This window comes from Schistocerca cancellata, chromosome 11 (assembly GCF_023864275.1).
Source record: "Schistocerca cancellata isolate TAMUIC-IGC-003103 chromosome 11, iqSchCanc2.1, whole genome shotgun sequence".
NCBI lineage: Eukaryota > Metazoa > Arthropoda > Insecta > Orthoptera > Acrididae > Schistocerca > Schistocerca cancellata.
Genome location: NC_064636.1, coordinates 49,103,597 through 49,175,685, shown reverse-complemented (window position 1 = coordinate 49,175,685; position 72,089 = coordinate 49,103,597).

Below are 72,089 nucleotides of genomic sequence, written 5' to 3'. Positions count from 1 at the left end.
ACAGGAATCTGTAGACAGCATCGCTTATTATTCGCTCGCAGGCTTCGCTCAGAGCAACTGTGTCGCTGGAAGGTGTGCTCGTGTTGGTCATCGCTGCTGGAGTGAAGGAAACATTTTTTTATTTTGTGGCACCGCAGTCGCGCGTAGTTAGATTCATTGTTGAATCTGACAGCCATGTGAAGGGAATTGAGATTTTTCATTGAAGATTGTTTAATTTTCACTGTAAGGGTTTTTTTCATGTCTGTCAATTATTTTTCTAACAATTGTGAGAGTAAGCATTTGACATAAATGTTGTCCTTTTTCAATGTAAGTGCATGTTGTAACATAAATTTCATACAATTAACAATATATCAGATAATGTAAAAACAGTTTGTTAAACGAATATTTCACCTAAGAGCATTGTGCACATGTTCGGTCCAAGTCATTTTTATTTAAAGGAGTCTCCCACTCAGTGGTGTGTACAACACAGTTTACTTGCTGGCTGGAGCATCGGCAGTAAGCTCTCAGCAACTGCAATCAGAAATTTGCAACTGGCGTGCGCAGAGAAGCAAGCACTGCGTCTCCAAGCAGTTACATTACGAAGTGAGACATTTTGATTTCACGATCTGTTTGCTACGAAAATGGTCAGCGGACTGGGACCATTTCATGTACAACATTATTTGCCAGATCATTAAAGCACAGGGACAACTTGGTTTAATTCAAGAGATTAACAGTACAGTTTCAGCAGAGCATTTCCATCGAGGAACAGGAAATTAACAGATTGGAGCTTTTTCCACGCACAAACAATACACAATGGTATACACAATTTTTCACCGACACATCTTTTGCTCTCGCCAATACAGGTGAAGAATCAAAGCCAAGGCAGACACTTGTGAAGCAGCAACAGACGAACCAAACAACACACTGAATGCGACAGATATTTCAGCACACTGTTAATAGAATTGCTAATGATTCAACTTTGCTCTCGCCACATTTAGTTTTGAAGAATAAAAATCCGCCAGACAAAATAAAAGAACTTGTTTCTTTCCCCAAGTCACAATGTTTGCGTCATCGTGAACTGATTGACATTGCAATTACTAATACAACAAAGGCAGCTGAGAAAAGGAAAATGCTAATAAAGAAGGTAAGTCACAACAGAAAATTCAAAGTTGGACAAAAAGTTTTAGTTCGAGCACACCCTTTGTCTTCTAAAGCAAAGAACAGGTGTCAAATATTTGTATTCCTGTATAACGGACGATTTCGGAGTCGACGAATCCCACTTCCGAACGTAGTACATCTTGAAACACTCAGAACGAAAGTTTCCAGAGGTTTCCATCACCTCACCAATATAAAACCTTTCATTGTATAATTATTTGACTTTCTACTCGTTAATGATGACTACACCATACCAATATATAACACTTATGGTCTGACAACACGTATTTCATTTTCTTATGACGTCTACCGTTTGCGCGTAGTAGTTAAGCTTTTTCTACAGGTTTTCTTTCATTGACATGTGTGTGTACATGAAAATAACAATTTCTTCTCATACAGTACTATCAGTACAAGCCACTTTGTATGTTAATTTTCACTGTCATTATTTTTATGTAATAGATACAACAGAGCACACATCACGTCATGCTCTAACGTAACTCACCCCGATCTTCACAGTACATCATTTTACAAGCAGAGATTACGTAAAAGAAGACAGCAATAATTTTTTCGTCAATGACACAGGCATCACAGAAGATAAAAGCAACACGAGAAACAATAAATCGAATTTTGCGCGTCGTAAAGCATTTTCTCTTACAAGCTAACGTACAGAAGGATGGAACAACGGATTGCAGACAGTACTGATTAAACAGGTAGAGTATATATTTTTTCACAGGTATAACACGTACTGTCAGTAATCGGAGGAGATTTTCAATTTTAGCGTCTTGCACTGAGATACTCAAAGACTGAGATATAACCAGGATTTCTTCATTCACTGTTGGAATTTTATTGTAGGTGTCGTATGTGAAGTGAAGACTTGAGGCTTAATTATAGATGAAGTATGTATAGCAATGATTTATAGATTTTTGTAATGAGAATACGATGAGATAATAGGAAGTGAGAATAGTGATCTTTTTATGATTATTATGCAGACGTTTATTATTTATGACATGAAGTGGCATATTGATGTTAGGGATTGTCACGGACTACGTGATGATTTTCCTCTTGTTGCATTCCTTGTTGATTACGTTTTGGTGTGTATCTCTGACGAGTAGTACTTCTAATGGTTTGAGAAACGGTGTTGGAAAACGATAAAACAAGGCTATGAATTTACAGGAAGATAAACTCATTGTTTCAAAAATATGCATTTTTTGGTGAACAGCAATGAGAAGGTTTGAAGACTCTTATTACGATGCACTTGCTTTGATGAATTTCTGACTTTGCTTGTGCTAGTGTATTTTTTTCTCATTTACGGGATAATACCATATCTCATTCTTTTTCGCCTCTAGATAGCAGACTTAACCGTAAAGAGGTAAATTCTTAATTATTTCCGTTCTGCACCTTGACTTTACCTGTTCATAGATACTAAGTACTCTTCCTGATACCACTTAAATTTTTCATTTGGGGCAGTTGTAAGTAATCGGCACGTACATAGGTTAAGGTTTCGTGAACACATTTTCGTTTGCTTTATGTTTTGTGACTCAGAGGCAAAAGACAGATGTAATAATTTCTTTTTTTCTCTACAGCAGTAAAATATTGTTCACATTCCATTCCTTTCCCTCCCTTTAGCCTGTATCCTTATGGGCATCTACTCGAGTATATAAAAACATACACGGTGCAGAAATCAGTATTGTACGCTTGCATAACAACACGAGTGGCAGACGCATGCTCGTGTGAAAAGTAAGAAGACTGACGGCAATGTTGGCCTGTTTATACTCTCACAACGCATTGTACGTGTAATGGTTACTATATTTTAATGTTTCTTTTCTCTCACAGCTTGAAACTGATTTCCATTACGATTATTCTGTCTGACATGTCACTGCCGACACAGCAGTGTATATTGTAATTTGAATATTCGTAAGAAATGCTTGTTATTCTTTGTTTTTTAATCTGAGAATTCACCATAATTTATGTAGTTTTAGATAAATGTAAAAGCCCGCATCTCGTGGTCGTGCGGTAGCGTTGTCGCTTCCCACGCCCGGGTTCTCGGGTTCGATTCCCGACGAGGTCAGGGATTTTCTCTGGCTCGTGATGGCTGGGTGTTGTGTGCTGTCCTTAGGTTAGTTAGGTTTAAGTAGTTCTAAGTTCTAGGGGACTGATGACCATAGATGTTAAGTCCCATAGTGCTCAGAGCTATTTGAACCATTTGAATAAATGTAAAAGATTTATTTTCTTTCACTGCGTTGTAACAGGATACACGTACTTAGCGAAAACAGCACATTGATGGACTCGAGTAGAGATATTCTCTGCACTGGGAGACAGTTGGACGTATTATGGACGTTTTCTTTACGACGGCATGCCAAATCGATTACCGTGATTTTAGATGGCTTCACGGACATTTTGTCGAAGTGACGTGGAGGTACCTTTTGTGAGCGGTCTGGCTCTGAGTTGTCTCTGGGTTCATTGTGGACAGGCGCAGCGTCCACCGAGTCCGCCCTCAGCCGCCTCCCACACAGTCAGGGTGCGGCGCTCTCACCTGGTCAGGCGCCACAGCGCTGTGAGTGAGTGCTGGGAGACACTCCGGCATGGTCTGCACAGCGTACTGTGAACACTCGTGCCAGCAGCTTCGTGTACGAAAACCACGAAAAGACATTGCTTCGATACACATTTGCTGCGACAAGAAGACGACGTAATCACAGCCGGTCTCACGACATTTTGTGCAGAATAACGACAAAGAAAAATGCCGTCAGTGTCATTTTTCCCACAATTAATGAGTTTATAACTAGGGCACACAAATCTAGTGGACAATTTTCTTTAACTTGTGCACACTGCCTTCAAACGGAATGTAGCGCATTCTAAATACACCTGAGCAGCAATGTAATCAGCTTTATATTTGGAGTGCAGCAGATCAAGAAATGTACGATGATTTTTGCAAATTAATTTATGAGCGACAGAGCACTGCTACTTACAAAACTTCTTTATAGTGCATATACGCACTTGACATGTATATATTGCATATTCTGTTATCTCTACATATTTCTTTATAGTATACTCTTCCACTTCCTAGCTTACTACTATTTTCGTGTAATATTACGTAGACCAAGTTTTCAGTACATTCTTTAGAATGTGTAAAAATCCTCCTGCAAAGTTCTGCCCAGAGAGGCTGTGAGATAGTGAAATAGATCTACTATCAATTTCTTCTTCTTCTTCCTCTTCTTTAGAATAACCAATTTGGAGGATACGAGGAATCAACTTTGGCTAATCTTCATTGTATTAGATTTCCTTAGTTTTCAAATTTCCTTCCTCCTTTTAGTGTGTTGTTCCCTTTCTTGTTGGGTCCACTGTCGTCTAGTAGTTTTCTTTCTCTCCTGAAATTCTGCCTTTTGTACTGACTTTCTGAAATGTGTTCTGTTTTCTATTATGTCTATTGTAACTCCAGCGTTTTCCTTGTCCTTTTCAGTCTCTATGAACCATGTGGGGTAGGATTTGTAGCTATAGAGTAATGTGAATATACGTTTGGTTAGTCTGTTGTCTATTCCGAATATACCTCCAAAAAACTGTAGTCTTCTCTTCCACATTACATCAGTTAGTTTTTCAGTTTTCAAGTACAGCACTCTGGTCTTAACCTATATTCAGCATTATCGTCTCTTCTAGCCCCCAGTATTTTCATTAAAACTCTTCTTCCGACCTTCTGTGAGTTTGTCGTTAGCATTTCAGTACTTTATACGTACTATGTGTGTCTGAGACGCCAAACGACAGTCTCGAGTCTCTCATTCTCCACGGGCAGTCTTTGGCCAGAGTCTGCCTGGCAGCGAGGAGTGCGGGAGTTGTGACGTCAGAGGGGTAGCGGGACAGGCGGCGAGCAGCGGACTCGTGGCAGAGCAGCCGTGGAGGGGGGCGCGTCTGAGTTGAAGTGAACTGTGTCTGGATATTGTGAGACAAGGGGGGGGGGGGAAGACTTGACTAGTGATTTGGAATGAAATGAGATCGGAAAAGAGTATGAGGGGGAATGAAGGCAACATTCCTTATTTACTGACACCGCAGTCGCACGTAGCTAGATCCACTGTTGAATGAGACATCCACATCAGGGAACTTCAGATTTTTCATTAAAGATTCTGTAATTTTCACTGTGAGGTATTTTTCATGTTTATTGATTATCTGTCTAACGTTTATGAGAGTGAGAGTTTGGTATTGGTTTCGTCCTTTGTCAGTGTTAATAAATGTTGTAATATCAACAGCGTACGAGTAATAATATATCAGATAATTTTTAAAAAAATGTCGTTAAAGGCATATTCCACCTAAGAGCATTGTGCACATGCTCGGTCCAAGTCATTTTTATTTAAAGGAGTGTCTCACTCAGTCATGTGTATAAAATGGTTTACTTGCTGTCTGAAGCACTGGCAGTAAGCTGTCAGCAAGTGTTCGGAAGCGTGAGGTACTTTGTCTCGGTGGTATCTACTCCGAATACAGTACAAAGGCGCACACTGCGTGGAACAGAAGTTGCGACGTAATATCGAGTACGCATCTAACAAAGGGGTTTCTAAACGTTTCCTCTGACGGAACACTTCGAGAATGCTGGCACTTTTACGGAACGCCTTGTTCGTTTTGACTGTTTTGAGAAGGATTTGTTTTATTCAGTGATTACTTCAACTTAACTCATGACTATTAACAGAGGAACCATATAAAGTGACACAAAAACTAATATCGTCAAGATGTTGACGAAAAAAACGCCATGTTATAAGCATTTTTTCGTGGAGCACATTTTCTGTTCTCGCGGAGCACAAATGTTCCACAGGACACAGATTGGGCAACCCTGCTCTAAGAAAATGCTCTGTGTTGAGTGCAGGGCGAAAGAGCACCGGTTAGTTTGAGACACACTGCGAATCTGTTTGTCATCCTCAGCAAACTAACAAAACACAGTTGCACAGGTGCGTCTAATTTTGGCTCCCAGACTGAGATTTCCACTCTGCAGCGGAGTCAGCGCTGATGTAAAACTTCCTGGCAGACTGAAACTGTGTGGCGGACCGAGTTCGAGTCTCGGTACACAGTTTTAATCTGGCAGGAAGTTTAATTTTGGCTTACTGAAAAAGACGCACCGTCCAAAATAGAGGGGTGAAAAATTCATTAACTGGATAAAATTGGAGTAACATTTTTGCCAATACGTATACTGGGTAACATGGGACTAGTACCATCGCCGTAGCTGTTTTCAAATCGACAGTTTGCTTAACTTTTTTGTTATGACTGACAGTAAACATTGAATGACGTTCGCTACGAGACTGTTTCTCCCATCGCGGGCTACTTATCGTTACAACGCAGCAGCACTGTAATAGTGTGTGTGGGTGGGGGGAGGGAGGGAGTGAGGTGTTGGTGCTCGGTTCCTGTCTGAGCTGGCTGCGTAGGGTTAACTGCCTTTGGTTTACTTCGAACCGGCGGCCATTTGTGTAGCCATTCGACATCTGCCTTACTGCAGCTACGTTACAGAGTAATGTATTAAGCGAGGTTAGAACCACGACCCCGAGCTGGCGCCCAGGCAAGTTGTGCAATGCGATTAATTCGTTTTGCAGAAGATTTTAATTGGGATGAAAGTAATGCACAGCTAATGGCACCATTTGTAGTTGCACCGATAGCATTTTGTGTGCAATAACATGCAGAAAACACGTTTATCCGGGAATGTTTTGAAACGTGCAGCTTCCGTACTTTTAGCTTGCATAAATGGGTTCAAATTTTGCACGAAGGTAGGTGAATGGATAAAGTCAAAACGAGCCAAGATACTAGGTACACCTGGTTTCAGTTATCATCTCTTTGTGCGCCAGTTGCTACGACGTGCTATTTTAGGTGCCCACACGTGCACCTTTACGTGTGTAAGTCGACGTGCGCGACCGATACGTGCCCGTGTAAACCCCGCTCAATGTACCACTCTGTACCTCCCGAGGTCTTTAGCAAACTAAAGAGAGACAAATACGGCGTAGTTTTTTAGTTGATGCAGATTTTTACTGCACTACATGCGCTGCCTCTTGTGAAAACTGTGTTGTAAGTCATCACACAGGCGCTACTACCGGCTCTCATCCCTTATCGTCTTCAGGAGTGCAGGTTACTGTCCGCTTGGGGCGCTGCCGTCGCTGTGCATAAGGAAAACGGGCACCAGTGTGGTGGGAGTAACCTGTTAACTCTAGACTGCGGTCAGACAACACTCAGCCGCTGCGACGCGATATACACAAATACACGTCAGGTGTGTCGTAGGATCGTCAGTGCCTTCTGATCTCCCAGCAAACGGCCTCGCCGCAGTGGTGACACGGGTTCCCCTCAGATCACCTGAGTCAAGCGCCGTCGGGCTTGGCCGGCACCTGGCTGGGTCACTGTCCGGGTCTGCAGAGTGCTGTCGGCAGGCGGGGCGCACTCAGCCCTCGTGAGGCCAGTCGAGGAGCTACTCGGGTGAGAGGCGGCGACACAGGTCACCAGGACTGGCGACAGCCTGGAGAGCGGGGTGCTCTCCGCGTGGCCGTCCCTACCTGCATCCAGCAGTGCCTGTGGGCCTCGGATGACACGGCGGCCGGTCGGAACCGTTGTGCCTTCAAAGCGTGTTCGGGCGGAGTCCTTTGTGTTCCCGTGGTCCGCAGATAAAACATCTTGACCACAAAAAATTTATCGCCAAACCATTTCTTGGAATAGCTGAATTTGTAAGAAATCACTCGTCATTATTACATGCATAATAATAAAAAGATGTATTGTATGGACATAATGTGTTCGCTTTTCTGCATCTACGAAAAATGGTCAGATGCAGGGGTGTCACGTAAGTTGGTGTGCCAAAGAGTCGGAAGAAAGGTCGACAAACGCGGCTCTAACAAATAGTAAATCTTATTTATTCCTTTTCGGCATTTGTCACGGTTGTTCTGTAATAGACACCTGCATAAAAAGAGAATTCGAAGTTACTAGTTTTCTTTTAAAGAAATCGGTAACACGAGATTTGAATTTCAGCTGTCAGTGTGGACAAGGAAGTTTTCTCGGCGCAAAGGTAAGAATAATTCACCAGTCAGCAGGAGAGCGGAGACAGCTGCGATGGTAAGCAGTCGCAGTTGCGAATTTTTGCGGTGTGAGTTACTCGTCTCCAGATCAGCTGGGGAATGAGCAGAAATGCTCGTATGTAATCAGTGACATTTGTCTTATGCCAGTTAACATGTACGAATCACATATGTGCTCGAAAAGCAGATAGTTTTTAGCGTTCTGTCTGTCTCTGTTTCTCCCTGTTCCACAATAGTCAGTATACATTACAACCTTCATAGGCAGAACCGATACAGTAACTATTGATTGTCTTTTACAACAAATAGACGACAACTAATTCTCTTTCTATTAGCATCATGACGATTGCAACACTCTTTTAATATGTGGCTGGAATATGTAAAGCGCCACAGCACCGCGTCGCAATGGAAGATGCCAAATTAAGGAAAATATCTCTAGCAGTCAGCTAATGAAACACAAGTTTAGGCCAGATTAATTATATGTAAGCGACAGGGTTGCATACGGTTACATAAACACCTCTGAGATAATTTTAGAGTGTACTAAAGCTACAGCCAAACAAAAAGTATGCACTTGAAACTCCTTTACTATCTAAAACGACGGAACTTTTCGAGTGCTAAATGTATTTTCTTAGTGTGGCCAGTAACAGACTAGGCTGTGTCGATTCTAGAATACACGTAAACCTTCATACGCAGCTTTCTAGGCAAGCAAAATCGTCTCCAATGGTGGTTTGACGGCGGCGAGTTTCCTGCACTATTATTGGTGCATTTGCTTGCCGACGGCCACAAACACATGTGAAAACAGAGAGGGTACTACGAAAAGTGAATATGTTTAATGAGAAAAAACAGTTAGCAATAGATTTAAATATTCGCCGCAGTGTTTTGGGAATATTATTTCACTTTACATGTATTCAGGTAAAACCGAGGTACGTCTGTTCCGTGAAAAGACAGGCCGCAGAGGTGACAATGTGCAGCAGTAAGTTCTACTGACACGGCGGTCATTGTCTTAGCGTTGAGAAGCTGCAGAGGGTCTCCAAGACCTGACGACGTTTCAAGCATGATGGAAGCAGCGTCGCAGACGTCGACACCTTCTCTGCCAGCACGGCTGCAGTCGGCTGGTCCAGAAAGAGGCGATGGAGAGATTGGTCCGAACCTCGGTTTGTTATTCACGTTTAATACTGCGTCTGTCACAACAATGTCGCTGTTATGCACTCCGCTCCCATTTGCAACGGAATTTTCGGCACAGGTCTGTTTTCACGTCTTTGTAATTGTTCGTTTACGTATTGATGAAGAAACGAAAACCTCTGAAGTAATCACGATAAAGAGTTTACGAAACATTTAGCATTTGAAAGAGAACTATTATGGAAATTACTGTAGCTTAAATAAGTTAGTATCATTTTCAAGCGAAGAATACGATGGGTAGTTTCTGTTGGAACGAACGACGACTTTTGCGATTCGCTTTCCACGTCTGCATTCGAGTTTTAACCGCTGTTTCACTGCAATAAAACATTATGACTCCATGTTAACAAACCGGTGCTCGAAGCTCACGTAACGTATGTGACTGCCGACATGACAATTAACAAGTAAGAAGACGATAATCTTTTATATCTCGTCCACTACTATTGCGGATTTACTGAAATGCTTTAATATGCGGACAGTGTTTAATACAGCACACAATCGTTTGCTGCAGGGAGGTGGAACTGTTGTGCAAGCACGACGCCAGAAGTGATTAGTGGAAGTCAGTGGCATTTTTCACTGAAGAATACGACGCGTAATTTCGATTCGACAGAACTCTAACTTTTGCGAGTTTGTGTGTGGAACGCCTAACTTTGAATGTGGTCTTATATAGACGAAATGCAGTTACGGGTACCCCACAGACGTTATTTATCGTTTAAAGGTTTACCCGTTTCTAACGCCGAAAAATGTAAAGTTTGACTGGTGGTTGTGCATTTACTATAATCTTTTTCCGTTTTCATTTTCTCCATAAAACCGCCATTATTCGCGAGAAAGTTCTAAACTGCCGATATTGTGGAGCGCCAGCGGTAACAATCACTCGCTGAGACAGCGACAAAGCCCTGTGGGCCGCAGGAGACGGAGAATAAACGGAAAAGATAAACTCAGCTTGTATATTTCTACGATTTGCAAGCGCGATTAAATGCATTCAGAGACAGTACCGTGTCATAATGGGAGTCCGACGCTGGTTTTCCGACTTTGTGTAACCCGTGGCGGCGTTCGAGTGGCGTGGCGGAACGCAGGCGGACATCTCGTCTGGAAGTCGTTCAGTGACGCATGTGAAGAAAGGCAAACGCAAGCAGTGGTGTCTGAGCGATGTTTTGCCACCCAGCACCGTTACACGTGCCAGACATGACGTGACAAGGGCGCTGGCCACAATCTCAGGAGCTCCGTACTTATTCTTCGATAAAATGAAAGTCATTAAAACGGGAGAACGATCGAGGACGGCTGTTCAAACCCTTGTCCGGCCATCCTGATTTAGGTTTTCCGTATTTTCCTGAATCGCTACAGGCAAATGCCGAGATGGTTCCTTTGAAAGGGCTCGGCCGACTTCCTTCCCCCCCCCCCCCTTTCCTAACCCGATGGCACAGATTGCGTCGCTGTTTGCTCCCCTCCCCCCATCCAACTAACTAAAACGGTAAAATAATGGAATGCTGTGGTGGTGTTTCTTCCCTTCAAAATATAGTACGAAGACCGGCATCGGTGACCAGGTTTCGGGTATCGATACGATGTCGTTCACATGACGAACCGGAAGCGGTAGTGGCAGATCGGTTTCTGAAAAGCAGATTTGCTAGCCGTATGTAGAACTGTTAAAGAACGTTTCATATTTTGTTTGACACAATGAAAGCGATTATTAACATACTGTTTCTTTTTCAAAGCGGAAACACAGAGAAACAAATGCTTTATTTTTAAGCTTAACATTTCTGCTCAGTTCGTCATTCATAATTTTCTATAAAAAAGATATCAGAGTTTCCGTGTCCATATTATGTACAAGGTCCTTGACCGTTGTATGAAAGAACTGCGTGTTGTTTAATCCGTTCCAACGACTTACTCCTTAAATCAAAGCATAACACCGCAAGTCGCATACTGCCATCTGTCGACCATTTACTACACTGCGTCCTCTTCTGCAACACGGGGCGCCATGAGAACGTGTCTTTCGATGCCCCCGGTTCGGACGCGAATCACGCCCTTTCAAGAAATTAGAACTGAACATCCGTACGTCGAAATCTCTTGTTGTGGGCCCCGAGGTAAGGCTGCAGCCTATTTGTGTGAAAGAGGGTAAAGTGAGATACTGTGAGCGGACAAGAGTGCCACATGCGGCTGCGATTTCAAATCCGCCTCCACACGGCAACAGAGAATGTCGTATAACGCGGTCAGGCGACGCACAATAAACTTCAGACTCTCTTCGTTCTCGAGCAAAGCGTTAGCCGGCGCTTTCAAATAAGTAGTAGCATATTAAGACATGATATAAGTTTATAATTTGTATTTCTTTTGTAACAGACTCGGAATAAATACATTCTTTGTTTCGTCACATTCGACACTACCCGGAACATTTTTTTTTTTTTTTCCTGAGAGGGAACATTTGATTTCAATGGCAGATGCGAGTCTATTCCCTATGAAGTGTACTTTTGAAATACTTAAGATAATACGATGCATTATTTCTTATTCAGTTCTTCAGTAAAAAGGCACCACTCATGGCATGGAGTAGCAGAAGCCAGCAGCCGTCTGATGAGTCGCTGGGAGAAACGTTATCTGAATGGAGAATGAGCTAAACTAACAACCGGCGGCGGACTTCAGAGAAAGCGGTCGCGAGTCACGGGCTGGGAGCGACCGACTGTCTGGCGGATCTTGGAACGGAAAGTCTGAACTCCATCAACAGCAGCGGGAGGCAAAGGCCGGGCAAGTTCTGTTACGCAGGAGGACTATCCAGAAATTTGTGGGTGGAGATATGGCACCGTGTGGACAGACTAAAATCGGCGTAACTGATCAGTGATTGGGACACGGTACTGGAACGCATCTTACAACTGGCAGCAGACGCGAAATTGTGCTGTGTCTGGAGTTTCGCACATTAATACGCTAGCTTGAGTAGGGAGAGACTCCAATGTTTCTCTTAATCAGATATACGGACTGGCATCTGTCTTTTACGTGGAAGATCGCATTTTGCAGATAAATTATAAAGATATGTTATGAGCCTAATCCTCCCCCAAGAACCGTGGACCTTGCCGTTGGTGGGGAGGCTTGCGTGCTTCAGCGATACAGATAGCCGTACCGTAGGTGCAACCACAACGGAGGGGTATCTGTTGAGAGGCCAGACAAACGTGTGGTTCATGAAGAGAGGCAGGAGGAGCCTTTTCAGTAGTTGCAGGGGCAACAGTCTGGATGATTGACTGACCTGGCCTTGTAACACTAACAAAAACGGCCTTGCTGTGCTGCCACTGCGAACGGCTGAACGCGAGGGGAAACTACAGCCGTATTTTTCCCGGGGGCATGCAGCTTTACTGTATGGATAAATGATGATGGCGTCCTCTTGGGTAAAATACTCCGGAGGTAAAATAGTCCCCCATTTGGGTCTCCGGGCAGGGACTACTCAGGAGGACGTCATTATCGGGAGAAAGAAAACTGGCGTTCTACGGATCGCAGCGTGGAATGTCAGATCCCTTAATCGGGCAGATAGGTTAGAAAATTTAAAAAGGGAAATGGATAAGTTGAAGTTGGATATCGTGAGAATTAGTGAAGTTCGACGGCAGGAGGAACAAGACTTCTGGTCAGGTGAATACAGGGTTATAAATACAAAATCAAATACGGGTAATGCAGGAGTAGGCTTGATAACGAAAAAAAAAATAGGAATGCGGGTAAGCTACTACGAACAGTATAGCGAACGCACTATTGTAGCCAAGATAGATACAAAGCCCACGCCTACCACAGTACTACAAGTTTATATGCCAACTGGCTCCGCAGATGACGAGGAGATTGATGAAATGTATGATGAAAGAAATTATTCAGATAGTGGAGGGAGACGAAAATTTAATAGTCATGGGTGACTGGAATTCGGTAGTAGGAAAAACAAGAGAAGGAAACGCAGTAGGAGAATATGGAATGGGGGTAAGAAATGAAAGAGAATGCCGCCTGGTAGAACTTTGCATAACTTAATCATAGCTAACACTTGGTTCAAGAGTCATGAAAGAAGGTTGTATACATGGAAGAGCCATGGAGATACTAGAAGGTTTCAGATAGATTATATAATGGTAAGACAGAGATTTAGGAACCAGGTTTTAAATTGTAAGACGTTTCCTGGGGCAGATGTGAACTCCGACCACAATCTATTGGTTATGAACTGTAGATTAAAACTGAAGAAACTGCAGAACGATGGAATTGAAGGAGATGGGATCTGGATAAACTGATACAACCAGAGGTTGTAGAGGGTTTCAGAGAGAGTATTAGGGAACGATTGACAGGAATGGGGGGAAAGAAATACAGTAGAAGAAGAATGGGTAGCTCTGAGGGATGAAGTAGTGAAGGCAGCAGAGGATCAAGTGGGTCAAAAGACGAGGCCTAGTAGAAATCCTTGGGTAACAGAAGATATATTGAATTTAATTGATCAAAGGAGAACATATAAAAATGCATTAAATGAAGCAGACAAAACGGAATACAAACGTCTCAAAAATGAGATCGACAGGAAATGCAAAATGGCTAAGCAGGAATGGCTACAGGACAAACGTAAGAATGTAGAGGCATATATCACTAGGGGTAAGATAGATACTGACTACAGGAAAATTAAAGAGACCTTTGGAGAAAAGAGAACCACTTGTATGAATATCTAGAGCTCAGATGGAAACCCAGTTCTAAGCAAAGAAGGGAAAGCAGAAAGGTGGAAGAAGTATATAGAGGGTCTATACAGGGGCAATGTTCTTGAGGACAACATCATGGAAATGGAAGAGGATGTAGATGAAGATGAAATTGGAGATATAATACTGCGTGAAGATTTTGACAGAGAACTGAAAGAGCGAAGTCGAAACAAGGCCCCGGGAGATTACAACATTCCATTAGAACTACTGACAGCCTAGGGAGAGCCAGCCCTGACAAAACTCTATCATCTGATGAGCAAGATGTATGAGAAAGGCGAAATACCCCCAGACTTCAAGAATAATATAATAATTCCAATCCCAAATAAAGCAGGTGTTGGCAGATGTGAAAATTACCGAACTATCAGTTTAATAAGTCACAGCTGCTAAATACTAACACGAATTCTGTAGAGACGAATGGAAAAACTGGTAGATGCCGACCTCGTGGAAGATCAGTTTGGATTCCGTAGAAATACTGGAACACTTGAGGTAATACTGACCCTACGACTTATCTTAGAAAATAGGTTAAGGAAAATCAAACCTACATATCTAGCATTTGTAGACGTAGAGAAAGCTTTTGACAATGTTGGCTGGAATACTCTCTTTGAAATTCTGAAGATGGCAGAGGTAAAATACAGGGAGCGAAAGGCTATTTACAATTTGTACAGAAACCAGATGGCAGTTGTAGGAGTCGAGGGGTATTAAAGGGAAGCAGTGGTTGGGAAGGGAGTGAGACAGGGTTGTAGCCCATCCCTGGTGTTATTCAATCTGTATATTGATCAATCAGTAAAGGAAACAAAAGAAAAATTTGGAGTAGTAATTAAAATACATGGAGAAAAAATAAAAACTTTGAGGTTTGCCGATGACATTGTAATTCTATCAGATACAGCAAAAGACCTGGAAGAGCAGTTGAATGGAATGGACAAAATCTTGAAAGGAGGATATAAGATGAACATCAACAAAAACAACACGAGGATAGTGGAATGTAGTCGAGTTAACTCGGGTGATGTGAGGGAATTAGATTAGGAAATGAGACGCTTAAAGTAGTAAATGAGTCTGGGTATTTGGCGAACAAAATAACTGATGATGGTCAAAGTAGAGAGGATATAAAATGTAGACTGGCAATGGCAAGGAAAGCGTTTCTGAAGAAGAAAAATTTGTTAACATCGAGTATAGATTTAAGTATCAGGAAGTCACTTCTGAAAGTACTTGTGTAGCCATGTATGGATGTGAAACGTGCACGATAAATACTTTGCACAAGAAGAGAATAGAGCTTTTGAAGTGTGGTGATACAGAAGAATGCTGAAGATTAGATGGGTAGATCACATAACTAATGAGGAGGTATTGAATAGGATTGGGGAGAAGAGAAATTTCTGGCACAACTTGACTAGAAGAAGGGATCGGTTGGTAGGCATCATGAGATCACCAGTGTAGTATCGGAGGGCAGCGTGGAGACTAAAAATTGTAGAGGGAGACCAAGAGATGAATACACTAAGCAGATTCAGAAGGTTGTAGGTCGCAGTAGGTACTGGGAGATGAAGAAGCTTGCACAGGATAGAGTAGCATGGAGAGCTGCATCAAACCAGTCTCAGGACTGAAGACAACAACAACAACAACAACGTGAGCCTAATACTGCTAAAGATGTACGCGGTAAACGCGGGCCAAATTTGAAAGGTACACGTAATTTACTTGACGTTTTCTGGGTGTAGAATGAGGAAAGACGGCAGCTAGCGAGTAAGTACCCCACAAAAATTGAATGTAAAATTGTTAATGAACATGCCGCACGTAAAAAGGTATTATACAGCTAGTTTAAATTGATTATATTGAAACCGAGAAAATATACTGGTATTGGAAGGTGAGAAAATATCAAATTCCCCATCAAGAGAAATGATTAGATACAGCGAAACACGTCCCGCGTCTTCTACGGAGACAGGGATGCCACGTGACGTCACACGTCAGAGTGGTCTGCTGCTGCGACTCAGCTGTCACTACAGCCCTATGATGGCGGACATCTGTAGCCAAGTCTTAGTATTTTGTGCCTATTTCTCGCTGTTGCCGCCAAAACTGCAGCATTCGTACACACTATGCAGTACGTAATTCGGTTCGCCCCTTTACTAAATATTCAGTTCATAAAGTTAAATATGAATTACATGTAGAGGCAATTGTCAAATCACTCCTGTGCCGGAAAATGAAATTCTCAGGCTGGAGGAATTGTTTCCTGGATGACTGCTTGATAGACGCAGGACTGCCATCTCCTGTGAACATTTTGCTCATTCTTTAAGAAAAATACGAGTAGTAGTAGTAGTAACAGTCTACTTCGTCATGAATTACAGGGACAGTTATGTGTAGTTCCTAAGAAATAGTGTAATTCAGCTGTACGTAAAGTGAAACTTGCCAAGCACGATAACTATAGTGACTTTGTCTGAGGAGGGCGCAACTTAAAACCTGGGTTTCTGTAATTGCTGAAAACTCAATCGCATTACGGAAGTTATCGTTCAAAATTGTCATCTCATTAAACTACCAGAAACGTACTGTTTGATTCCTATTTGCCCCGTTCGTTACTTCTTTCTGTTTTCATTCCTTTAAAAGAAGACCAATTACTCTGGAGAAAGTCCGAATCTAACTGCCATCATTCCGTGATGCCAACGTCAACAATCGACCGCTGATGCAGCTACACAGACGGAGAGTTAACGGAAAGATAAACTCGGCCTCTACATTTCTATGATCAGCATTTGCGATGAATGTCTGAATGTGCTTACGATCAGTACAGTGTCACTATGAGAATCTGGTGCTGGTTTCGTGATTTTGTGAACCGCGTGCTGGCTTCCCAGAGACGTGGCGGAATATAGGTGGACAACCTGGCTGGGTGTCATTCAGTGACATATGTGTAACGAACGAATAAAGTGAATAATTTGAACAGTGCTGTTCGAGCGAGTTTTGCCATCCAGCACCGTTATACAGGGTGTGGAGAAATAATTTGACCAAAAATGCAGGGCAGAAGGACAGCATGAAACAGAGGAATGTGTGTATGGGGACTAAGAGTCGTAAATGCGTATTTTCAGCGCTACAGGAACGTAATTGAAATCTGACGTACGGAGGTCCTTACTCAAAATGAAAGATAATTTACAGAAAATGTATACGTTAACAGTATGTTTGGACTAAACAATCGCCACGGTGAGAACAAGATAAATTTAAAGCATCACTAACACATGTACTGTATTTAGCTGACGAACCAGATGGTACTTCTTCAGAAATGAGGCCAATCACATGTCCACATTTCTTGTTTTGATATATCTTTAAAAAAGTCAAAATGAGTGAAAAATGAGCCACCACTTAAATGCGTATGTATAGAAAACATTCAAACTGGCCACCGTTTTCATACTGACATAGCACCTAAAATATTCAACTGTTAACCTCTAGTTTCTATACTCAGATTCCTTTACTTGATACTGTCTTTGTGCCTTACACTTTTGGTCAAATTGTTTTTCTGTACCCTGTAGATGCCAGACGATGCGTTATGTTGTTCGAATTCTCAGGAATCCAGTACACTTAATCTTTGGAAGAAGGTGCTAAAAACAGCAAAATGGCGGACTGCGTTGGTAGCGATTTGTAAATTTAAAATTCAGTAGACAGTAACTACGTAAAAGGAAATGTGACACGTATAACGAAGCACTAAGCAGTTAGACGTGAAATACGTTTCTCGATTACAAAAAGTCCTCTAGTAGAGCGGTGGACGCAGAAATGTCGGGACAAGAGTGTCTGTCACGCTATTGTAGGGCAACGCATCAGACCCCATAGAATCGGTATTAGTGAAAGCATGCACCGTTGGTCAGTTGCCAAAGCGTTTGAAATTAAACAAAACGTTTAACTGTGTCGATCACATAGCATCTATCATCGTGAATGAAGACGAAATAAATTTATAGCGTCCATGATGTGGAAGTGATGTTCCAGAGACTGATCAATATGGTGAAGTTAATTCCTCCTTGTTAGTTCGATATATATCTAAGACACAAAGACGATACTCTGTGCAACCAAGTAGCCCTTATTTATTCTCGTGACCAGAGGCAAACACTATTCTAGTTATTAACTGTTTCGACTATACCGAAATGTGGTGAATATTGCTTCTCGCCCTCGATCAAGGTGGGCTAAGAGAATCTGGTACCTGCTGCGAGTTACCGTGTTTGTACTGAGCAGTCGAGATGAACGGCGCGACGGAGACGGCGACTACACGGGACACAACATTGAGATGACCAAAATTTCGGAAACAAATTTTCTGTAGTCATGTTTATACGTTAAACCTTAGTCGATTCTACTAGCCGGACGTTCCATGCTTCACACGTTTTAAACCCACGGTCTCTGCAGGACCACTGTCGTCGATCAAACGAACTTGGCAGTGTTTTTGTGTTGTGAAAGGAAGAAGTCGACAAGTAATGTAGAATAATGTAGGGTACGAATTCCTTACGGACGCCAGTGGAAATGTAAGGTGGAGCAGTGTGAGGAGCAGATCACACGTAAAGCGAAGTTCAAGAGTCTTATCCAGGCCCATTAAAGCGTTCGTGGCTGCTTTATTAACCGACCAGGATTTCGCTCGTTGTAGAAAGAAGTGAGAGGTGGGCACTGGTGGAAACGTTTCGCACCTCAAGAGGTTAAGCGTTTAGGGAAGGCAGGAAGACTTCTGGTCCAGTAAAGACACATTCACACCGCTGTACGAGGGCTTAGGGCATGTTCTTGTCACCAGTCACTGTTGTGTGCCGAAGCCTCTGCCACTTAGCGAGACGTTGGCTGTGGTTGTAAGGACACTTCCAGCATCGATATCGCAGTGTTTACGCGATAAGACGGAAGTGCTGTTGGTAGATCGATTTGCAAAGAAGGCCCTATATGGAATGTATTAGCAGTCCTACTATTTTACTGTCACAGAAACGATTTGAAGACCACACACACCTCTCTGAGTATGTACATTACCGACAAATCAGATATTCGAATACTAGATAATAATTATATCATAACAAATTTCCCGCACATATGTTTGTCGCACGCTGGGCTATGATTTAGAAGGAGTACGCTAATACACAAATCTCACTGACTTTGCGATGTCGACTATTGAAACAGGACGGATAGCTCATTCAATGACAGGAAATCAATGTGATAACTTTTGCTTCACGTGATAAACAAAAAAATTGTCAGATTCTTTTAATATATGGCAAGAATATGAAGGACACTGAGGCAGAATTTCGAGATTGGCCGAAGGTACGAAACATGGTGTGTGTCCAAAGATTTACACGCCCCAACGATTAGCATATAACGCAATCAGGCACCGTAAAATAGAGTTTTGGTGGCCTTCGTTCTCGCGACCGGCTCTACCCAGCAACACGACAAAAGAACATGGATGACACAGGGTTTTTGTTTTAATTTTCTAGCGCCTTGTCAGCGAGTTACTGCGTGTCTTGAACGTGATCTTTGTCCTCACAGATGCAGTGTGTGAACGTCCTGAATAATTCTTTTTTATCACTTGCCGGTTACGAGTGGAATATGACGAAGCAGAGAAGCAACAGGTGGACACATTGCCCCATCAAAGGAAACAGTTTCTCACACTGCGTTTAAATTTCGCATCTGCACAAAACAGCTGATATTGTCGACTATTTTTATTAGATCTTGACAATCGACGCCTGTTGACAAAATATACGCTGATAATGTGTATGTGATTAAGATTGCGCCTTAGCCGTTACAAGTCTTCATAACCTTGGGGCGTAAATACGTTACACCTCTTACCACACAACACGTGTGATCCAAGTGAGCATAATAAAACAGTATGACATGCGTTAATCGGTGCCGATAAAAACGTTTCGACGGCATTTGTTGACGATTTCTATAAGTGTTTTCTGCAAGATTTTCTCACAGAACCTCCTTTTCAGGAGTTTAGGTTAACATCAGCTGGAGGCAGCTGTGACAAGGGCCACCCATGAATGTGTGGAGTGCGAAATAGCACTGTCCGGATGCATTAAAATGGTGCAGCTGGCCAGCGACTATAAGTCTGATTCACACGTGGGAAAGGACACGCATTTCGTAAATGGCGGGCGACGTGGCCGTCTGCTGTGGGTTTTCGTTTACGTCAGGAAACCGCCATTACTCGAGAGGAGCGCCAACAGCAACAGGCAGTCGGTGAGGCAGTCGCAAATCTGTGTGGGCCGCAGCAGACGGAGAACCGGCGCGAAAATACATCCCGCTTATCTATGTATAGTATCTCGCACTTACAATTTAGACAAAAATATTTAGGGTACTGTTATGAACGCAAAACCGAGGCACACAGACTTCTTTGTATCTCAGTTATGGCCTTACGTTTTCTGTTATCAGAGAGACCGCACGGGATCAGTGATTTCAGCCTGGACAGCGGCGTTTCTCCAGAGCAATTCGTCCAATCATACACGCCCCTATGTGGGGAACCAGCGTCTCAGACATCGACATGTTCCATGACAGCACGACGACAGTGATACGGTCTCGAAAACGAGGGCGACGGACCTTTTTAAAATAATCTCGAACTGCTACTGAAGTTAACTCGGCAAGAACATGGACGGCGTCAGACGCAACAATGTCGTCGCGAGCAGCTCCGTTCGCAGGTGTAACGGAATTTGCGGCCCACGGCAGGTTTCGCGGCAATTTATAAACAACGCGTCATTTTAATTGTCCGTTTATCTCATGCTGAAGAACTACAAACCGGTGAACGAGAAAGAATTGCGATTACGATGATCAATTGAAGGCTTTTCTTAATTGTAGTTTACTCGGAAGACCGTAATATTTCTTATCGTGTTTCCTATGGGTTAAGGGAGACAACACTATGCTCTTTCCGTGAATTCCCCTAAGCAATGAAAGTAGAGAAACAGAAGATTTACCCAGAGTTGGGAAATCGCTTCATCGGCTCACTAGTAAAGGCGACCTCATTTCATGGCAGATGTGGTTTGGAAACTGAGTTTCAGCTGTGGGCAAAAGTTTGCTACCGAAACTAACTAGAGACGCTCCTTACTTCCGAAATGAAGCACTGCGTAAGGCGATAAGTGAATAACGTGCACAGAAATGAATGAGAGGACCTCATATATAATGATTTAATCGTATTTTTTTTTCCTTTCTGGTCTCAATGAATAACTGCGGCACAAGACTAGCAAACCGTGTGTGACGTCGTGATCCACGTGGAGGAGCGGTTAAGGATAATCTGTCGGAACAAAGGGGTGCTATTCTTAAGACCAGAAGACAGCGCATCTTCATTTGTTACCCACCTTGATTAGACTGAAAGCTGCTACATATTGCCTCGGGAATCGTATGTGGATAAACTCCAAAACAGTAACTGCAAGTCTCATATTTGCTTCTAAGTATCATTCAGAACGAAACAAAAGTGGGATACGTCATTCACAGAAATATTCTGAGTAGATGGTACGCTTTCCCATGTAAAGTCAGTGTATTAAAGATAAATTGTACATTTTATTAGTACACAGTAGTTTTAGCTTAGTAAGTCTGTTTGCCGCAATTGGGACAAGTTTTTCAAAGATTAGCTACTAGACAATGCGTGCCAATTTGTAATACAGTTTCCTAGTATGGACTTTTCGGACACGTCGGAGAGCGATCACCAAAGTTCGTACAAGCGCCTAGTACTGATAAATCTCTTCTGCACTGTCGTCAAGGCAACTTTCATGCTGATATGACACGTGGCTGGGATGCGTAAGAAATCACAGCACTACATCGCAGAGGAGGAAGCAAACCACAACGAAAAGTCTTTGGCAACGAAGGATGTGCGATTCGACTGTCGATGTATATAATAAAGCGAAGGAAATTTGTGCGTTTGGCACTTGTAACCCCCGTTTTCCTAACGATTAATTAGATGTACTCCATATATATGTTTTTGAGAGTATATTAAAGCTTAACAGAAAAAGAAGTACATCATTTAAATACTACAACATAATAATGGGACAAATATTTTGCAATACTAATCACTTCCTCTTCAGTAAGAAGACTGTAAGGCCGAGCTCTGTCGATGGCAGGGGCTGCACGTGTGGCGCTGCAGAGTCGGCCGTAATAAACAGGGCGAGTGTGTCCGTGTTGTGACGTCACGTTTGTGTATCGCGCAACGAGGCCTGCCGCGACGGGTACAGAATATGTGGAAATTTTCTAAAGCAGGTGTCTACATCCGCGTATTGTGTTTCCAGGACTGCGCTGACGGCAGTGAAGTATCGGCACCGCTTGGTATGCAAGTGATTGCAGACCGTCACAAAGCACGTGGAACAAAAGCCGTTAGAGTTGGCCCAGTGACGGAGCACTGCGGAACGTTTGAAACCTCTCTTTGGAAAGGGAGAATTGTAACCCGAACGACTCCACAAGCTACGCAGCAAACCTGTTTCAAAACCCTTGTATTGGTTTATAGTAGGAATTCGTGTCGGTCGTCAGATCGGAAATGATTTTGAGACGACAGGTTGTTAATCTCTAACTCAGTATGCTACGGTCCTCCATGAGTAACGTATTCGGCACATCACGCTTCATAAGTCGATGCTGTGTCGACGTCTGTACTGGATTCAGCAGAGGTCATAATACGCACATCACGGATGTTACTTCTTAGAGCATAACAACACACGTCACACGTACTCCAGAGAGAACGGCCAGAAAACTGTATGCTTCCCGCCAGGCCGATATTTGTTCTTCTGTAGAAGCGGCCAGCTAAATGAGCCACAGTCTAACAAGAACAGGAATTCTATCGTTTGTGAAAATAAAGAGTTGTCGGGACAGTGTGTGAAACGTCTGCTGTCGTTCCACCTGGCTAAACGCAACAGGGATAGATACCGGATTAGCACTGCGAGTCTTGGGGAAATTAGCTTATCTGAATTGCTACACGTGTGACACTAATACGACAAGGAGGTCACATGTTGAAATCACTGCTTGATACTGCAACTGTCGTATCCACCTGGTTTCGAACCTCATCACGGCAAGGATAGATGCATGTGCCGTCTACAAGTGTATCTGTATGGTCTAAGGTATGAAACGTGTTGTGTGTCCAAAGTTTCACACGCGCCAACGAGTGGCGTACAACGCAATCAGGCGCCGTAAAATAAAATAAACCTTTGGTGGCCTTCGTTCTCGCGTTCGGCGCTGCCCAGCGACATGACACAACAATATCGGTGACGTAAGTTGATTTTTTTATTTTTATTGCCTTTCCAGTACATTAGTTGTTACTCTCAATGAGGTATTCCACATGTGCAGTGTGTAATGGCCGACGATATACAATCGCACCAAAAAGTATTGGCACACGTGCGTATTTATCGTTGCTGGTTACAAACGCCGCACTTTCCGGTACACAGTACATGTACGTGCTACCTCACATACCAGACATTACAATTCTGCCCATAGTGCCTACCATTAACAAAGAAATGCAGTGTTATGGGCAAACACGTATCTCCTCTGCACACAAAAAGTATTGGCACAGAGCATGGCATCTCGGTATATTGCTGGGTTTTCAGGTACCGGAACGCCATCTGCTGACACATTAGACACTGCGTGTTGTTGACGGCCCGGTCGCCAGTATGTTGCTGTAGTGCGCGATAGTGGTCAGCATGGGGCCGAAGAAGAAGGAACATTCAGTGGCGTTGCGTGAGAGAGTGGTATTGCTCCATTCACAAGGGAGAAGCTATCGACAAATCGGAGCAGAGGTGTCTGTGAGCTACACCACGGTAAGAGCCATCATTCAGAAATATAAAGAGACTGGAACAACAGTGAATAAGTGTCGTCCTGGACGTCCAAAAGTGCTTACAACCCGAGAGCGTCGCCATATCATCGCACTTGCTCGGAAGGAACCTGCTACAAGTGCAGCAACTATTGCTGAGATTGTTCAGACAACGTCCGACAAGACGGTTAGTGTTCAGACTATACGAAATGTGTTGAATGAGGCTGACATGCATGGACGTTCTCCCAGGAAGAAGCCATACATTTCGGAAATTAACCGGCAGAAACGCCTGCAGTTTGCCAAGGACTACATCAGCAAGCCGATGGAGTTTTGGAACACTGTGATATTTAGCGACGAATCGAAGTTCAATGTGTTCGGATTTGATGCAAGAAAGAAAATTTGGCGCAAGCCGAATACGCACCTCGACATCAAACACATGCATCCCACAGTCAAACACGGTGGGGGCGGTATCATGGTCTGGGGCTGTATGGCGGCTTCCGGCGTTGGAAATCTAGCTGTAATTCACGGCACAATGGATCATATGAGATACATTGACGTGTTGCGAGGTAATTTACACGCTAGTGCACAGAAATTGGGCCTTACTGGGGTGTTTCAGTTCCAGCAAGACAACGACCCAAAACATACCGCCATGAAAACCCGGGAGTGGTTACTGTACAATGCCCCCAGAAGGGTTCTAACACCACCTCAGAGCCCTGATTTGAACCCCATTGAGAACCTGTGGGCTCATCTTGACACACAAGTCAGAAAAAGGCGTCCGTCCGGTAAAAACGACTTGGAGAAAGTGCTCCTGGAGGAATGGTCGAAAATTACCCCTGATATCACCCGGAATTTAATACAAAGCATTCCTAGGCGTTTACGTGCTGTTATAGATGCTAAAGGGATGCACACTAGCTATTAGATGGTGAACATCAATGAAGAAAACGAACACACTGTCCGATTCATATGCGTGTGCCAATACTTTTTTGGGTGCAGAAGAGCGATGTTTTTTTTCATGACACTGTATGTTACTTTAAGGACAGGTGATTTTGACATATTTGTAAACTATGTAATGTAAGGTGTCACATGTATGGGTTCTGTTCTGAAATATATGTTTCGTTTAACCTACAACCACTAAAATGTAACTGTGCCAATACTTTTTGGTGCGATTGTATCTTTTTCCTTATCCGTTACCAGATACGAATGCAGTCTGTGGAAACACAAAGACAGCAGCTGGACACATTGCCACGAAGTAAGACAGGTTCTCACACTGCGATTATATTCCGCCTCGATGCAACATAGACGACGCTGTCAACTTGTTTATTATAGCTTCACAATCGATGGGTGGTGACAACAAATCTGCTAATCGTATGAACTTGCTTAATGTTTCGCCTCGACTCGACAGGAATTTTTCTAGCCATCATACGTCTTCAAAACCATGGAGAGTAAATACGTTCCACCCCTTACCGCTGCGCATATTCCGCACGACGTGTGTCATCCAAGGAGCATAAGTGGCTTGGATAAGAACATTTCGATGGTATATTTTGACGATATCAATACGTGTTTTCCGGTAGATTTTCTCACAGAATCGACTCCTCAGGGATGTAGAGTAACATCAGCTGGAGACAGCTGTGACCGAAAGCCACCGACGAACGTGCGGAGTCCGAAACAGAGCAACTGGAATGCGTTACAAAGGTACAACTGCCAGCGACTAGGAGTGTGATTCACGTGTGGGAATGGACACTCATCTCGCAACTGGAGGGCTACGCGAGGTTGTGCTGTGCGTAAATATTAAAAACTAAGTCGCTGCGTCAATTAGGACTTCACTATGGTTTCCATGACGAACACTTGCATATAAATTTCTCTGCCGTTTTCGTTTATTTCGGAAAACCGCCATTACTCGCAGGAGACTTAAAAAATAATAAGAATGTGAGGCCAGGGTCACTCGATTACAGGGGTGGCGTGTTTGGCAGGGCAGGTTCGTTCGTAGTGAATGAGTCGCGAGTGTCGAAGTTACGACGTCTCCACAGTGTATCAGCAAGAGACGCCCTCCCCAGACCTGAATATGTGTAACACACCTGAAGCGAAGGGGGAACAGTTAATTCTGCCAAGCGCGCCATAGTTATAACTTTTTCCGTAGTATTCTACTTGCCTCATCCAAGTGTAATACTTCGCCAAGCGTTTTACGCAAAAATCTTTAGAGTACTGTTACCAACGAAAAATCGAGGAATACAGACATTCTTTTACATAAAAAGGGGCTTCACATTTCTCTGTTATCAGAGAGGCCGCAAAGATCAGATTTCGCAAAAATAATTTCAAGCTGTACAGATGCTGTTGTACAGGGCAATTTGTCGAATCATTTGCGTCCCGACGTGGGGAAACAGCGTCGCACATGTCGACACCTTCTCTGGCAGCATGAGGATAGTGATACGATGCCGAAAAAAAGGCGATGGACATTTTCAAAATAATCTAGACCTGTTAAGTAAAGCTTAACTCCCAAGAACACGGGCAGCGTCTGCCGCAAGAATGCCGTCGCGAGCAACTCCGTTCCCAGTTGTAACGGAATTGTCGGCCCACAGCTGTTTCCGCGGCAATTTATAAGCACAGCGTCATTGCAATTGTCCATTTATATAATGCTGACGTATTATAGAGCGGTAAACTGGAAAGAATTGCTATTACGATGATGCGGTGACGGCTTTTCGTAGGTGTAGTTTCATCGTAAAAAAGTAACATTTCTTGTCGTGTTTGCCTGAATGTTGTTTCAGTCTATTCCCCTAAGCAGTGGAAGTATATTAAAAAAAAAACAGAAGATGTAACCCGAGTTGGCAAATCACTTCATCGTCTCGCTAGTAGGGAGACCTCCGGGTTGAAAACGGAGATTTAGCCGTTGAGAAAAGTTTGCTACCGTTACTAACTAGAGACGCTTCCTTAATTCTGAGACAAAGAAGTACACATTGCGAGAGGTGAATGACATACACAGAAACGAATGATGTCGTTAAATATACTGATACGAAGCGACTCTTTTTCTTTCGTGGTGGTTCTACATGCAGGAACGGTGAAGTATAATCTGTCGGAACAAAGAGGTACTATAGTTTCCCCTGACCAGAAGAGAAGGTGGCTTCAAATGTTACCAATTCTGAGTAAACTGAAGCACCGAAATACTGCCTCCATAACCGTATCTGCAGTGGCTCCAAATCTTTGATAGCAGCTGGATGTTTCGATGTTTACACCGAAGCATCGATCTGAACGAAACAAGAGTCGTAGTATAGAAATGTTCTGAGTACGGGAAACGCTTTACTACAAAAATTCATTGTATCACTCACGAATTAATAATTCTAATAGAACAGAATAACTCTTGTTTCCCGTAGTCGGGTCACAATTTTCAAAGATTACGTACATGTACGATTCCCGCCAATGCTAGTACAGTTTTCTAGTATGGACTATTTAACCGCACCAGGGAGTGGAGAACACTTTTGGTAAAGGCAGATATTAATTTTATATTTCTTCTGGGTCGTCATCAAAGCAACTTTAATACTGATACGTGGCCGGAATGTGTAAGATATTGCAGCACCGCATCGCGGATGAAGGTGCAACTACAAAGTTAACACTTTGGCAGCAGAAGTTGCGCGATACGATTGTTGTGGTAGAAAACGAGGCGATGGAAATTTGTGGGTTTGGCACTTGTAACCCGCCGTGTTCCAAACGACCGGCTAGTTTATTTGTTATAAAAGTTTATTAAAGCTGTAGCAGAACAAAAAGTACGCTTTTTAAACACGTAAACTTGATAACAGGAGGAATCTTTCAAAACACTAAACGTGTCATCTTAGTGAGGAGAGTATAAGGGCAAGATCTGGCGACAGTATGGGCTGAACACGTGGGGTTTGAGAGTTGGTCGTAATAAACAGGACGTGAGTGCCAATGTTGTAACGTCCCGGTTGTCTATCGTGGAACTCGATGCGCTTGGAACACAACTAAATTCCCCAAAGTAGGTGTCTACACCCGCATACGCGTTTTCACGGCTGGGTTGACGGTGGTGAGTTGTCGGTACTGCTTAAGATGCAAGTGCTTGCCGACCACGACAGACACACGCGAAACAAAAGTCGTTGCAGTTTGCCCACTGACGGAGCGCTGAGGAATGTTTGGACAGTCTCTTTCCAAAGAGAGAATTCCAAGCCAAACGACCGCACACGCTACGCGGCCAACGTATTGCAAAATCCTTGGATTGGATGAAAGTAGGGATGTAGGCTGTGTCGGTCGTCACATCTAAAACTCTACGAATGGCGAAGATATTTTACACGACAGAAAGTTAACCTCTGACCCACTTTTATGAATTTACAAGTAACGTTTTCTGGTACATCTCGCTTATTATCTCGATATTGTGTCGATATCTGTACTGGATGAAACACAAGTCATAGCTCTTTATTCCGTCTAAAAATCGGAGATTACGGATGCTACTTCTTGAAGCATAATGCCACACGTGAGGTGGCTATGTGCTTCCCGCCAAACCGATATTCAGTCTTCCGCGGAAGCGGCCAGCTAAATGAGGCGCAGTGCAGCAAGAACAGGAATTCCACGAATTGTTGCAGTTTTGTCGTTTGTTGAAATAAAGAGTTGTCAGGACAGTGTTTGAAAAGTTTGCTCTCGTTCCACGTGGCCAAACGTAACAAGGATAGTTATCGCATTAACACTGCGAATCTTGGGAAAATTAGGTTAACTGAAATACAACAAGAGGAGATGTTGAAGTCAGTGTTTGATTGCAGGCATTGATAATGTAATTGTCTAGTCCACTGGGTTTCGAACATCAGCACAGCAGGGGTAGAGGCAGGCGCCGAGCATATGTGTGTCTGTATGGTCGAACGTATGGAACGTGGTGTGTGTCCACAGCTTCACACTCGCCAGCGAGGAGCGGATGCGGAGTCCAGCACCGTGAAGTGAAGCTTCCACTGTCTTCGATGTCGCGATCGGCGCTGATCAGCGGCAACACACAACAACATCGCTGGCGCAAGCTTTTTCCTGTTTGCCGCCTCTTCGGTGGATTGACTGTTGACCTGAATGCGCTGTGTCTCCTCTCATGTGCAGTGTGTGAAGGCCCTCAGCGGATCGTTTTCCATCTGTTACCATTTAACGAATGCAGTTTGTGGGAACAGAAGGTGAACAGCTGGACACATTGCGACGAAGTAACACAGATTCTCACACTGGGTTTAAATTTCACACTGATAAAAAACAAACGATGCTGTCAACTGTTTTATTACATGTTTACAAACCAGTGGCTGGTAACATATCCGATAATTCTACGTACACGATTAAGAGTTCGCCTTGACTCTAGAGGAATTCTTCTAGGCATTACGCGTCTTCAAAATCATGGAGTGTAGACACGTCCCGCCCCTTTCCGCTATGCCTATTCCGCAAAACGCATACCCAGGTGAGCATAATCAAACGGCATCACATGAGTGAACTGGCTTGGATAAATACGCTTCGACGGTATTTTTAGACGATTTCTATGCGTGTTTTCCGGAAGTATTTCTCACACAATCGCCTCCTTCTCAGTAGTGTAGGGTAACATCAGCTGGAGGCAGCTGTGGCGAGAAGGCCAGGCCATCCATGAATGTGCGGAGTGCGAAACAACACAGTCCGGATGCTTACAATGGTACAACTGGCCAGCGACCAGGAGAGCGATTCACACGTGGGAAAGGACACGTGTCTCTCGCAACTGGAGGGATACGCGAGGTTCTGCTGCGGGTAGATATTAAAAATTAAATCGGTGCATCAACTACGGATTCACTCTGATTTCGACGATGAACATTTTTTTCCCGTTTTCATTTACTTCAGAAACCGTCAAATCTCGCGGGAGAGCTAAAACCGCCAACGTTCCGCGATGCTGACAGTAACAGCAACAGTCGCTCAGGCGGCGCCAAAGCTGCCTCAGTTGCAGGAGGCGGAAGATTAACGAAAAAATAAATGCAGCTTGAACATCACCACTATCTGCATTTGTGATTAACGTCGAAATGTGGTTCAAAAATGGTTCAAATGGCTCTGAGCACTATGGGACTTCTGTGATCATCAGTCCCCTATAACTTTGAACTACTTAAACCTAACTAAACTAAGGACATGACACACATCCATGCCCGAGGCAGGATTCGAACCTGCGAACGTAGGGGTGACGGGGTTCCACACTGAAGCGCCTAGAACCGCACGGCCACACCGGCCGGCCGTCGAAATGTGCTCGTTATCAGTACAGTTAAGTTATGCGGATCTGGTGCTGGTTTCGTGATTTTATGTGTCGCGTGGTTGCGTTCCAGTGACGTGGCGGAATATAGGCGGACGATGGGCGTTGGAGTCGCTCAATGACATATGTGTAGCGTATGTGAAAAAGTGAATAACTTAAGCGGTGCTGGCTGAGCGACGTTTCCCTTCCAGCAACGTTATACGGGGTGAAAGAAAACAATTTGACCAAACGTGCAGGGTGCAGTGACAGTGGGAAACATAGAAATATGAGTAACGCAACTTCACTCAAAATGAATGGTAATTGACAGAAAATCTACCTGGAACACAGACTTTCGACTAACCAGTATTCAGGATGAGAACAAGAAAAAGTTAAAACACCACATATACGTTTATCATACTTAGCCGACCTACCAGACAGTACTTATTTAGAAATGAAGACAGTAATATGTCCATGTTTAATGTTTCAAGATGTCTAAGAAAGGTCAAAGTAAATGAGAAATGAGCCACTACCTAATTAACGTAAGTATGTCGTAGCTAATAACGATAGTCGACTTCTCACGAGTCCATAGATCGCGCCGGAAACGGCAAAATGGCGGAATGCGTTGGTAGCGATATACAACTTTAAAATTTAGTAGACGGTAAGTACGTGAAAGAAAATGCGGTACGTTTAATCAAGGTGCTACTATGTAAGATGTAAAATACATTTCTTGATTACAAAAAGTCCTCGACCGAAGTAGTGAATGTATAAATGTCGTGACAAAAGCGTCTGTGACATTATTATGGGGCAACATATTATGAGCCCCTACAGCATCGGTATTAATGAAACCAGAGACAATGCACGACTGGGCAGTTCCCAATGCACTGAGAATGAAACACAACTTTTATTGGCGCGGTTACATTGCTCCTATCATCGTGAGTAGGGACGAAATAATTTTATGGCGTGTGTGATGTGAAAGTAAAGACTCAGAGACCGATGAATACTGCGATACCGACTGCTCTCTGTACCTCGATGTATACCCGCGACACAGTAACCTATGTATGCCAGCTGCCCTCATTTGTTCTATTTCTGTGCGGTTTTGACTCTACTGAAATTTGGCTGAAGTCCTCTATGCGGGTATCTAATACCTGCTGCAAGTTTCCAGGTTTGTACTGAGCAGTCAATATGAACGGTACGGCAAACGCGGATCTCAACATTCAGATGAAATTTTGGAAACCGTTTTTCACTAATCATGTACTTACATGTTAAACATTAATCGTCTTTGCTAGGGTCAACAAACGTCGACGTCCCGAGCTCCATAATTTTTACACGCATGTTTTCTGCAATCCAGCTGTCCTTGACGAAGCGAACTTATCAGTCTGTGTGTAATATGAACAGGAGACATCAACAAATAGTGCAGAGTACGGATTACTGACGGACGCCAGTGAAATCATGATGCGGTGGAAGGCGAGGAGGGGACTGCGGGTAGATGGATGTTCAAAAGCCTCGTGCTCGGGCAGTGAAGCGTTCATAGCTGACTTATTAAGCGGTCAAGATTACGCTCGTCGTGGAAAGAAGTGCGCGATGGGCACTGCTGCAGACACATTTCACCAAAAGGCGTCGGGCGTTTAGGCATGGCGACAGAACTTCTCAAAGAGTAAAAACACACTCACACCGCTGTGCACAGAGTGAGGGGGTGTCTTGTCAGCGGCCACTGTTTGCCGTGGCCCTTGGCCCTAAGCGAGAGGCTGGCTGTGGTCATAAGCACATTTCCAGGATCGATATCACAGAGTTTGCGTAATATGACAGAACAGCTATTGGCAGATCGGTTTGCTAAGACGGCCCTATGTACTACGCAGTAGCGGTCCTACTATTTGACGTTCACAGAAACAGACTGAGTACCAGATACGCTTCCCTACGTCATTATTTTACTGAGAAAACGGAGATTCGAATACTAGATAACAATTCTATCATCGCAAATGTCCCGCAGATGGGTTTCTCTCATATTGGGCAATGACTTCGAGACAGTCTCGTAGATATACAAATCGCGCCGATTTGTGGTACAGCTTTGCGATGTCGACTGTTGAAACACGACGGATAGCACGTTTAATAAGAGGAAATAAAAATGACAACTTTGTTTTCTTGGTCATCAAAAAAATTGCGGGTTTGTTTTAACATATATCAAGAATGTGAAACCGTCTACGGTAGAATTTCGAGATGTGAGACGCTGCAGGAATAGTACTAGCATGTTGCCAACAGAGAGCACGTGACCCGTTTGTCGAGGCGAACACAAAGCCACGAGGAGCGTAAAGTCTTGCGCTTGTAGGCCGGTGAGTTAAAACACGATCGGACAGATATCTACCATTTACACCCTTTCAAAGTGTGTTTCTATCTATACTAACAAAAAGAGTCGTGTTAAATGGGGAAAAAATAATCTGTCCAGAAAAGCGTGATCTTTTTACTGTACTTAATGTATTATTCTAGTGAGAAGCTAAAAGGCCCTGCTCACTCGATTCCAGGGCTAGGATATGTGGCAGTGCAGCAGAGCTGTTCGTAATGAATGAGACGCGAGTCTGGATGTTAGGACGTCACCATAGGGTATCAGCAAGAGACGCCTGCCGTTGCCTTTAGTTAATGAAGTACCATCCAAGAAAATAAAAATAAAAATAAACTGCACAGATGCTCACTAAACTCTTGATAGTACGAGAGAAAATAATAAAAACTTTTCCTTTTCGCGTCGGAAAATTCCATAATAAGGTCAACATATCAAGCAGTCAACTCCTAGAAGACGAGTAAGGCCAGAATAATTACATGTAGGCGACAGAGTTGGAAACGGTTACATACAAACGGCTGAGATGTTTTTAGAGTGTATCGAAGCCAGAGCCAGACGGAAAGTAAGCCCTCGAAATTCCTTAACTTCCTACAACGACGGAGCTGCTGGGGTGCTGAATGTATTGTCTTAGTGTGGCCAATAATAGACCAAGCTCTGTCGCTTCCAGAATACTTGCGAACTATAATAACCAGTTTTCTAGGCTAGGACATTCGTCTCAGATGCTGGTCTGACGGCGGTGAGTTTTCTGCACTGCTAATGGTGCATTTGCTTGCCGAGGGCCAAAAAAACACGTGGGAAAACGGTGAAATATTACGAAACCTGAATATGTTTAGGACGACAATGCGAGAAAACAGTTAGTAATGAATGTAAATATTCGCGGCAGTGCTTTAGCCAAAATTAATTACGTTATTTATATCCAGGTACAACCGAGGGACATCAGTTCAGTGAACAGCCAGGCCGCAGAGATGACAATGTGCGCCACGCCGGCTGTTGACTTTTAGCGTCGATAAGCTACAAAGGATCTCCGAGACCTGATAGCGTTTAAAGCATGGTGGAAGCAGCGTCGCAGACATCGTCACCTTGTTTACCGTTTTAGTTAGTTTGACGGGGGAGGGAACGAAACAGCCAGGTCGTCGCATTAGGGAAGGACGGGGAAGGAAGTCGGCAGTGCCCTTTCAAAGAAACCATCTCGGCATTGACCTGAAGCGATGCAGGGAAATACGGGAAACCTAAATGTGGATGGCCGCATGCGGGTTTTAACCGTGGTCCTCCCGAGTGCGAGTCCAGTGTGCTAACCGGCGCATCACCTCGTCCTGTCTACCGTTTTAAGCACATTCATTTCATCGAGGAATGAGTGCGGAGCTCTCGAGGCTGCGGGCAGCACGTCATGTGTAACGGTGCCGGATGACAAAACATCGCTCCAACAACACTGCTCACGTTTGCTTTTTCTCACATACGTCACTGAATGACTTCTAGAAGAGACGTCCGCCTATCTTACTCCACGCCACTCGAACGCCAGCACGGGTTCCACAAAATCGTAAAAGCAGCGTCGGATCCACAAGGACACGGTACTGACTTTGAACGCATGTAATCGCGATCGCAGACCGTAGAAATATAGAAGGTTGGGTTTATTTTTCCGTTAATTCTACGTCTCCTGCGGCCCACAGAGCTTTGTCGCTGCTTCAGCGACTGATTGTTGCTGCTGGCGCTCCACAATATCGGCAGTTCTTAACATTCTATTCTCGCGAATGATGGCGGTTTCATGGAGAAAATGAAAACGGGAAAAAAATTATAACAACTCCACAATCACCAGTCAAACTTTACGTTTATCCAAGTTGTAAGCGAGTAAAGTTTTAAACTGTAAATTACCTCGGTGGGGCATGCCTAACTGTATGTAGTCTATACAAACCAGCGTTTAGAGTTAGGTCTTCTACACACAAACTCGAAAAGGTATCGTTCCGTCCAATCGAAACTACGCGTCGTATTCTTCAATGAAAAATGCTACTGACTTCTGCTAATGACTTGTGGTGTCTTGCTCGCGTAACACTTCCACCTTTCGACAGCAAACGATTGTGTACTACTTTACACACTCTGTCCACACATAAAAGCACTTCAATATTTCGCAGTAATAATGGGCGAACTATAAAGATTTATCGCTTCTTAATTATCGTGTCGGCATTCTCATACGTAATGTGAGCTTCGAGCACCGGTTTGTTAACATGCGGTGGTAACGTTTTATTGCTGTGAAACAGCGGTTAAAACTCGATTGCAGACGTGGAAAGCGAATCGCAAAAGTCGTCGTTCGTTCCAACAGAAACTACCTACCGTATTCATCACTAGAAAATGATATTACCTGATATAAGCCACAATAATCTACATAATCGTTCTCTTTCCAAAGCTAATTGGTTTGTAGGCTCATCATCGTAGAATGAGGAAAGACAGGAACTGACGAATAAGTACCCGACAAAAATTGAATATAAAATGGTTAATAATCATTCCGGTCGTAACAAAGTATTATAAACATCGTTTAAATTGATTATATTGATACCTACAAAATATACTGGTGTTCGAATGTGATGATATGCTCGATAAGGAGACATAAATGATTAGATACAGCGAAACACGTGGCGCGTGCTCCAGGGAGACAGGGGTGCCATGTGACGTCACACGTCCGTGTGGGCTGCCGCTACGTCTGTAACGGACATCAGCCGCTGTGGCCGCCATTAAGACTTGACGGACGTCTCAGCTGCCACTACGGCCCTGTGATGGCAGACATCTGTAGCCGAGTCTTAGTATTTTTTATTTCATACAAAGGCTTTACGTATTCTGCCATCAAAGGGGCCGCACAGATCAGATTTTGCGACAGTAATTACAACCTGGACGGCAGCTGTAGTCCAGAGCAACTCGTCGAATCATTTACGTCCCTGCGCGGCGTTACAAGAGTCGGAGACATCGGCATGTTCCCTGCCAGCACGACGGCAGTCATACGGGGCGATGGACCTTTTTAAAATAATCCGGAACTGCCACTAAAGTTTAACTCGGCACGAACACGGACAGCGTCCGGCGCAGGAATGCCGTTGCGAGCAACTCCCTTCCCAGTTGTGACGGAATTCTCGGCCTAAGGAGGTTTCGCGGCAATTTATAAACACCGCGTCATTTCGGTTGTTCGTTTATCTCGTACTGACGAATGACGGAGGTGTGACGCGGAGAGAAATGCGACTGCGGTGGTGAGCTGCAGGCTTTTCTCAGCTGCGGCGTAATCGGAGGGGCGCAACACTTCTTATCGCGTTTTCTGTGGATTAGGGAGGACAACACTGTGCCGTTTTATTCTGCAAGTTTTGATATTTACTTCGAAGCATCGTTCTGAACGAAACAAAAGTAGTGGGCGACATTCCCTGAAATGTTCAGAGCACCTGTGGCGCTATCTGTGTAGAGTCAGGCAGGCGAAAGGTTCTAACAGTGCACAGCAGTTTCGACTCAGTGACTGCGTTTGCCCTAATTGGGACACGGTTCTCAAAGAATTACATTACATACCCCGGCGTGTGCCAGTTTGTACTAGAGATTCCTAGTATGGACTTTTCGCACACATCGAAGAGCGGACACCAAACTTCGTACGAGAACCTCGAAATGATAAATTACTTCTCTATTGTCATCGAGGCAAATTTCATACTGATCTGACACGTGGCTGGAATGTGTAAGAAATCACAGCACTGTTTCGCAGAGGAGGGAGCAAACTACAACGAAAATTCTTTGGCAACAATTCCAGTCCGATTCGATTGTCGATGCGGAAAATAAAGCGATGGAAATTTGTGCGCTTGGACTTTGCAATCCCTGTTTTCGTAACGATCGATTACATGTACGCCATTTTTATGTTTTGATTATTAAAGCAGTAGCAGAACAAACAGTACACCATGTAGATGCTAAAACTTCATAATAGGACAAATCTTTTGCAGTACTAATCGTATCGTCTTAGTAAGAATACTGTAAGGCCGAGCTCTGTCGGTGGTTAGGGGCTGCACGTGTGGCGCTGCAGAGTCGGTCGTAATGAACAGGCCGAGTGTGTACCTGTTGTGACGTCACGGTTGTCTCTCTCACAACGAGACCTGCCGCGATGAGTGCAGAATTTTCCAAAGTAGGTGTCTACATCTGCATATCGTGCGTTTCTGGACGGCAGTGAATTACCAGCACCGCTTACTGTGCAAGTGCTTGCAGACCGGCACAAACATAAGTCAAACAAAAGTCGTTACAGTTTGCCCACTGAGCACTGACCACTGAGGAATGTTTGGAGACTCTCTTTCAAAACGGAGAATTTTAACCCAACTGGCTCCACGAGCTACGCACCAAACCTGTTTCAAAATCGTTGCGTAGGTAGAAAGCAGGGATGCGTGTCGGTCGTCAGGTGTAAAACGCTACGAATGGCGAAGATTTTGAGACGACAGGATGTTAATCTCTAACTCGGTATGTTAGTGTCTTCCGTCAGTAACGTATTCGGTTCTTCACGCTTCACATCTCGATACTGTGTCGGTATGTGTGCTGGATTATGCAGGAATCGTAGCCTCTTATTCTGAGTAAATTCGCACATCACGTGTGGTGTCACCGCCAGACACCACACTTGCTAGGTGGCTGCCTTTAAACCGGCCGCGGTCCGCTAGTGTACGTCGGACCCGCGTGTCGCCACTGTAAGTGATTGCAGACCGAGCGCCGCCACACGGCGGGTCTAGAGAGACGTCCTAGCACTCGCCCCAGTTGTACAGCCGACTTTGCTAGCGATGGTTCACTGACAAATTACGCTCTCATTTGCCGAGACGATAGTTAGCATAGCCTTCAGCTACGTCATTTGCTACGACCTAGCAAGGCGCCATTACCAGTTTATATTGAGATTATAAATCGTGTATCAACAAGAGCGATGTTCACCCATTATGGAATAAAGTTTAGTATTACTTCAACTACGTACTCTATTTGCTACTATAATTTCCCTTAACTGTTCCAGACGTCACGCCAGTCTGCGTGAGCTTAACGCGTGCTATTCGGCTACAAGTCATAGTGGATTGGCTGTCGGGTCAGTCCACTGCATCACGGATGTCAGTTCTTAGAGCATAATAACACACCTCACACGTACTGCCGATGAAACGGCCAGAAAACTGTATGCTTCCCGCGAGACCGATTCTGTGGAAGCGGCCAGCTAAATGAGCCACAATCCAACAAGAACAGGAATTCGTCGAGTTACTGTAATTCTGTCCTTTGTGAAAATAAAGAATTGTCACGGCAGTGTTTGGAACGTTTGATGTCGTTTCACGTGGCCAACCGCAATAAGGACAGTTATCGGATTAACACTGCGAATCTTGGGGAAATTAGCTCAACTTCATTACTACGTGTGTGACACTAATACAACAAGGAGACCAGTTGTTGAAATCACTCCTCGATTCTACCTATAAATACTGCAGAATGAAATTTTTGTAAATACTGCAACTGCCTCGGTTTCGAACCTCATCGCAGTAAGGACAGATGCACGCGCCTCAATATGTGTATCTCTATGGCCTAACGTGGTGTGTGTGCGCATGCGCCAAAGAGCTGCGTATAACGCAGTCAGCCACCGTAAAATAAAGCTTTGGTCACTTCCGTTCTCGCGATCATTGCTCTCCGGCGACATCACAGAGCAATGTAGCGGACAGAAGATTTTTTGTTTTTATCGCCTTTCCGGTAAATTAGTTGTGAACTTCACTGCGGTTCTCGTCTTCACATATGCAGTGTGTAAAAGCCGACGACACATCTTTTTTCTTATCCGTTACCAGATACGAACGCAATCTGTAGAAACCGAAGGACAACGGTTGGACACATTGTACGAAGTAAAACACGTTCTGACACTGCGATTATAATCCGCGTCGATACGAAACACAAGACGCTGTCAAGTTCTTTATTATGTCTTGACAATCGATGGGTGGTGACTGCTAATCCTGTGACTGCTAATCCTGTGTACCACTTCAAAACCGTGGAGTTCCATACCTTATCGCTACGCATACTCCGCACAACGCACGTCATGCAAGTGACCATAATAAAAGTATCACATGCGGTAATTGGCTTGGATAAAAGCGTTTTGACGGTATTTCTTGACGATTAGTATACGTGTTTTCCGGAAGATTTACTCACAGAATCTCCTCCTTCTCAGGAGTGTAGGGTAAGATCAGCTGAGACGGAAGGCTATCCATGTGGGTGCGGAGTGCGAAACAGCACACTCGGAATGCATTACAATGGTACAACTGCCAGCGACTAGGAGTGTGATTCACCTGTCGGAATGGACACCCATCTCGCAATTGGCGGGCAACGCAAGATTCTGCTGTTCCTAAGTATTAGAAATTAAGTCGCTGTGCCAATTAGGGATTCTCTATCGTTTCGATGACGAATACTTGCATATATATTTTCCTCCCGTTTTCGTTTATCTCAGAAAAACCGCCATTGCTCGCGGGGGAGCTAAAATTTACACCGATCCTCGTGGTAGCAGCAACAATCGGTCACTGAGGCAGCGACAAAGCCCTGTCGGCTGCAGGAGACGGAAGACTAGCAGAGAAAGAAATTCAGCTTCTACATTACTACTGACTACATTTGTGATTAACTTTTAAATTTGCTCACACTCTGTACAGTGTAATTATGAGGAGCTGATGCCGGTCTCACGGTTTGTGTGTCTCGTGCTAGCGTTCCAGTTATGTAGCAAAATATTGGTGGACGATCGGCGTGGGAGTCATTGAATGACACATGTGCAGTGTACGTAAAAAATTAAAAATTTAAGTAGTGCTGATTCAGCGAAGTTTGCCATCCCGCATCGTTATACAGGGTACACAGAAAATATATGATGAAAAGTGTAGCCTGGAAAGGCTGCATGAAACACAGAAATTTGAGAATAGCATTTAGGCGTCGCAATTGCACATTTTCAGCGGTACCGGAACGTAATTAAAATCTCACACACGGGCATCTTGGCACCAAATGATGGTTAATTTACCGAAAATGTATAGCTATGAGATGATCGATAAAAATAAATGATTCATTGCAGCGGATACAAGAAGACTTGGTTGCCAAGTGACGTCACACGTCAGTGTGGTCTGCTGCCGTCTCTAAACGCCCCTCAGCCGCTGTCGTCACCATTAAGACGTCACGGAAGACTCAGCTGTCACGACAGCAGACATCTATAGCCAAGTCTTTCTATTTTTTTGCTTGTTTATCGTTGTTGCCGAGAAAACTGCCGCATTCATTCACGCAATGTAGTAGGCCTACGTAATTCAGATTGGAAGGTCACATATGAATTACAAAAAATCATTCATGTGTCGGAACAGGAAATGCTCTGCCTGGGGGTATTGTTTCCTGGGTGATAGCGTGCTAGACACAAACTACTATCTCATGTGAGCGTTTTGCTCGTTCGTTACGTAAGGAAGATACAACAGTAGGAATAGTAACAGTCAACTTGGTCACGGATTACAGGCTTAATTATGTGTAACTCATAAGAAATAGTCTGATTCAGTTGTGTGTAAAATGAAATGTGGCAAGGACGATAACTTTTAGTGAGTTTGTTAGTTGTGAGCGTAACTTTAAACTTTGTTTTTTTTCATTGATAAAACTCTTTATCTTTTAAAATTGTCGTCACATGAAACTAAAAAAAAGAGTGGTGTCTGATTGCCAGTTGCCGCTTTCGTTACTTCTTTCTGTTTTCATTTCTTTAATAGAATCCCCAGAGAAAGTCAGAATCTAACTGCCATCTTTCCGTGGCGCCTACAGCAACAATCGACCGCTGATGCACCGACAGAGCTCTGTCGTCTGCGAGAGATGGAGAATTAACGGAGAGATAAACTCGCCTTCTGTATTACTACGATCTGCATTTGCAGAACGTGTGTACGTAAACAGAATATTTGAAGCACAGGATAAATTTAAAGTATCACAAGTGTATCGGACTTGGCTGACGCACCATGTTTCGTTTTTCAATATCTCATAAAAGAGCCAAAATGACTGACGGATAAGCATCCACTTAATTAACATAATTATCTGTAGCAAATGTTCAAACCGGCCACCGTTGTCATGCTGACATAGCGCCTTAAATATTCACGTGCGGCCTCTGGCTTCTGTATTGAGATTCTTTCATTTTATGCCGTCCTTGTGGCCTACACTCTTTGGTCAAATTGCGTTTCCGCACCCTGCATATGCCAGACGAGGCGTGACAGAGGGTTGGTCGAATTCTCTAGAGTCCAGTACACTTAATCTTTGATGGAAAGTGTGGAAAACGGCAAAATGACGGAATGCGTTGGTAGCAATTTGTAACTTTAAAATTCAGTGGATGATAACTATGATAAGTTTAACAAAGGCGCTAAGGAGATAGATGTGAAATACGTTTCTTGATTACAAAATGTCCTCAGGTAAAGTAGTAAATGTACAAGTGTCGTGACAAGTGTATCAGTCACGCTATTATGGGGCAACACGTGAGACCGCACAGAGTCAATATTAATGAAAGCAAAGACTATGCACCGTCGGTCAACTGCCAAAGCATTGAAAACGAAGCAAAATTTTTAACTGCGTTGGTCGCATTGTTAGCATCAACGTGAGTAATGGCGGTACTCTTTTTTATCGTCTGTGATTCGGTATTGATGACTCAGAGGCTGTCGAATACGGCGATATTAACTTCTCTTTGTATTTCAATAAACATCTGAAACATGTGGACAACATTCACAGGACGAAACTTTGGGCAACTGGTTTTCTCTAGTCACGTCTGCGTATGAAACGTTAGTCCGAAGAAGCCTCTATTTTGCGAGCTTCATAACATTTACGCCCATAGCGTCTGCAGTGCAACTATCCTCGGTACAGCGAACTTTTCGGTGTTTCCCTAATATCGAGAGCAGACACTGACAAATGGTGGAGCGTACGGACTTGTTACGGACGCCGGTGAAAACATGGGGAGCAGCAGGATGTTGCACGTAAACGGGTGTTCAGAAGTATCCACGTCCGTTAAAGCGTCGGAAGGTGCCGTATTGAGCGACAAAAGTTACGTTTACTGGTGCACGGCTGTGAACTAAGTGTAGATACAGGTTGCGCACTTATTTCTTTTACGGCTTTGTGGTACCCACTATTCAAACACGATAGAGAATGGACGGCATACTTGACGACAGGTTACAAAAAGGATAACTTTACGTGTTTCCACATTGTCAAGAAGACGGGTACTGGCCTGTTTTTTTACACGACCGGAACGTGCAGGAGACCACAGCACCACTTCCGGAAAGAAGACGTCACAGCGATGTAAACATGGCGTCTACACGGCTCGCGCGATCCTTTTGCACAATCAGCAGACAGAGCGATTAATAATTATATTAGTTCGCAGCTGTAGCTAGCAGAGTTGAAACCAGTCGGAAAGATGTCCGCCGTTTACGTTTTCAAGGTGTATTAAGCGTATAGTAGAGCAAAAATGAGACACATTGAAATGGAAAAAAAATTGTTTCTTCAGTACTTTAGTAATGAGAATGTGAGGCCAGGGTCACTAGATTACAGGCGTGGCGTGTTTGCCAGTGCAGGACCGTCGGTAATGAATGACTCGCGAGTGTCGATGTTGCGACGTATCCGTAGTGTACCTGCAAGAGACGCCCTCCCCAGACCTGAACATGTGTAACGCAACTGAAGCGAAGGGAACAGTCAATTCTGGGAAGCGCGCCATATTTCTAACACTTTCCCTCGTTTGCCACTTGCCTCATCTAAGTGTAATACTTTGCCTAGCGTTTTACGTAAAAATATTTAGAGTACTGTTACCAACAAAAAATATAGGAATACAGACAATCTTTTGTATAAGAAAAGGGCTTCACAATTTTCCGTCGTCAGAGAATTCAATTTGTGCAGCGGCTGCCCTACGGAGCAGTCGGTCGAATCATTTGCGTCCGGACGTGGGGGAGCAGCGTCGCAGACGTCGACACCTCGTCTGGCAGCCGAAGTAAAGGAGACGAATCTTTCTAAAGTAATCCTGAACAGATACAAAAGTTTAACTCGGCAAGAGCACGGGCAGCGTCTGACGCAAGAATGCCGTCTCGAGCGACTCCGTTCCCCGTTGTAACGGAGTTTTATGCGCAGAGCTGTTTTCGCAACAGTTTATTGTAAACACTGCGTCATTTGAATTGTCCGTTTATCTGATTCTGAGGAATTACAGGGCGGTGAACTGGAAGGAACTGCGATTACGATGAGAAGTTGAAGGTTTTTCTTAGCTGTAGATTAATCGGAAGAACGTAACATTTCTTATCGTATCTTCTGTGGATAAGGGGAGACAACACTGTGCTGATTCAGTCTATTCACCTACGCGATGAAATTAAAAAAATTAAACAGATTTACCCCTAGTTCGCAAATGCCTTCATCGCCTCGCTAGTACGGACGACCTCCACATTCATCCGTTGACAAAAGTTTGCTACCGACGCTTCCTCCTTTCCCAAACAGAGCAGGGCACACAGCGAGAGGTGAATAACGTACACAGAAATTAATGACTTCGTTAAATATACTGATATCAGCTGTCTTTTTTTTCCTTTCTGCTCTCACTATAAAGCTACGGCGCAAGAGTAACACACACTGTGTGACGTGGTGGTTGTACGTGCAGGAACGGTAAAGTATAATCTGTCGGAACTAAAAGGTACTATCAGTTTCTTCTGACCACAAGACAAAGTAGCTTCAAATGTTACCAATACTGACTAAACTGAAAGCAGCAAAATACTTTCTCCAGAACCACATCTTCACTGGCTCCAAAACTTTAATAGCAACTGGAGGTTTCGATGTTTACGTGGAGGCATCGGTCTGGAAGAAACAGAAGTGCCGTAGTATGCACTATTCATGCAAAACTCCCGAGTACAACAGACGGTTTGTTACGCAAAAGTCAGTGTATCAATGGCAAATTAAAACTTCTAGTAGTAGACAGTGGTTCTAGTACGGCAACTGTGTTTTCCGTAATTGGGTCACAGTTTTCAAAGATTACGTACATGTATGACTGGCGCCAGTTTCTACTACAGTCTTCTAGTAAGGACCATTTAAACACGACGGAGAGTGCACAACGCGCTTTGTAGAAGCAGATATTAATGAGTAATTTACTCTGCGTCGTCATCGAGGCAACTCTGATATTGATTTGACACGTGGCCGGAATGTGTGAGATGTCGCGGAACTACTTTGCGGAGGAAGATGCAACTACAACGTTAACACGGAGGAATCTTTTGGAACACTGAACGTATCGTCTTGGTGAACAGAGGATAAGGCAGGGGCTGCATATGTGGGTTGTGACAATCTCTCGTAATAAACAGGACGGGAGTGTAGATGTTATAACGTCACGGTTGTGTATCATGGAACGCCATGTGTATGGAACGTATGTAAATTTTCCACAGTATGTCTACACATCTGCATATGCGTTTCTAGGGCTGGGCTGACAGCGATGAGTTCCCGCGCTTGCCGACCATCACAAAGACACGTGAAACAAAAGTCGTTACAGTTTGCCCACTGACAGATCACTGAGGAATGTTTCGACACTCTTTCAAAAGGGAGAATTTCAACCCAAATGACAACAGCACACGCTACGCGGCAAACATTTCCCAAAATCCTTGGGTTGGATGAAAGCAGGGATGTTGGCTGTGTCGGTCGTCATTTCTAAAACTCTACGAATGGCCAGAATTTTTTACACGACAGAATGTTAATCTCTAACCCAGTGTTATGAATTTACTCTACAAGCAACGTTTTCTGGTACATCACGCTTCTTATCTCGATATTGTGTCTGCATCTGTACTAGATCGAGCACAAGTCGTAGCTTTTTATTCCGTCTACGGATGTCACTTCTTATAGCATAATGCCACACATGAGACGTAGTCGCCAGGAATGGCCACAAAACTATATGCTTCCCGCCAACCGATTCTGTGGAAGCGGCCAGCTAAATGAGCCACAGTCCAACAAGAACAGGAATTGCTCGCATTACTGTAAGTCTGCCATTTGTGAAAATAAGGAGATGACAGGACATTGTTTGAAACGTTTGCTGTCGTTCCACGTGGCCAAACGTAACAAGGATAGTTACCGCATTAACGTCACGAATGTTTGGAAAAGTAGGTTAACTGAATTGGTAGATGTGTGACACTAATACAAAAAGATCAGTTGTTGAAGTCAGTACTTGATTCCAGTTGCAGATAATGTAACCGTCTAATCCATTTGGCTTCCAACTTGAACACGGCAAGGATGGACGAATGCTCCGTGTATGTGAGTATTTCTATGGTCGGACCTATGAAACGTGGTGTGTGTTCACAGTCTCACATACGCCGGCGAGGAGCATACAACGCATTCGTGCACCGTAAACCAAGGTTGTGGCGGCCTTCGTTCTCGCGGTAGCCGCCACCTAGCTACACGAGAAAATAATACCGCTGACGCAACCTTTTTCCTTTTCTTTGCATTTTCAGTGAATTAATTGTTGATTTGAATGTGGTCGTCTTCCTCTCGTGTGCAGTGTGTAAAGGCCCTCGACAAATGCTTTTCTATCTGTTACCATTTAACGAATGCAATTCGTAGAAACACAAGGCAAACGGCTAGGCATGTAGGCAGGAAGTAATACAGGTTGTCACACTGAGTTTTAATTTCACATCGATACAAAGCCGACGATGCTGTCCACTTTCTAATTACATCATCATAAACGATGTCTGGTGTGAACATATTCGCTAATTCTACGTACCCGACTAAGACTTGGCCTTGACTCTAGAGCAATTTTTCTAGCCATTATACGTCATCAAAACCGTGGAGTGTAAATACGTTCCAGCTCTAACCGCTTCGCATATTCCGCACAACGCGTGTCATCCACGTCAGCATAATAAAACAGCATCATTGAGTTATTTGGCTTGGATAAAAACGTTTTGACGGTGCTTTTTTTTTACGGTTTTCTTTACATGTTTACCGGGATATTTTTTTCACTCAATCGCATCCTTCTCGGCAGTGTAGGGTAAAACCAGCTGGCGGCAGCTGTGACAGAAGGCCATCCACGAATGTGCGGAGTGCGAAACAGCAGAGTCGAGATGCGTTACAGTGGTGCAACTGGCCAGCGACCAGGAGTGTGACTCACACGTGGGAACGGACACGCGTCTCGCAACTGGAGGGATACGCGAGATCCCGCCGTGGGCAGAAATGCGTCTTGTGGGGATCCACTCTCATTTCGGTGATGAACACCTACATCTAAATTTATCTCCCGTTTTCGTTTATTTCAGGAAACTGCCATTACTCGCGGGAGAGTTAAAACTGCCAACATTCCGCGGTGCTGGCAGCAACAATTGGTCTCTGACGCAGCGACATAGCTCTGTCGGTTGCAGGAGACGGAAAATTAACAGAAAAATAAATCCAGCTTCTACATTATTACTATATGTATTTGTGACTAACGTCTAAATGTGCTCACAATCAGTACAGAGTAATTATGCAGATCTGATGCTGGTTTCGTGATTTTGTGTGTCGCGTGCTGGCTTTCCAGTGACGCGACGCAATATGGGCGGGCGACCGGGGTGGGAGTCATTCAGTGTAGCGTACGTTAAAAGTGGACAACTTAAGCAGTGCTGGTTGAGCAGGGTTTCGCCATCCAGCACCGTTATACAGGGACCGGAGAAACGATTTGACCAAAGGTGTAGGGCAGAAAGACAGTCTGAAACTTAGTAGTTTGAGTACAACAACTCGGGGTCGAAAATTCGTATTTTGGGAGCTACAGGAACGTAATTAAAATCTGACATGTGGACGTCTTTACTCAAAATGAAAGATAATTCACACAAAATGTAAGTGTAATCACAGTCTATGGACTAACCACTTTCAGGACGATAACAAGAAAAACTCAAAGCATCACATACACCTGTGTAATACTTAGCCGACGTTCTAGACAACATTTCTTTAGAAATAAAGACAATCACATGTCCATGTTTTATATTTCAACATGTCTTCAAGAGGACAAAGTAAAGGAAACGTGATCCACCACTTACTTAGCGTCAAGTATGTCGGAGCAAATGTTCAGACTGCCCACCGTTTTCATGCTGGCATAGCGCTGTAAATATTCAACAGCCATTTCTAGTTCGTATACTCGGATTGGCTTTTTTAATGCTGTCTTTCTGCCCTACACTTTGGGTCAGACTGTTTTCTCACACACTGTATATGTGAGACAAGACATGGCAGAATGATGATCAACTTCTCTGGAGTCCATAGAAAGTGCTGGAAAAGGCAAAATGACGGAATGCGCTGGTACCGATACATAAGCTTAAAATTTAACAGAAAAAATGCGATACGTTTAACCGTGTAGCTAGAATGTAAGATGTAAAGTACGTTTCTTGATCACAAAAAGTCCTCAACTGAAGTGGTGAATGTATAAATGTCGTGGCAATAGCCTCCGTGACGTTACTATGGAGCAACATATGAGCCCCTGCAGCATCGGTATGCGTGAAACGAGGGACAGTGCACCGGTGGACGGTTCCCAAAGCACTGAAAATAAAACACGATTTTTAACTGTGTTGTTCCCATTGCTCCTATCATCGTAAGTAAAGTATTTTTACAGCTTCTGTGACGTGGAAGTGGTGACAGGGACCGATGAATACCGTCATATCAACTCCCCCCCACACGTTAACCTATGGAACCAAGTAGCCCTCATTTCTTCTTCCGATCAGAGACAAACCACATTCAATTTATTTACGTTTTTGACTGTACTCAAACGTGGTGAATTTTGCCTCTAGTCCTCCGTCAAGGTATCTGACACCTGCTGCGATTTTCCATGTTTGTATTCGGCAGTTAAGATGAACGGTACGACAGAGACGACGACTACACGGGAAACAACAGTCAGGGGAGGAAAATTTGGGAAAGCATTTTTCTCTAATGATGAGGTTGCATGTTAAACATTAATCGGCTTCGATAGGATGAGCAAACGTCGATGTCCAGAGCTTCATAATTTTTACACACATCTCTCTGCAATGGAGCTGCCCTTGACGAAGCGAACTTGTCATTTTGTGTAATATGAAGAGGAAACATTAACAAGTAGTGGAGAGTGCGGAATCCTGGCGGACGCCAGTGGAGTCGTGATATGGGGGAAGGTGAGGAGCAGACTGCACGTAAAGGGATGTCCAAAAGCCTCGTGCTCGGCCACTGAAGCGTACGTAGCTGATTTATTAAACGATCAGGATTACGCCCGTTGCGGAAAGAAGCGCGAGATGGGCACTGCTGCAAACACATTTCACCAAAATGCGTTTGGCGTTTACGCACGGCGGCAAAACTACTCAAAGACTGAAGACCCATTCAGACTGCTGTGCACAGAGTCAGGGGGTGTCTTTGTCTGCGGCCACTGTCTGCCGTGGCCCTCGCCACTGAGCGAGAGGCTGGCTGTGGCTGTTGGCACATTTCCAGGATCCACATCGCAGTGTTTGCGTGATAAGACAGAACTGCTATTGGCAGATCGGTTTGCAAATACTGCCCTACGTACTATGTAGTATCACTCCTACTATTTGACGGTATATTGATAATTTTTACTTATCGAACGTCTGACAGCAACTGAGTAAAACACAATATCAGTGCCTTACGCGTTTCGCCTTTATTATCTGCAAGACATCATCAGTGGCAGGTTGCGTGGACGATTTCTTACATATTACGCTCCTGTTGCATTTTCGGTGTTCTTCTTCTTACGAATGCGAATTTGCGTTTTTTTCCCCACATTCCACAGCACTATGAACTGAACGCTTGTTTCAATGCAATGGTTTGGCTTCTGTTGCCGACTGTCAGAGGGTCCATAAGTAAAAATTATCAATATACCGTAATATTACACGCAACTGAGGAAGACAGGACTACAAAAGTTGAAGATGTCTACTATTTGACGTTCACAGAAACGGACTGGGTACCAGACACGCTTCCTAAAGTAAGTATATTACGGAGAAATCGAAGATTCGAATACTAGAGAACGATTCTATCATCGCAAATGTCCCACAGACGTGTTTGTCCCATATTGGGCAATGACTTCGAGAGAGTACCTAGGCATACAAATCGCACAGATGTGTGGTACAGCTTTGCGACGCCGTCTGTTGAAACACGACGAATGGCACGTTTAACAAGAGGGTATAAATAATGACAACTTTTATTTTCGTGGTTTTTCCTAAAACATTACGGAATTGTTTTAATATATACCAAGAATGTGAAACAGACTACGTTAGAATTACATAAGGAGTATAAGGTTTGCGCTTGTAGCCCGGTGACTTAAAAACGATCGGCCAGACATCCGCCATTTGCACGCTTTCAAAGAGGGTTAACACATACACTTGAAAAAAAAGTGTCGTTCTAAACGGAAACAATCACCTCTTCAGAAAATCATGCATCTGGGAAAACATGTCAAGCAGTCAGACCTTACAACACAAGTAAGGCCTGAGTAAATACATGTAAGCGACAGAGTTGCAAACGGTTACGTACACACCACTGAGATGTTTCTAGTGTGTACTAAAGCCAGAGACAAACAAAAAGTATGCTCTTGAAATTCCTTAACTTCCTAAAACGACGGAACTTTTCGAGTGCCAAATGTATTTTCTTAGTGTGGCCAATAACAGACCAAGCTGTGTCGGTTCCAGAATACATAATGTCATAGGCAGCTTTCCAGGTAAGCAAATTCGGCTCTGGTTTTACGGTGGTGAGTTTCCTGCTCTGCTAATGGTGCAATTTGCTTGCCCACGGCCAAAAACACGTGTGAAAACAGAGAGGGTATTACGAAACCTGAATATGCTTTGGACGATAATGCGATAAAACAGTTAGCAATAAATGTAAATATTCGCTGTAGTATTGTAGGTAAAATTAGTTGCGTTATTTATATTGAGGTAAAACCAAGGTACATCAGTTCCGTGGAAAGGCAGGCCGCAAGAGATGGGAACGTAGAGCAGAAACTTGCACCGGCACCGCGGCTACCGCCTTTCCTTTAGAGGCAGCAGAGGATTTCCCCGACTTGGTTGCGATTCGAGCATGGGGGGGAAGCAGCGCCGCAGACATCGACGCCTTCTTTGGCAGCACGGTTGCAGCCGGCTGGTGCAGAGAGAGGCGATGGAGTGATTCCTCCGAATCTTGATTTCTTATTCAAATCTAACGCGCCAAACACGCCGACAGCATTTGTGTCCAGAATGCCGCTGCGAGACACTCCGTTCGCAGTTGTAACGAAATTTTCGGCGCAGTACTGCTTTCGCGACACTTCAAAAATTCACCTCTTTGTAACTGTTCGTTTATGTACTGCTGAAGAAACGAAAACCTCTGAAGTAATTACGATGATGAGTCTACGAAACATTTAGCTTTGGAAAGAGAACGATTATGGAAATTATTGTCGATTACATCAGTTCGTATCATTTCCTGGTGACGATTACGATAGACTGTTACTGTCCACGTCTGCATACGAGTTTTAGCCGCTGTTTCAGAGCAATAAATCATTGGCTCTCCATGTGAACAAATCGGCGCTCGGCACTCACATTATGTATGTGAATGCCAACAAGATAAGTAAGAAGGAAGAAGACGTTGAATCTTTATAGCTCGTCCATTACTATTGCGAAAATATTGAAATGCTTTCAAATGCGAACAGAGTGTGTAATATAGCACACAATAGTTTGCTGTAGGGAGGTGGAAGTGTTATGCAAGCATGACGCCACAAGTGATTACTGGAATGAGTCAGTGGTATTTTTCACTGAAGAATACGATGCGTAATTTCGATTGGACAGAACGATAACCTTTGCGAGTTTATGTCTGAAGGGCCTAACTCTAAATGTGGGTTTATATAGATTAAATACAGTCATGTGGGTTCCATTGACGTTATTTATCGCTTAAAGGTTTACTCGCTTATAACTTCCATAAATGTAAAGTTTGACTGACGCTTGTGCACTTACTATCCCTTTTCCGTTTTCATTTTCTCCATAAAACCGCCATTATGCGCGCGAAAGTTAAAACTGCCGACATTGTGGAGCGCCAGCAGCAACAATCACTCGCTGAGACAGCGACAATGCTGTGTGGGCCGCGGGAGACGGAGAATTAACGGAAAAATAAACTCAGCCTCTGTCTTTCTACGATCTGCACGCGCGATTAAAAATGCCCAACGTCATTACCGTGTCATTATGCGAATGCGACGCTGGTTTTACGATTTTGTGTAACCCGTGCTGGCGTTCGGGTTGCGTCCCTTTTCGTAGTCAGTGACGTGTGTGAGAAAATGCAAACGTAAGCAGTGGCGGTCGGGCGGGGTTTTGACATCCTGCACCGTTACACATTATCAGACATGACACGACAAGGGTGCTGACCGCAGTCTCAATTTTCGATAAAATTAAAGTGCTTAAAACCGTAAAATGATGGAATGCTGTGGTATTTTTTCTCGCTACAAAATACAGTACGAAATCCGGCATCGGTGACCATGTTTCGGGAATCGATGTGATAGCGTTTACATGTCGGACCGGCAGCGGTAGTGGCAGATTCGGTTTATGAAAAGCACATTCGGTAGCCGTCTCTAGCACTGTTAAATAACGTTTTATATTTTGTTTGACACAATGAAAGCGATCATTAACATACAGTTTCTTTTTCGAAGCGGAAACACAGAGAAACAAAGATTTTATTTTTACGTCTAACATTTCTCCTTCGTTCGACATTTATAATTTTCTGCAACAAGATATCAGAATTTCCGTGTCCATTACTATATAAAAGGTCCTTGATCGTTGAGTGACACAATGCCGCCCGTAAACATACTCCTTTTCACGCTGTTTATTCCTTTCCAACTTCTTATTCGGTATATCAAAGCTAAACACGGCAAGTCGCATGCTGCCATCTGTCGGCCATCCACTACACTGCGTCCTCTGTAACTCCTTTTTGGACAGAACGATAACCTTTGCGAGTTTATGTCTGAAGGGCCTAACTCTAAATGTGGGTTTATATAGATTAAATACAGTCATGTGGGTTCCATTGACGTTATTTATCGCTTAAAGGTTTACTCGCTTATAACTTCCATAAATGTAAAGTTTGACTGACGCTTGTGCACTTACTATCCCTTTTCCGTTTTCATTTTCTCCATAAAACCGCCATTATGCGCGCGAAAGTTAAAACTGCCGACATTGTGGAGCGCCAGCAGCAACAATCACTCGCTGAGACAGCGACAATGCTGTGTGGGCCGCGGGAGACGGAGAATTAACGGAAAAATAAACTCAGCCTCTGTCTTTCTACGATCTGCACGCGCGATTAAAAATGCCCAACGTCATTACCGTGTCATTATGCGAATGCGACGCTGGTTTTACGATTTTGTGTAACCCGTGCTGGCGTTCGGGTTGCGTCCCTTTTCGTAGTCAGTGACGTGTGTGAGAAAATGCAAACGTAAGCAGTGGCGGTCGGGCGGGGTTTTGACATCCTGCACCGTTACACATTATCAGACATGACACGACAAGGGTGCTGACCGCAGTCTCAATTTTCGATAAAATTAAAGTGCTTAAAACCGTAAAATGATGGAATGCTGTGGTATTTTTTCTCGCTACAAAATACAGTACGAAATCCGGCATCGGTGACCATGTTTCGGGAATCGATGTGATAGCGTTTACATGTCGGACCGGCAGCGGTAGTGGCAGATTCGGTTTATGAAAAGCACATTCGGTAGCCGTCTCTAGCACTGTTAAATAACGTTTTATATTTTGTTTGACACAATGAAAGCGATCATTAACATACAGTTTCTTTTTCGAAGCGGAAACACAGAGAAACAAAGATTTTATTTTTACGTCTAACATTTCTCCTTCGTTCGACATTTATAATTTTCTGCAACAAGATATCAGAATTTCCGTGTCCATTACTATATAAAAGGTCCTTGATCGTTGAGTGACACAATGCCGCCCGTAAACATACTCCTTTTCACGCTGTTTATTCCTTTCCAACTTCTTATTCGGTATATCAAAGCTAAACACGGCAAGTCGCATGCTGCCATCTGTCGGCCATCCACTACACTGCGTCCTCTGTAACTCCTTTCGCAGTTGACTTATTCTGCAACACGGGGCGCCATCAGAACGTGTCTTTCGATACCGCTGGTTGGGGTGCGATTCACGCACTTTCAAGAAATAAAAACAGAACATCTGTACATCGAAATCTCTTCTGGGAAACGAGGGAAGGCTGTAGCGTGTTTGTATGACAGAAAGTAAAATGTGATAACTGTGAGCGGACGAGACCGCCACATCAGAAAAACTGGCGGCAGCGATTCCAAATCCGCCTCCACACAGCCCCAGAGAATATCGTATAGCGCAGTCAGGCGGTGTAGAATAAATTCTAGATGGTTTTCGTTCTCGAGCGAGGCGTTGGTCAGCGCTTTCAAATAAGTGGTAGCATATTAAAACATAAAATAAGTTTATATTTTCTATGTCCTATGAAAAAAATGGAAATAAATAAAGTTTTTTTTTTCGTCACGTTCCAACTCAAACAGGAACATCTTTTCTTTTTTCGTGAGAGGAAAAAAATTGATTTGAATGTCAGGTGCAAGTATATTCCCTGCGAAGCGTACTTTTCAACTACTTAATATAACACGTGGCCTTAATTTCTCTTTAGTTCCTCAGTGACAGGGCACAATTCCTGGCATGCAGAACAAGACACATAAGCAGTTAGGTGCGGCGCTGGGAGATACATCATGTGAATGGAGAAAGAGCTGAAGTAACAACCGGCGGCAGTCTTCAGAGAAAGCGGTCGCGAATCAGGTGTCGAGTGCGACGGACTACCTGGCGGATCTTGAAACGGAAAATCTGAACATCAACAGTAGCGGGAGGCAAAGGCCGGGCAAGTGCTGGTAGATAGGAAGAGTATCCAGCAATCTGTGGGCGGCGATATGGCACCGTGTGACAGATTACAATCGGCGTAACTGGTCAGCGAGTGGGACAGGATACTGGAATGCATCTGACAACTGGCGGCAGACGCAGCATTATGCTGTGCTCACAGTTTCGGACATTAGTTCGCTGGCTCGAGTAGGGAGAGACTCCAATGTCTCTCTTAACCAGCTACACGGATTGACATGTGTCTTTTTCGTGGAAGATCGGAATTTGCATATGAATTATAAAGATATGTTATGCGCCTAATACTACTAAATATGTACCCGGTAATAGTGGGGCACCTTTGAAATGTACAAGCAAAAATGATTGACGTTCACTGAGTGTAGAATGAGGAAAGTCGGCAACTAGGGTGAGAAACTATCGAAACGCTCGATAAAGATAAATAAATGATTGGATGCAGAGAGACACGTCGCGCGTGCTCTACGGAGGCAGGGGAGCGACGTGGCGCCTCAGCCGCTGTGGCCGCCATTAAGACTTGGGGAACGATTCAGCTGCCACTGCAGCCCTATGATGGCGGACATCTGTAGCCGAGTCTTAGTATTTTGTTCTCGTTTATCACGGTTGCTCAGAAAACTGAAACATTTATTCACACTAAGCAGTATGTAATTGGGCTCACCCTGTTACTAAATGTTCAGTTTATAAAGAAAAATATAAATGACATGAAGGGCATTTCTGCTCTGGCTGGAGCAATTGTCTCCTCCACGGTTGCATGATAGACGTAACATTTCTATCACGTGTGAGCATTTTGCTCATTCTTTACCTATGAAAAATCGGGACTAGTAAAATTAATAGTAAACTTCGTCAGGAATTACAGGCTCAGTTGTGCGTAGTTCGTAGGAACGTGGCAGGGACGACATATTTAGTGAGTTTGTCTGTGGTGGACGCAACATAAAACCTGGGTTTCTGTAATTGCTGGTAACTCAATCGCATCACGAACATTATCGTTCAAAATTGTCATCGCATTAAATTAACAGAAACGTACTGTTTGACTGCCAGTTGCCGCTTTCGTTACTCCTTCCTGTTTTGATTTCTTTAATAGAATACCAGTTACTCCGGAGAAACTCTGAATCTTAACTGCCATCATTCCGTGGCGCCAACAGCAACAATCGACCGCTGATGCAGCGACAGAGCTCTGTGGTCTGCAGGAGACGCAGAATTAACGGAGAGACAAACTCGGCTTCTGCACACTACGACCTGCGTTTGCGATTAATCTCTGAGTGTGCTTGCAATAAGTACGGTGTCACCGTGCGAATCTGGTGCTGGTTTGGTGATTTTGTGGACCGCGTGCTGGCTTTCCAGTGACGTGGCGGAATATAGGCGGTCAACCTGGCTGGGTGTCATTCAGTGAGATACGTGCAGCGTCTGTAAAAAGTGAATAATTTAAGCGGTGCTGGCTGGGCGACGTTTGCCATCCAGGAATGTTGTACAGGGTGCGGAAAAACAATTTGACCAAAAGTGCAGGACGGAAAGACAGTACGAATCGTAGGAATTTGAGTGCCGCAAGTGATAGCCGCAAATGCGTAATTTCGGCGCTACACGAGTGTAATTAAAATCTGACATGGGGACCTCTTTATCCAAAGTGAAAGGTAATTTATAGAAAATGTACGGGTGAACACAGTCTTTGGACTAACCAGTCTTCAGGATGAGAACAAGAAAACTTTAAAACATGACATACACGTTCATCATACTTAGGCGACGTACCACACAATATTCCCTTAGAAATGAACACAATCGCATGTCCATATTTAATACTTGAAGATGTCTTAAAAATATCAAAGTAAATTAAAAATGTGTCACCACTTAATTAAGTAAGCAAGTCGTAGCAAGTGACATAATAATAGTCGAACTCTCACGACTCCATAGAAAGTGCTGGAAACGACAAAATGACGGAACGCGTTGGTAGCGATATACAACTATAAAATTTAGTGGACGGCAAGTACGTGAAAGAAAATGCGAAACGTTTCAGCAAGTAGTAAATGTATAAATGTGGTGAGAAAAGCGTCTGGCACATAATTATGGGGCAACATATTATGAGCCCCTACAGCGTCGGTATTAATGGAACGACAGAGACAATGCACCATTGGTCAGTTCCCTATGGACTGAAAATGTAACACAACTTTTAATGGCGTTGGTCGCATTGCTCCTGTCATAGAGACGAATTAATTTTATAGTTTCTGTGATGTGGAAGTGATGACTCAGAGACCGATGAATAGCGTGATATCGACTGCTCTCCGTATCTCGATATATACCTGCGACACAGTAACCCACGAGACCGAGTTGCCCTGATTTGTTCTCCTGGCAGAGGCGAACTATATTCTATTTACGGTTTTCACTGTACTGAAATGTCGTGAAATTTGCCTCAGGTCCTCCATGTAGGTATCTGACACCTGCAGCAAGTTTCCATGTTTGCACTGAGCAGTCGGGATGAACGGTACGACAGAGACGACGACTGCACGGAAAACATTCAGGGGAGGAAAATTTCGGAAACAGTTTTAATCATGTGGTTACACGTTAAACAGTAATCGACTTTGCTAGAGTGAGCAAACGTCGATGTCCCGGGCTTCTTAATTATTACACGCGTGGTCTCTGCAACGCAGATGTCCTTCACGAAGCAGACTTATCAGTCTTTGCGTAATACGCGGTGGAGACATTAACAAGTAGTGGAGAGTACGGCTTCCTGGCAGAGATGTGGTGGAGGGTGAAGAGGAGATTGGAAGTAGAGCAACGTTCAAAAGTCACGTGCACGGCCATTGAAGCGTTCGCAGGTGATTTCTTGAGCGATCAGGATTACGCTCGTTGTGGAAAGGAGTGCGAAATGGACACAGTTGCAAACACATTTCACCAAAAAGCTTTAGGCGTTTAGGCACGGCGACAAAACTTGTCAAAGACTACAAACCCACCCACACGGCTGTGCACAGAGTTAGGGGGTGTCTTGTCTCCGGCCACTGTTTGCCGTGGCCCTTGGCCCTAAGCGAGAGGCTGGCTGTTGTCATAAGCACATTTCCAGGATCCATATCGCAGAGGTTGCGTGATAAGACAGAACTGCTATTGGCAGATCCGTTTGCAGAGACTGCTGTATGTAATAAATAGTAGCTGTCCCACTATTTGACGATCACAGAAACGGACTGAGTACCAGATACGCTCCCCTACGCAAGTATATTACTGAGAAATCGGAGATTCGAATAGTAGAGAACAATTGTATCTTCGCAAATGTCGTGGCAGTTGTGTTTGTCCCATATTGTGCAATCGCTTCGAGAGAGTGTGTACATATACAAATGGCGCCGATCTGTGGTACAGCTTTGCGATGTCACTGTTGAGCCGCGACGAATGGTACGTTTAAGAAGAGGAAATAAAAATGACAACATCTGTATTTGTAATCATTCAAATAAATCGCGGATTGTTTTAATATATACCAAGAATGTGGAACCGACTACGGTAGAATTTCGAGATATGAAGACGCTGCAGGAATAAAATCAGCATGTTGGCAACAGACGTCACGTAATCCGTTTGTCGAGGTGAACACAAAGCCGTGAGGGGTACAAGTTTTGCGCTTGTAGCCCGTGAGTTAGACACGATCGGACAGATATCCGCCGATTACACGCTTTCCAAGTGTGTAGTAAAGGAAAAGTTGTATTAAATGGAAAAAATCGTCTGTCGAGAAATGCGTGGCTCTTTTTAGAGTAGTTGCCGTGTTATTCTGGTGAGAAGCAAAGAGGCCGGGCTCGCCCGATTTCAGGGCTAGCACACGTGGCAGCGCGCAGCCGTAATGAATGAGACGCGAGTGTGGATGTTATGACGTCACTGTGGTGTACGAGCAAGTAACTCCGGCCGTGGTCTCTAGTTAATGAAGTCCTGTCGCAAAGAGACTGCACAGCTACGCACGATAATAACAACAACTCATTCTCTATCCATTACCATCACGACAATTGTAACACTCTTTTTGTGTGTGGCCGAATATGTAAAGGGCCACAGCACAACGTCGCAATGGAAGGTGCCAAATTAAGCAAAACATCTCAAGCAGTCAGTTCCTAAAACACAGGTTTAGGCCAGATTAATTATATGTAAGCTACAGAGTTGCAGACGGTAACATAAACACCTCTGAGACGATTTTAGAGTGTATTGAAGCTAGAGCCAAACAAAAAGTATGCCCTTGAAATTCCTTAACTTCCTAAAACAACGGTCTTTTTGGAGTGCTACATGTCTTCTCTTAGTGTGGCCAACAACAGGCCAAGCTGTGTCGGCTATAGAATAGATGTAAACCTTCACAAGTTGCTTTCTCGGTAAGCAAATTTGTCTCCGATGCTGGATTGACGACGGTGAGTTTCCTGCACTGCTAATGGCGCGTTTGATTGCCGCCGGCCACAAACACGTGTGAAAGCAGTGAGGGTATTAGGAAACCTGAATATGCGTGGGACGATAATGCGAGAAAACAGTTAGTAATAAATGTAAATATTCGCCGTAGTGTTTTGGCAACATTATTTACGTTATTTATATTCAGGTAAAACCAAGGAACATGTGTTCCGTGAGAAGACAGGCCGCAGAGACGAGGGTGTACAGCAGTAACTTGTACCGACACGGCGGCTGCTGGGAAGCTGCAGACGCTCTCCTAGACTTGATAACTTTTAACCCGTGGTGGAAGCAGCGTCGCAGACATCGACACCTTGTTTGCCAGCACGGCTGTAGTCGGCTGGTCCACAAAGAGGCGACGGAAAGATTCGCGCGAACCTCGGTTTGTTATTCGCGGCTAATCCGGCGAAGAACGCCAAAAGCGAGTGTCTGAGCAATGTCGCTGCGATACACTCCGTTCCCATTTGTAACGAAAGTTTCGGCACGGTTCCAAGTCTGTAATTGTTCATTTACGTATTGCTGAAGAAACGAAAGCCTCTGAACTAATTACGATGATGAGTTTACGAAACATTGAGCTTTGCGAAGACAACGGCTATGGAAATTAGTCTCGCTTATATAAGTTAATATCATTTTCTAGCGACCAGTATCGTATAGGTAGTTTCTGTTGGAACGAACGACGACTTTTGCGATTCGGCTTCTACATCTGCATACGAGTTTCAGCCGCTGTTGCAGAGCGATAAAACATTATCAATCCTTGTTAACAAACCGGTGCTCGAAGCTCACATAACGTTTGTGAATGCCGACATGATAATTAAGCAGTAACAAGACGATAAATCTTTGTAGCTCGTCAATTACTATTGCGAAAATATTGAAATGCTTTTATGTGCGGGCAGTGTTTAATATAGCAGACAATCGTTTGCTATAGGGCGGTGGAAGTGAGTACCATTTTTCATTGAAGAATACGATGCGTAATTTCGATTGGACAGAACGATAACTTTTGCGAGTTTGTGTGTGGAAGGCCCAACTCTAAATGAGGGTTTATATGGACTACGTACAGTTATGTGTGCCCCACCGACGTTGTTTATCGTTTAAAGGTTTATTTTTAAGGCTGAAAAATGTAAAGTTTGAGTGGTGGTTGTGCATATACTATCATTTTTTCCCGTTTTCATTTCCTCCTTAAAACCGCCATTGTTCGCGAGTTATAAACTGCCGACATTTTGGAGGGCCGGCACCAACAATAGGTCACTGAGGCAGCGACAAAGCTCTGTGGGCTGCAGCAGACGCAGAATTAACGGAAAAATAAACTCAGCTTCTGTCTTGCTACGATCTGCAACCGCGATTAAAAGTGCCCGACGCCAGTACCGTGTCATTATGCGAATGCGACGCTGGTTTTACGATTTTGTGTAACCCGTGCTGGCGTTCGAGTGGCGTCCCTTTTGGTAGTCAGTCACTGACGTGTGTGAGAAAACGGAAACGTAAGCAGCGGCGGTTGGGCGGGGGGGGGGGGGGGGGGGTTTCGCCATCCTGCACCGTTACACATTATCAGACATGACACGACAAGGGTGCTGACCGCAGTCTCAATTCTTCGATAAAATGAATGTGCTTAAAACGGTAAATTGATGGAATGTTGTGGTGGTGTTTTTCTCCTTCGAAATACAGCAAGAAATCCGGCAGCGGTGACCAGGTTTCGGGAGTCGATATGATAGCGTTTACATGACGAACCAGAAGCGGTAGCGACAGATCGGTTTATGGAAAGCACATTCATTAGCCGTGTGTAGAACTGTTAAATAACGTTTATATTTTGTTAGAGACAATGGAAGCGATTATTAACATACCGTTACTTTCTCGAAACGGAAACACAAGAGATTCAAAAATTTTGTTTTTACGCTAAACTTTCTCCTCCGTTCGACATTTATAATTTACTATAAAAAGGTATCAGAATTTCAGTGTCCATATTATACACAATGGAGCCCGTATACATCTTTTTCGCGCTGTGTATTCCGTTTCACCGGCATATTCCCTATATCAAAGCTTAACACGGGAAGTCGCATGCTGCCATCTGTCGGCCATCGACGACACTGCGTCCTCTGTAACTCCTTTCGCAGTTACCTTCTTCTGCAACACGGGGCGCCATCACACCGTATACCGCTGATTCGGGGGCGAATCACGCACTTCCACGAAATAAAAACAGAACATCCGTACGTCGAAATCTCTTGTAGTGGGCAACGAGGGAGGGCTGTAGCCTATATGTATGACAGAAGATGAAATGAGATAACTGTGAGCGGACAAGACCGCCACACCAGAGAAACAGGCGGCTGCGGTTCCAAATTCGCCTCCAGACAGCAGCAGAGAATATCGTATAACGCAGTCAGGAGCCGTAGAATAAATTTCAGACTGTTATCGTTCTCGAGCGAAGCGTTGCTCAGCGCTTTCAAATAAGCAGTAGCGTATTAAAACATAAAATAAGTTTATATTTCGTATTTCTTTTGAAAAGAATGGAAATAAATAAAGTTTTTTTCGTCACATTCCAACACTCCCCGGAACATCTTTTCTTTTTTCCTGAGAGGAAAAAAAATTGATTTCAATGTGAGGTGCAAGTATATTGCCTACGAAGTGTACCTTTCAACTACTCAAAATAATACGTGGCATTAATTTTTCTTTAGTTCTTCAGTAAAAGGGCACAATTCGTAGCATGGAGTAACAAGAGGCATAAGCAGTTAGGTGCGACGCTGGAAGATACATCATCTGAATGGAGAAAGAGCCAAATTCACAACCGGCGGCAGTCTTCAGAGAAAGCGGTCGCGGACCGCGTGTTACGAGCGATCGACTGTCTGGCGGATCTTGAAACGGAAAATCTGAAGTACATCGACAGCAGCGGGAGACAAAGAGCGGAAAAGTTCTGTTACGTAGGAGGACTATCCAGAAATCTGTGGGCGGCGATATGGCACAGTGTGACAGATTAAAATCGGCGTAACTGGTCAGTGAGTGGGACACGTTACTGTAATGCATCTTACAACTGGCAGCAGACGCGAAATGACGTCTGCCTTTTTCATAGAAGATCAGGTTTTGCATGCAAATCGTACAGACGTGTTAAGCACCTAATACTACTAGAGATGTACCTTGTAAAGGCGGGCCAAGTTTCAGAGGTGCACGCAACTTGTTTGACGCTGGGTTTCGAATGAGGAAATACAGTAATTAACGAACAAGTTCCCGACAAAAATTGAATGTAAAATTGTTAATAATCGTGCCGCTCGTACAAAAGTATTATACAGAGCGTTTAAATTGATTGTATTGATACCGAGAAAATATACTGGAGTTCAGAGGTGAGTAAATATGGAAATGCTCGATAAAGAGAAATAAGTGGTAAGATATAGTGACACACGTGGTGCGTTGTGTTGGAGATGCGGGTGCCTTGTGACGTCACCGCACACTGTGGGCTGCTGCTGCATCTGTAGACGAGCCTCGGCAGCCGTGGCCGCCATTAAGGTTTCACGGATGACTCGGCTGCCACTGCAGCTCGGTGACGGCAGATATCTGTAGCCGAGTCTGAGTATTGTGTGCCCGTTGTTCTTTGTTGGAAAATCGCAGCATTCACTCACACTATGCAGTACTTAACTCGGTTCGCCCTTTTACTAAATATTCCGCTTTTTCAGTAAAGTACGAATTACATGCGAAGGTAATTGTAAAATCATTCCTGTGTCGGAAAAAGAAATGCTCTGGCTGGAGGAATTGTTTCCAGGATGATTGCATGATGGACGCAAGACTGCTTTCTCGTGTGAGCATTGTGCTAATTCTTTACCTAAAGAAAAAAAAATACGAGAGTAGTAGTAGTAGTAATAGTCAACTTCGTCATGAATTGCAGGCTCAGTTATGTGTAGTTCATTGGAAATAGTACAATTCCGTCGTGTTTAAAATGAAACTTGGCACGGACGATAACTGTAGTGAGTTTGTCTGTGGAGGGCCCAACTTAAAACCTGGGTTTCTGTAATTGCTGGTAACGCAGTCGCATCACCGAAGTCATCATTCAAAATTGTCATCGCATTAAACTACCAGAAACGTACTGTTTGATTCCGAGTTGCCTCATTCGTTACTTCTTTCTGTTTTCACTCCTTTAACAGAATCCCAGTTACTCCGGAGAAAGTCCGAATCTAACTGCCGTCACCCCGTGGCGCCAGCAGCAACAATTGACCGCTGGTGCAGCGACAGAGCTCTGTGGTCTGCGGGAGACGGGGATTTAACGGAAAGACAAACTCGGCCTCTACATTACAACGATCTGCAATTGCGATTAATGTCCGAATGTGGTTACGACCAGTACACTGTCACGATGCGAATCTGGTGCTGCTTTCGTGATTTTGTGGATCGCGTGCTGGCTTTCCAGTGGCGTGGCGGAATATAGGCGGACGACCTGGCTGGGTGTCATTCAGTGACGTATGTGTGACGAACGTATGAAGCGACTAATTTAAACAGTGCTGTTTGAGCGAGGTTTGCCATCCAGCACCGTTATACAGGGCGTGCAGAAACAGTTTGGCCAAAAATGCAGGGCGGTAGGACAGCATGGAACATAGGAATGCGTGTATGGCAACTAAGGGTCGTAAATGCATATTTTCAGCGCTACGGGAACGTAATTGAAGTCTGCGATACTGAGGCCCTTGTTCAAAATGATAGGTATTTTACAGAAAGCGTATACGTAGACAGAATGTTTGCACTAACCAGTCGTCACGACGAGAACAAGATAAATTTCAAGTGTCACAAACACGTGTATCGCATTTAGCTGACGAACGAGACAGTACTTGTTCAGAAATGAGGACAATCACATGCCCATGTTTCTTGTTTGAGTATATTTAAAAAAAGTGAAAAATGAGCCACCACTTCATTAACAGGAGTATGTATGGAAAATGTTGTAACTGACCACCGTTTTCATGCTGCCGCAGCGCCTTAAACGTTTAACTGCGACCTGTATTTTCTATACTCACATTCCTTCGTTTGACGCTCTCTTTGTGCCCTACGCTTTTGGTCAAATAGTTTTTCCGTCCTGTATATGCCAGACGATGCGTTACAGAATGTTGTTCGAATTCTCAGGAGTCCAGTACACTTAATCGTTCGCAGGATGTTCTAACAATGGCAAGATGTCAGAATGCGTTGGTAGCGATTTGTAACTTTAAAGTTCAGTAGACAGTAACTACGTAAAAGGAAATGTGACACGTATAACGAGGCACTACGGAATTAGACGTGTAATATGTTTTCTGATTACAAAAAGTTCTCTAGTGGAGCGGTAACCGCATAAATGTCGTGACAAGTGTATGTGTGTCACGCTATTATGGAGCAACGTATGAGACGCCACAGAATCGGTATTAGTGACAGCATGTAAGGTTGCTCAGTTGCCAAAGCGTTCAAAATTAAACAAAACACTTAACTGGGTGTATGACATTGGAACTATCATCGTGAATGAAGACGAAATAAATTTATAGTGTCTATGATGTGGAAGTGTGGATTCAGAGACTGATGAATACCGTGAAATTAATTCCTCTAATTTTTTTTCTTCTATAAATATCTACGACACTATGGAACCAAGTAGTCCCTATTCCTTCTCCCGACCAGAGGCAAACACTATTCTACTTATTAACTGTCTTGACAATACTGAAATGTGGTGAATATTGCTTGTAGCCCTCCATCAAGGTGGGCTAACAGAATCTGATACCTGCCGCGAGTTTCCATGTTTGTACTGAGCAGTCAAGATGAAAGGCGCGGCAGAGACATCGACTACGCGGAACACAACATTTAGATGACCAAAATTTCGGAAACCAATTTTCTGTTGTGGTGGTTACATGTGAGACCTTAATAGATTCCACTAGCCGGAACGAACGCCTGCGGTGCGTTCCAAGCTCCATACGTTTCACACCTATGGTCTCCGCTGAGCAACTGTCGACGATGAAACAAACTTGGCGGTGTTTTCGTATTGTGAAGGGAAGACGTCAGTATGTAATGTAGAGTACGAATTCCTTACGGACGCCAGTGAAAATATAAGGTGGAGAAATGTGAGGAGGAGATGACACGTAAAGGGTTGTTCAAAAGTCTTATCCAGGCACATTAAAGCGTTCGTGGCTGCTTTATTAGTAGACCGGAATTACGCCCGTTGTCGAAAGAAATACGAGGCGGGCACTGGTGGAAGCGTTTTGCACCTGAAAAGATTAGGCGTTCAGATATGGGCAGGAGACTTGGAGTAAATTCACATTCCCACCGCTGTACGCAGGGCTAGGGGACGTTTCTGTCACCATCCACTGTTGTGTGGCGGAGCCTTTGCCACTAAGCGAGAGGCGGCTGCGGTTGTAGGGACACATCCAGCATCGACATCGCAGATGTGTAATGTAGTAGCAGTCCTACTATTTTACTGTCACAAAACGGTTTCAAGGCCGCATACACCTCCCGAAATATGTATATAACCGACAAATCAGAGATTCGAATACTAGATAATAATTGTATCATAACGAATTTCCCGCAGATGTGCTTGTCCCACACTGGGCACTTATGCAGTTTAGCAGGTACGGAAAAAATTTTTCATTTTTTTTCAAAATTTGATCGATTATAGTCAAATTTGATACGCTGACTACGAATACGATATTTATTTTCGCCCCAGTCAATTATTTACATCAAAAAAATTGTTTTAAATTTTTTTAAAATTTTTTTATTTTTCAATATTTTGTCGATATAGTGAATTCTGATGCGCTGATTTCGAATATAACATCCATTTTCATTTTCCCTTGACCGTCGGCGATATCTTCTGCCCGATAAGCGCGGCGCTGCCGATGACGCAACATTGCGTAATACACTAACTAATCAGTATTTTCAAATCATAGGCGGCCGCTGCCGCGGCCGCATTCCAAAAAAAAAACTCCCAACCTAACCTCAAGTGGGCTACGCTACAGATCACTTTATTTATGAAAATACAAAGTACAATCACCAACAAACTTTACATATTCACCCACAAAGCTCTCCAAGCCAGATACATTTGGAATGAAAAATTTTTTCCGTACCTGCTAAACTGCATAAATTGATCTGTAGCGTAGCCCACTTGAGGTTAGGTTGGGAGTTTTTTTTTTGGAATGCGGCCACGGCAGCGGCCGCCTATGATTTGAAAATACTGATTAGTTAGTGTATTACGCAATGTTGCGTCATCGGCAGCGCCGCGCTTATCGGGCAGAAGATATCGCCGACGGTCAAGGGAAAATGAAAATGCATGTTATATTCGAAATCAGCGCATCAGAATTCACTATATCGACAAAATATTGAAAAATAAAAAAAATTTAAAAAAATTTAAAACAATTTTTTTGATGTAAATAATTGACTGGGGCGAAAATAAATATCGTATTCGTAATCAGCGTATCAAATTTGACTATAATCGATCAAATTTTGAAAAAAAATGAAAAATTTTTTCCGTACCTGCTAAACTGCATAAGTGCCCCACACTGGGCAATCATTTACAAAGAGTACGTAGGCATACAAATCCCACTGGCTCGTGGGACAACATTGCGATGTCGACTATTGAAACACGAGTGATAGCACGTTTAATAAGAGACAATCAAAATACTAATTTTTGTTTTACGTGACAATCAAAAAAAATTTGCAAGATTGTTTTAATATATGGCAAGAATATGAAGGACACTACGGCAGAGTTTCGTGATTGGCCGAAGGTACGGAACACGGTTTGTGTCCAAAATTTTGCACAGGCGGACGTGCAGCGTGTAACGCATTCAGGCACCGTGAACAAAGCTCCTGTGGCGTTGGTTCTCGCGACCTGCTCTGCCCAGCAACAGGACAGAAGAATATGGATGAGACAAGTTTTTTTGTTTTAATTTTCTACCGCCTTGTCAGTGAATTACTGCTTGACTTGAACGTGTCCTTTGTCCTCACAGGTGCAGTGTGTAAAGGTTCTGGATAGATATATTTTAATCTGTTTCCAGTTACGAATGGAATCTGTCGATGCACACCGCATTTAAATTCCGCACCGGCACAAAGCAGGTGACATTGTCGACAATTTTTTATACATCTTCACAATCGATGTCTGTTGACGATATAGACGCTGATAATGCGTATATGATTAAGACTTGGCCGTGACTCAAGACGAGTCTTTCTAACCGTTCCAAGTCTTCATAACTTTGAAGCGTAAATACGTAACAACTCTTACCACACAAAGCGTGTGATCCGTGTGAGCATAATGAAACAGAATCTCATGCATTAACTGACCCGGATAAAAATGTTTTGACGGTGGTTTTTGACGATTTCTATACGTGTTTTCTGGAAGATTTTCTCACACAACCTCCTCCTCCTCCTCCTCAGAAATTTAGGATACCGTCAGCTGGAGGCAGCTGGAACAGAAGGCCGCCCATGAATGTGCGGACTGCGAAACAGCACTGTCGGGATGTATTAAAATGGTGCAACTGGCCATCGACTAGGCGTGTGATTCACATGTTGGAAAGGACACGCATCTCGTGAATGGCGGGCGACGCGACAACCTGCTGTGGGTAGATTTTAAGAAAGGCCAGATAACAGCCGTCACTCGCGAGAGAGTCGAACTGCTGTCCTTTCGGAGCGCCATCACTGGCAAAGCTCTGTAGGCCGCAGGGGACGGAGAACTGACGGAGAAATGTGTTCGGCTTAACTATGTATAATATTTCGCACTTGGGTTTTAAGCAAAAATATTGGCAGCACTGTTAACGACGCAAAACCGAGACAAACAGACTTTTTTATTTCATACAAGGGTTTTACGTATTCTGTCATCAGAGAGGCCGCACAGATCAGATTTCCCAACTGTAGTTTAATCCTGGACAGCGGCTGTACTCCAGAGTAATTCGTCGAATCATTGACGCCCCGACGTGGGGAAACAGCGTCGCAGACGTCGACATCTTCCCTGGCAGCACGATGACAATGATACGGTCACCGAAAGAAGAGCCATGGAACTTTATAAGATAATCCTGAATCGCTACTCAAGTTTAACTCGGCGAGAACACGGACAGCGTCTGACGCAAAAATGCCGTCGCGAGCAACTCCGTTCCCAGTTGTGACGGAATTTTCGGCCCACAGCAGGTTTCGTGGCAATTTATAAACAACTCGTCATTTTAGTTGTCCGTTTATCTCATATCGAAGAGCTATAGAGCGGTGAACGAGAAAGAAATGCGATTACGATGATGAAGTGAAGGCTTTTCTCAACTGTAGTTTAATCGGAAGACCGTAATATTTCTTGTCGTCTTTTCTATTGGTTAAGGGACACAACACTACGGTTTTTCAGTGAATTCCCCTAGGCAATGAAAGTAAAAAAAAAACATTTACCCGGAGTTGGGAAATCGCTTCATCGGCTCACTAGTAAAGGCGACCTCATTTCATGGCAGATGTGGTTTGGAAACGTGAGTTTCAGCTGTGGGCAAAAGTTTGCTACCGAAACTAACTAGAGACGCTCCTTACTTCCCAAATAAAGCATCGCATACGGCGAGAACTGAATAACAGGTGCAGAAGTGAAAGAGAGGAACTCGTATATAATGATTTCATCATTTTTTTTTCCTTTCTGGTCTCAATATACACCTGCGGCACAACCTGAGCAAAACGCGTGTGACGTTATGGTCCACGTGTAGGAACGGTCAAGCATAGTCTGTCGGAACAAAGAGGTGCTATCAGTTTCTTAAGACCAGAAGACAAAACAGCTTCATTTGTCACCAATCCTGATTAGACTGAAAGCTGCTACACGTAGCCTCTGGAACCGTACGTGGATAAACTCCAAAGCAGTTTCGATATTTACTTCGAAGCGTCGTTCGGAACGAAAGAAAAGTAGTAAGCGTCATTCACAGAAATATTCAGAGTACGTTATAGTGCTACAACGATGAAAAATAATATTACGACAATGTCAAACCTTATTTTGATTATATAAAGAAGAATTGACGATATTAAAAATGTAATTACAATTTTATTATTTTAATTTTTGTGCTCAGTGAATCAAAGACTTTCTATTGCACGGAATAAACTAGCATTGTTTGTACTACGAAACTATATATGATTGTTAAGTGAGAACTAATTCTATGTAAGACATTTTGTCTGGGCGGGTTTTGTTCTCGCACTGGTCGGTAGAGAAAGAAAAGTTTCTTAATCGATGTATGTAATGTGAATGTATAAAGGCTATAAAAAGGTGAGAGAGAGAGAGAGAGATAATCCTTGCGGACAATGACCATATTGTATTACAAAAGGTAAATACAAGTTATTCAAAACAAATATCTCTAAAGCGTATCGTACTGTGATTTAAAAAGACTGATAATTGCGGTGTTTAATCTAAACCAGTCCTGAATAACAGCGAAGAACATTTATGTCATCATATATTTTCTTCGTTTGACCACGGTTGTGATTCGCATGTTAGTTTTTGTTACGCGACGTGTTAGGAATATTTTCATTATACGCGCAAAAGTGCACACAGCTTTGATCGAACCTGCATCTTTCGGAAACGATAACTCTTAATCAGTACAATTACGCGAATACCGTCTGAATCGCAACCGTGATCACAAAAGTGTTTCCTGGACCTGATTTTTATAAATGTGTAGACTTGAAAGCGAACAATGTTGCACCGTCGCTGGCTCGCAACAATTGAAAGAAAACAAAACAGGGACTGAACAACTTTAAATTTTAAGGCCGTCAGCGTTACGAAATCTGAACGACGTAAGTTAATTAATTAAATATTAACAGGAAGAGAATTATTAAATTTTAAAGATTAAATGATAGCAAGAATTTAAAGCATTTTAGCATGAGTACGTTTCTTTGCATTAGTAGTTGAGTATCAGATACCATCATATCTATTTAAAAGATAGTGCGTAAATAACATTGCCACCTTTTATAATTATTGTTCTAGCAATTCAACGCGAGACGCTTTGCTATGTAAAGTCAGTGTATTGGAGACATATTAAACATTTTATTGGTAGACACTAGTTTTAGCGTAGCAACTGTGCTTGCCGTAATTGGGACACGGTTTTTAAAGATTATCAACATACACAATGCGTGCCATTTTGTAGTGCGGTTTCCTGGTATGGACTTTTCGGACACGTCGGAGAGCGGACACCACACTTCGTACGAGCGCCTAGTAATGTCAAATTTCTTCTCCATTCTCATTAGGGCAACTTTCATGCTGATTTGATACGTGGATGGAATGTGTAAGAAATCACAGCACTACTTCGCAGAGGAGGAAGCAAACCACAACGAAAACTCTTTGGCAACAAAGTCTGTGCGATCCGATTGTCGATGCAGAAAATAAAGCGATGGCAATTTGTGCGTTTGGAACATGTAATCCCCGTTTTCCTAACGATCGATTAGATGTACGCCATTTATATGTTTAGATAACATATTAAAGCAGTAGCAGAACAAACAGTACACCATTTAAACGCTAAAACTTAATAATAGGACAAATCTTTCGCAATACTAAACGCATCGTCTTAGTGAGAAGACTGTAAGGCAGAGCTCTGTGGAAGGCAGGGGCTGCACGTGTGGCGCTGCAGGGTCGGCCGTAATAAACAGGGCGAGTGTGTCCGTGTTGTGACGTCACGGTTGTGTACCACGCAACGGGGCCTGCCGCGATGGGTACAGAATGTGCGTCCACTTTCCAAAGTAGGTGTCTACATCTGCATATTGTGCGTTTCCCGGGCTGGGTGGACGGCAGTGAATTATCAGCACTGCTTACTGTGCAAGTGCTTGCAGACCGGCACAAACGCACGTGAAACAAAAGTCGTTACAGTCTGACCAGTGACGGAGCACTGAGTAACGGTTGAACACTCTTCTTTCAAAAGGGAGGATTTTAACCAAACTGGCTCCACAAGCTACGCACCAAACGTGCTTCAGAATCCTTCCATGGGTTGAAAGCCGGGATGCGTGTCGGTCGGCAGCTCTAAAACGCTACGAATGGCGAAGATTTTGAGGCGACGGGATGTTAATCTCCAACTCAGTATACGGGCGTCCTCCATCAGTAACGTATTCGGTTCTTCACGCTTCATATCTCGATGCTGTGTCGCTATCTGTACTGGAGTATGCAGGGACCATAGCCTCTTATTCTGAGTAAATTCGGACATCACAGATGTCAGTTCTTAAAGCATAACAACACACATCACACGTACTCCCGATGAAACGGCCAGAAAACTGTTTGCTTCCCGCCAGGCCGATATTTGCTCTTCTGTAGAAGCGGACAGCTAAATGAGCCACAGTCCATCGTGAACAGGAATTCTGTCGTTCGTGAAAATAAAGACTTGTCAGGACAGTGTGTGAAACGTTTGCTGTCGTCCCACCTGACCAAACGCAACAAGGATAGATACCGGATTAGCACTGCGAGTCTTGGGGAAATTAGCTTAACGGAATTGCTACACGTGTGACGCTAATACGACACGGAGATCCGTCGTTGAAATGAGTGCTTAATACTGCAACTGTCGTATCCACCTGGTTTCGAACCTCGACACGGCAAGGATAGATGCACGGTCTAAAGTATGAAACGCTGTGTGTGTGTCCAAAGTTCCACGTGCGCCAACGAGCGCCGTACAACGCAAACAGGCGCCGTAAAATAAAATAAAGCTTTGGTGGCGTTCGTTCTCGCGTTCGGCGCTGCCCAGACACGACAGAATAATATCGCTGACGCAAGATTTTTTTATTTTTATCAACTTTCCAGTAAATAACTTGTTAGTTTCCATACGGTACTCCTCTTCACATGTGCAGTGTATTAGGGCCGATTATACATCTTGTTCCTTATCCGTTACCAGATACGAATGCAGTCTGTAGAAATACAGAAGGACAACAGCTGGACACATTGCCACGAAGTAAGACAGGTTCTCACACTGCGATTATATTCCGCCTCGATGCGAAACAGACGACGCTGTCAACTTGTTTATTAAACCTTCACAATCGATGGGTGGTGACGACATATCTGCTAGTCCTCTGTACTTGTTTAAGGTTCCGCCTCGAGTCGACAGGAATTTTTCTAGCCATCACACGTCTTCAAAGCCGTAGAGTGTAAATAAGTTCCATCCCTTACCGCTACGCATATTCTGCACCACGTGTGTCATTAAAGTGAGCATAATATAAGTAGCACAGGCGTTAACTGGCTTGGACAGGAAGGTTCTGAAGGTATTTTTTGACAATTTCTATACGTGTTTTCCTGAAGATTTTCTCACAGAATCGTCTACTTCTTAGGAGTGTAGGATACAATCAGCTGGAGGCAGCTGAGACACAAGTCCATCCATGTAGGTGCGGTGTGCGAAAGAGCACACTTGGAATGCATTACAATGTTACAACTGCCAGCGACTAGGGGTGCGATTCACGTGTCGGAATGGACACGCATCTCGCAACTGGACGGCTACGCCAGCCTCTGATGCTCGTAAATATTAAAAATTAAGCCGCTGTGCCGATTAGGGATTCACTCTCGATCAGATGATGCATAGACATTTTTCACCCGCTTTCGTTTGCTTCAGAAAACCGCCATTACTCGCGGCAGACTTTAAAATTGATATCGTTCTGCGTAGTAGCGGCAACAATCAGTCGCTGAGGCAGCGACAAAGCTCTGTCGGTTGCAGGACGCGGAAGACTAACGGAAAAAGAAATTCATCTTACACATTACTGCTATCTACATTTGTGATTAACGTTTAAATACGCACATAATCGGTACAGTGTAATTACGCGGATCTGATACTGGTTTCGTGATTTTCTGTGTCGCGTGCTAACGTTCCAGTGACGTGGCAGAATATGGGTGGCAGTCACCCAGCGTTCGTAAAAAAAGAAAAATTTAAGCTGTTGTGATTCAGCGAAGTTTGCCATCCGGCGTCGTCATACAGGGTGCATAGAAACAATCTGACCAAAAGTGTATCGTGGAAACGTAGCATGAAACACAAAAATTTGAGTATAGCAACTAGGCTTCGCGACTGAATATTTTCGGCGGCACCGGAACGTAATTAAAATCCCACACACGAGCGTCTTGGCTCTAAATGATTGGTAGTTTACAGAAAATATATACGTAAACACAGGCTGTGTGAACCAACCAACCGCCACCATGAGAACAAGATAAATTTAAAGCGCCACTTACACGTGTGTCGCACTTGGCTGACTTAGGACACAGCACGTTTTTAGAGATGAACAGAATCGGATGTCCATGTCTCATGTTTCAATATGTCTTAGAAAGGTGAAAATGAGTAAAAATGAGCCGACACTTATTGCTATAAGTATGTCATAGCAAATGTTCGAAGTGACCACAGTTCCCATGTTGGCATAGCGCCCGAAATATTCAACTGACACTTGCAATACCGAAATTCCTTCATTTGAACTGACTTCCTGCTCTGCACTTTCGGTCAAATTGTTTTCCCCCACCCTGTTTGCTCTAGACGTGACGCGACAGTAATGGTCGAGTGCTGAGCCATCCAATACACTTCGTCTATGGTAGAAAGGGCTAAATACGGCAAAATGACGGAATGCGTTACGAGCGACTTATAACTTTGAAGTTCAGTAGACAGTAACTACGTAAAAACACATGCGATACATTTAACCAAATCGTTAGGAAGCAAGGTGTAAAATACGTTTCTTGATTAGAAATCATTGCCCATAGTAGGCAATGATTTCTGAGGAGTATGTAGATACACAAGGCATACCAATCTCTGCTACAACTGTGCTATGTCGGTTACTTAAACGCGACGGATAGC